The sequence below is a fragment of the Leuresthes tenuis genome, unplaced genomic scaffold (assembly GCF_036924035.1).
Source record: "Leuresthes tenuis unplaced genomic scaffold, fLeuTen1.0.hap1 SCAF_4, whole genome shotgun sequence".
NCBI classification, from domain to species: Eukaryota; Metazoa; Chordata; class Actinopteri; order Atheriniformes; family Atherinopsidae; genus Leuresthes; species Leuresthes tenuis.
This window is the reverse complement of record NW_027325358.1, coordinates 9,155,594-9,226,822: the sequence shown is the minus strand read 5'-3', so window position 1 is coordinate 9,226,822 and position 71,229 is coordinate 9,155,594. Positions and strand designations below refer to the sequence as shown.

Here is a 71,229-nt window from a genome sequence, read left to right as displayed (position 1 = left end):
AGTGCAGTTACACTGTCTACCACTACAACATGTGTATGCTGTGCATTTGGGTGTGTGCTTTCACAAGGATTGTAATTTCCTGAATAGTGATTGACCAAATGAATAGATCCACTGAAAGAGACTGCAAACTTATCATTCAAGTACATGAGCATGAGTGCAAATAAAAAAAAAAACATCAACATTGGCATCTTGGTATGTGCCCACTATCTTGACTAATGAATTCCATATGCCATTAGTTGACCGAGGCTGAATCTTTCTAGTATCCAAGGGATTATAAAATGTAAGTTATATGACATATATGATTTCAATAGTTACAATTTGGAAAGCTTAAATCTTTAAATTTGAATAAACTAACCAAAAAAGATACATTTTCGCCTTTTTACTTCATCATTGTGAAATAGTATGAGTCTAAACACAACATGGTACATTTCAAAATGTTTAAAAACTTTCTATTAACGAGGTATAGTTCAGTCACACTTAAACCTGGCCATATGTCTTTTTACCCACCTGATTTCTAACCTTATCTAACCTTAAGTATACAAAAAGGAATGGCAGAGTCTCTCCTAGAGGGCATGTGGTGTTTTGTACCATATGAACAAGATGTTTGATGTACTCTCAAACATCAATGCACCTGACTAATTACTGTGTTAAGTGGTTGTGATTTTTGGATTGCATGATTTTGAAGTTGTTGGATGCAGCTTTCAATAATTCTATGCACCATCTGCAACCTTAGCAGGAATCCAGATGACAGATTTTTTTCTGTCCTTTATGGGTGAGCCTGTGCCTCAGATATATCCATCCATCCATTTCCTATACCGTCAATCCGTCAGTCGGGTAGCGGGTGGGCTGGAGCCTATCCCAGCGGTCATTGGGCGAGAGGCGCGGTACACCCTGGACAGGTCGCCAGTCCATCACAGGGCCACATAGAGACAAACCAGACAAACAACCACGCACGCTCACACTCACTCCTACGGACAATTTAGAGTCACCAATTAACCTAACATGCATGTTTTTGGACGGAAGCCGGAGAACCCGGAGAGCACCCACGCATACACGGGGAGAACATGCAAACTCCACACAGACAGGCCCCAGGCAGGGATCGAACCTGGAACCCTCTTGCTGTGAGATGACGGTGCTAACCACCACACCACCGTGCAGCCCCGCCTCAGATATAGTGTCAGGTTTTCTTCCGCTGGTTTGGCTCCTCTGTCTCATTCTGAGACATTTTTTTGTCCATCCTGAACAGAGGGAAGGAGTGGCCTCTCTTCTTGTGTGGTGTCATCAACAAGGGGTTTGTCACCATAACTGTTGCACACTGACTGTGTTGTTTAAGCACAACCCTCGGAGTATTTTTGCTGTGCATGCTGCTTCAGTGCAGTGGCTTAGTGCCTCACTTAAAAGGTAAATAAGTCATTAATCCCTCTACCTGTACGACCCCTATTGTGGCAAATCAATGTGTGTACAGTAAAAAAAAAAGCCTCAACAATGCTGGAATCAAATAATATAGTTACCATATTGCCCACATCAAGGAGGTTAGGTGTTTGGGTTCTGTGTTTTTGTTAATATTATCACTCAAAAAGCTATGGGATAATTTCAATGAAAACTACCCTCAAAATGTCCATGTTCAAAGACATTTCAAAGAACATGAGTACAGTGTACCCTCTGTGTTAGGTTTTTCCCTGAATATTGTGCTATTAGGGATTTTTTCATCATAAGGAAGCAGCTTCTTATTTTGTTTGTGCTGTTGCCCTTGGAGACAGAGACAGGAAGTTTTAAAACAGAGGCTGGAAGGAAATGAAGGTTGAAGCTGAGAGGGATGTTCTGGAAATGGCATGCAATCCTCTGCCTTCTTGTACAAAAGTAATAGTTATCTAAAAATAAACTCTAGCATCAGTGAGGAGGTAAAATCGAAATGCAAGTTTCAGAATAACTGAAAGGGGACTATATTAAAGGCTCTAGAAGATACTGAGACATGTGCCACCCAGGACAGAGATATTATGGCAAGTTTTATACCATCGCCTCGTAAAAGCAGTTATAGGGAATTGTGTTAGCAATCATGTCCAGAATGCAGTATTGTGCAAAAGCCTCGAGTCACCCATCACATCTTTATATATTTCCAGGAAAACATGAATTAGGTTCAGTGATTTATTGAAACATTTTTAATCATAAATAGAAATATAGTACTTAAGGGGGAAACATGAAGTATCTATTAAGAGCAGCTTAATCTTTAACAGAGTCTGAAGCCTCTTTGACAAGCTTTTTCGTAATTTCTTTCAGTAGTCTTCAGGAATAGTTCTCCAGGCTTCTTTCAAAGCTCTTGTTGGGATGTCGGCTGCCTCTTGTCCTGTTTCTGTCAAGATGATCCCACACTGCTTTACTAATGTTGAGGTCTAGGCTCTGGAAAGGATTCATCATTCCATAAGCCTTGATGCTACTCAGTGTGGTTACTGTTGCTTAACTTGGCCACTTTCCTTGTCTCAGTATACGTGCACAGGAGGGCAATTGAGTTATTGAATTAATTATTTTCCACATTGTTTGCTGTATACATTCCAAACATTCAGCTGCTTCAAAATTTCTTTGTTAAAGATCACCATATGTGTAAGTATAGCCAAACAATGATTTTTTTCAACGTCATAACTGCTTGGGTCATTTGCACACTGGAAGTAGCCTGATTGTAGACCATGGAAGCTCCAGCATGTTGCTGAATCTCGCTGAATGTCTGAACTTTTAGAGTTCTTTGCAGATTGTTTAACTTTTTTTATTATTATTATTTTTTAATTCAAACTGTTACATATTTGTGAATGGCGGGGAAGGATTCTGAAATGTATTCTTAACGCTCCGTGAAAAATGTGATATGGGTTGCAATGAATTGTTTCATTCTTGAGAGTGTCGGGGGCCCAAAGCAGGATTAGGATGGCCAAGATTTCTGTAGTAACAACTTACATCCACAAAGTGGGGGTAGATATCTTCAGTTGTTCAGCTGACTAGACTTCGGTATCTTGAATGTTTAACTTAATGAACTATAGCTCTATGTGGAACAATCTCCAAGGCTGATTTACAGATGAATATTTAGGATGAAAACCGCAGTGTCTGGGTAATCCTCTCTCACCTGCTCTTTCATTTTCCATTTTTTGATAAACCAGTACTTTCCTTTGTCATTTTCTGTAAGACTTTAATGTTTTACAGGATTCTGAATGCCTAAGATGAGGAGGGGCACATTTATGGAGGATATAAAGCGTGTAGAGCATATTGTCCTTTTTTAAGAACATACTCTGTCATATATTCAAAGTCCACCTAGAAACTAGTAGCAACTCCTGTGGTCATGTCACCTTTAGTAAAATGATTATCTTTCTCTCTAAATCTCCTCTCCTACATCACCATTGTAATCATTATCAGTGCCTCTTCTTTTACCTTTTCGCACCTGACAATTTTCTCTCAAACTGAACTGTTAAAATGTCATTATTCAAAACACACACTTGCACACACCCATAAGCTTTCTTTCTGCTTATGAATTTCACAGATATTTAAATATGTTAGGTGAACACTTGACCAGCAGTTTGTCTACTTATGCATTAGCTGGCAGAAACATTCCGACCCATTAAGAAGAGTCATAAAACCATCTGGCCAGATCAGAAGGACATTTAGCACTTTGAAAGGACACACACACACACACACACAGATCCTTATACAACACAGAAAATCAGATGTGATTTCCAACTAAAAATGTGATTAAGGATCAAGATTAATCTTGAGAAAAATTACCACAAAAACTCATGTATAGCCGTGGAAGACAAAAAATTCAAATGACTTGATAAAGTCTTTTTTATATATCAATATATTGATATGCCAATAAATGTAACTAAATCCAAAATGTCATTTGTGTCTTACTAATGAATTAAATGTGAGAAATTATTTCTGCAATGATTTACAACCGTATTCATGTAACTTTATGTTAAAACTCTTATTTATTTCACTTTGGTTTTGCCATTCAATTTTTTCAATTTCCTATTTACATTAGAAAAAGTCGATTCAGTCACTCTGGTTGTTCATTGTAGAGTCCATGTGCAATGATGTGGATTTTCACAGTATCGATTTGGCTTACAATGAGTTAGGAAAGCGTTATAGCTGAGAGTTGGTTCACTCTGGGAGCTTTAGCCCTTTTACACCACTCATCAGGAATCAAGTCACACTGACGATAAACCGAGGCTGGAATAGACTAAAACAGAAATAAATGTATCCATAAAAAAAAAATTGCGGAAGGATTTAATTAAATATACGTTGTGCAATAACAATGAAATACAATGATAAATAAGATAAGGGATATAAATGAAGGGCAAATACACAGTAGAAAATAATGGAAGAATAAATAAAAGAATGAATATATCAATGAATCAATAACAGATTTAAATCGTGAAAGGAAATTCTAAATTTAATGCTAAAGTAAATAAATATGGGTAGTAACACAAAGTTATATGTATATATTTTTAAATTAAAGCAGAAATATCTTATTTTATGTTCTATAAGACAATTATTGAATAAACAAATTAATTGTTTTGTTTTAGTATCATTTACCAACATATACGGTACATTTATTGAGTTACTTGTCAATTTTTTGCATTGTGTTGGGATTATTGCAATTTCAGTCTTTCACAGGTATCACATGATTTTTTTTTCCTTTATTGACACTATATCAGAAATGTTGGATTTTTAAAATATATTTATTTTGAATGATTTCAACCTGTGCAGCTGAAGGTGAATAAAAGTTAAATGGTACATGAATTACAGGAGTAAACCCAAGGGGTTGTAACTAGTTTATCTAATGAGAGAGATAACATAACAGCATAGTAAGTGGTTTTGGCTGTTGATGTTTGGAAACATTTCCGATTAACATGTTGACTTTGTGAAAGAGGCAAATGACAGAATGAGTACTTATGGGTTTACAGTGTGTCTATGTTTGTTTTTGTTTGTATCAGTTATGACATGTGGATGCCTGAAGAAAATGTATTCCTCTGCTTCTTTAAATATTCAGCATACAAAAGAGAAAAAAAAAACCTTCTCATCCTCTCTTCTCAATTTCCATACAAAAAAACAGTAACATGGGTAAAAATGGCTGGGAAACAGGAAACTTAAAGGTGCCAGAAATGTTAAAAAGGATGTACAGACATATAATTATTCATTTCAAATAATGTGAATAAGAGACCACACTATCTTTACATATCAGGAAAATAGTAACAATTTACACCGTGTAATTTTCATATGATCAGTGCATGTGCTGTGTGTGTAAAAATAAATCCACACTTACTGCTTTCAGGGGAATTAGGACAGAAAATAGCAGTCGGGTGCAGCTAATTTAATGAAATGAATGAACTTATTATGAGCAGGTGGTGGTTAGCACTGTCACCTCACAGCAAGAGGGTTCCTGGTTCAAATCCCAGCTGGCGCCTTTGTGTGTGGAGTTTGCTTGCTCATATGAGTACTAACATCTCAGCTGTCAGGCATGGTGGTGGAGGGCTGATGATTTGGGCTTGTTCTGCAGCCACAGGACCTGGACATCTGGCAGTCATTTAGGCGACCCTGAACTCGTCTGTATATCAAAGTATTCTAGTCAAATGTGAGGTCATCTGTTTGACAGCTAAAGCTTGGTGGAAAGTGAGTCATTTAACTGGACAATCATCCAAAGCACACCAGAAAATCTACAGTAAAATGGTTGATAGAGAAAATAATCAGGCTGTCCAGTCAAAGTCCAGACCTCAACTGGATTAAAATGCTGCGGTGTATCATGAAGAGAGCTGTGCATAAATGAATGCTCCAAACCTCAGTGAACTGAAGCAATGCTGTAAATAAGAGTGGACCAAAATTCCTCCGCAAATATGTGAGAAACCGATAAGGTCGTACAGAAAGATATTACTTCAAGTTATTGCTGCTAGAAGTGGTTTTACAATCTTCTGAATGGGATGTACTGAGCTTGGTTTTTCATACATTTTTGTTTGATTAATATGGACATACAACTTTAGAATATACAGAGGGCATACTTGTATGACTGCATATATACTTTTGCCAGATTAATCAATAGGCAGCTATCAGTTCAAGCAACTGCTGTCAGTTCTGCTTAAGTTTTGCATATATGCACCAAAAAAAAAACATTTTCATAAAAATGTGCATGAAATAAGCATGATTTGTTTGAGGATGTCATGCAGTTAACAGATGCAGTGTGGGCACTGTACGCGTGGCACTATAAACAATACAGTTGATTCAGGTCATTCAGACAATGTTGCCATAATCTAGCCCAAATGAAAATTTGAAAGAATATAATCAAGAAAAAATAATCAAAAAGCAAGAATATGTGAGCTGTGTCCCCTTTTGCTGCCCTCTCAGATAAAACAGGGGCGTGCACCAACTGATGCAGAGCCGGAGTCAATAAAAAGCGGTCAAAAACCCCAATAATATTCACTTTTTTAAATTATGTCAGAGCTGTGAGTATCAGAAAACAGCCTGCAGGACACAGTGTAAACTCATCCCTTCGTGTTGTCGTAGTAACACGTCATTCAGCTGGAAGTGTACCTGCGTTAGAGCCTGTTTAAACATGCTGCTGTTGGTGTTAAAACAACCCTGCAGTGACTGAATGCCACTGAGACATTTTCACATTGCACTCAAAAGCCAGATATTAACGGGTGGTAATTTAAAAAATAAATAAATAAATAAAATAAGTAATGAAAGGGCTTTACTTAACAAGTCAAGACAAGTACCTTGACAAATGAGTTTCTTGACCTGAGTGGATGGATGTAGAGTGGATGTGAAGCTTGGCTTGACATACTGTAAGGAGGTGAGTGGATTAAGAGTGGAACCCCCGAAGAAACTTGATCACAAATACACAAACAAGCTGCATGGTGTGTGTTTATTCCTTATCACCACCATTACAACTTATAAGTATTCAAGACTTTTGGAAGGGCTATTGCCTAAAGTAATTCACATATCGGTTATGTTGTGTTGTAGAGTGTCTTTTATAGCCGATAGGTAACACTTCACAGAGCAGTACCTTTGATGTCCCCTTAAGGAAATGCTTTAGAGTAATGTACCTTTTTATTATCTGTACCTGCACCTGAATAATAATGACCAACATTTTGTGGAGTTCTTTTATATTGTATCACACTGTTTAAACGCCATAAAAACAAACCATTCAACCATATACTTCTTTGTTTCCCATCTCCCTTAGAGTGTTTTGAGTATATAAGTCTCATGTGTGCAGACTAGATGCTCTTATAACCAGTGCTTTTTTGTGATTTTAGCTATAGAGAGTAACTTGGAGCTAAACTAAAAAAAGATTGAAAAAAAAAAACTGTTGAGACATAATTTCACAGTCGGATGCATATTGAGGCATGGCCCACAGGGACATACACATACACTCATATTGTACAGCGACATTCACTTTCATCAGGCACCCTGCCAAAAATCACTAACATTAGTCTATTATCATAATTACAGCCATTAGGAAGGCAAAACCCACAAAATTAACATTCAAATAAACAAGCCTGAAGCAACTAAATGGATATAAGTGCATGATGAAATATGCCTTGAAGGAGCAATTATGGTTATATGGAATATAAAGCTGCTTGTCGTGGATTCCTCCTCTCACCTCTCCCCTTCGGTCCTTTTCTTCTAGTTACTGTTTCTCGAAAACTACAAACAAAGAGTTTTAACGCATCTCTGAGAGTATAACTGTCATTGTGTATCAGCTGCTGTGAAGAGGTCTGCCTGAGTGTGAATTGCCATTTTAGCACACACACACACGCTTGTCAGAAAAAATGCCCATATTTTAAATTTCCAGAGCTCAGACTTCAGAGTGGCATTCCTCTATTATTTATGCACATGGGTATTAATTATTCAGTGGGTTATCAATAGCCAGCAGCATTAAACCCTCCGACTTAGAAACACCAAACCCAGGCAAATAGCTCTGAAAACAAGCCTTTAAACACCATGCGAGAGATTTTGTTTCAAAAATCTTTTTTTACTCAGTATTTCAGTTTGACACGTTTGTTTGGTCCTTTTCTCATCAGTTGGTGTTGGTGGTTTATGAAGAAGAAATGAGGGGCTTTTTGAAAGTTATGTTGGGTGCTTCTCAGCATTAATTGAGTCATTTCTATTTCATGCTCCTATGGAACAAAAGATGCAAGGCAACGAACTACACTGGCACAATACCAAAATCTCAAAGCAGCTGGCAAATGTGACACGACTGATCTTCAGCCTCATCAGCCGTTGTACCGTACACTGCAATTCCAAATTTATTTAGAGAGTTGTAAGACTGAATCTCATCATTTTATGGTTGAAATGTAAATCTACTTTCCTTTTATCCCAACAAGTCTCTCGAAAAACTTTTTCACAGCATGATGCAACCATCACCAGGTTTGACTGACACAAACAAGGGTTTTATTTCCGAGATTTTAATGAATTGATTCATTACATTTGTGTTATATTTAGTAATTTAGCAGATGTTTCTTTATCTAAATCAACCTACAAGTAAGGAGTAGCATTAAAGTCTCAGTGCTGTAAGAAACTTGGAACAGATATTGAGTGCTAAATCTACAGAATACAAATGGAACAAGCTCAGAAGGGCAAAGTTGGTACAACTTAGGCATGTTGGGTGCTAAAGGTATGAGGAGAGGAGATGTTCTAGAAGGAAATGAGTCTTTACCTTAGACTTGAATGTGTCGAGTCCATCCTCCTGATGAAGGACTTTGCTTCTTATAGTCCAGGAGTTTTGAAGGTACTGCACTGCAAAACGCTGGCTGATATGTGCCAGACATACACCATTAACTGTGAGACACTATACAGACAAGTGGATGCCTTTCCAAGTACAAATCAGCTTCTTTAAAGTTGTAGAAGCATTTCAGCAACAACTGATCCAAACAGCTCATACCATAACTAAATACGACACCACTAAATGTGTAAAACTGGCTGTAGACCTCCCTTGTATTTCACAATTTTTCTCATGTCTCCCTAATTCTATTCACTAGGAGGAGATACACACAGCGTGTGAGATCTCAGTGTTAAGGCTTCTTTGTGAATTTTCCATTTTCTGCACAGCAAGATGTTTTCAAAGAAAGATTGAGCAAAAGAAAGTGTGAACATGTCAGAGGATATGTTCATACGTTGTGATGCATGCATGAGAATTACATTAAGCTCAACTTCAAGGATCAACAGTTCAACATAGGGAAAACAAAATTCAGCAAATATCATTTCCTCGTATTGTTCTCTTACCAATACACGCAAACGCACCCGAAAGCATGCACATATTACAGAAATCTTCAATAGACTGGATCTTAATTCAACTAAACCCTGTTGTTTATCTGAAAAGGATAAGATTTTGCCTTCAAAAGATACTGAAAAGAGGTAGAGTGAGTACGTACAAAATATAAAATATAATAAGATGATGAGTTATATGACAGTTGATCCAAAGAGGAAAGAAATATTAAAAAAGAGTAGGCTGAAATGCGTGGGGTATGTTCGCTCATTGAAGGTACGAGACACAATAGAGATGATGAGGAGGAGGCTACAGATTTGAATGCATAGTCCAACTGAACCTTTCATTTGCCTCCAGATGAGAGGGTGTGAACAGAAAGTACTTCAGGCTTTTTCCTAGCTCTCTTTGGATATTGAAAGACTGAAAGGGGTATAATGGAGGCAGAAATGATGTGTGCTGAGAAGCTGAGCACAGAGATTATAGAGAATAATGATACCACAGTTAAAACTAAGTAAAACAGAGGGGAAAAAGAGGAGTTGTCTTATATACTGCAGCAGTCATTCGTATTAAAACCAAAGTCTTCAGCCTTATAATGGCTCTGATAAAGATTCCAATGTGCATTGTTTATCTCCTTAACATAATTAATGTTGAATGGCTTAATGGTACGTTCAACTCCCTACAGGTTACTGATGTCTTTAAGGGAATACTTCAACATTATCTCTGTTCCTGAGGCAACACTGTTGTACTGAGTGAAACCGATAATTAAAGTGTCATTTTTTTCACAACAAAACACCTGAAAATGATTGACTTTTCCAACACAGATAGAAAGGCTCTTGATGATTTAAATTACTCAGTTACGGTAATGAACAGCTGACAATTTATCCCATATTGGCACTTCCAATGATGAAGGACTTTGGAGACTAGCAAAAAGATTGTTTTAGAGGCATTCTCACTGTACACATGGAATTATTATTACTTTTTAAAAGTTTATATCAGCAACAGATTAATTATTTAAAAGACAAAAAAACTCATCACAGGCAACATGTCCCTCATGGAAAGGTACAATACAATAGCTCAAATCTTTAATATATTAAATATTTTACATGTATATTGTTTATGAATCTTCATGCTTTCTCATCTAACTGAGATTAAAGCTAAAACATGGCTGTAAATTAGTGAATAGTGAATTTGCAACAGTGTATTTCTGTATCTCATGTTTGCAAGTTACTGTTAAATTCACAATGAAATACCGTATCGTATGGTGTACTACACCATATATACATATATATATATATATATACATACATACATACATATATACATACATATATATATATATATATATATAGAGAGAGAGAGAGAGAGAGACATAGATATCATCCGTTTACAGATATCTCAGTGTGATGTGGTGATAGGTGGCTGTTATGGACGTCCAAAAGGTTTTCATTTTTGTTACCGTTTGGTGACACGTTAAACTTTAATAAGTGTTTTTCACTTAGATTTGTTATCCAATCCTGAACCCTGTAAAACAACTACAATGTTGAATGTATTTAAACTTAAGTTCGCTTATCAGTGGTTTTGATAGCCAAGCCATCTTAAATATTTAAGCGGAAGAGAGAAGTATATTCAAATTTTTATGACCTGTGTTGCAGTAACATTAAAACAAGGTGTGCCTGAGTTGTTTTTAAATTGCAGGCTCCTGAGTTTCCACATGTCTGCTTGTTGGAAACTACAGTACGTTTGTGCTGCTTCTGGTCGACCGCTTTGGTTCTTAACATTAGCTGGTTGGGTCTGCGTTTGTAAATCATCACAGCTTTAGGACCTCCCCTATAGATCTGGAACGTCCAGTTCCTGTTGCTAATTTGTGATAACATGCTAGTTTGTTCAAAAATCCGCCTGAAGCAACTGACTTGTTCACTTTAACATGGCAGCATATTGTTATTATTCACTTGGACTGCAATACAAGTACACATCCAAATGGATTAGATTTTTACAAATCAAAAATGTTATCACTGTTTGCTTTAACATTACAAATCAACACTACAGCCTTGTTTACATTTGAGACATAGTTATGTGGGATCTCTCATCAAGTATTTCCTTGTCTGTTGGCATCTCTTTTGTCATAAAGGCATCTCATGTCGCATTAGAGAACATAAAACTGGAATTGTAAGTATAACTTCATTATTTGAAATGGAATGGTTTATGTAGCCTAAAGAACGAGTTCAATATCTTGTGACAATAAGAGCGGTCCATCTGCAGGGTGGCGTCACTGTGCTACTTGGTGGATTGAATTACTTAGGGGAAGTTTCCAAACATTACAGATAAATTAACAGCCTCTGACTTAGTGTCATATTTACTCTGAGATATAATCATCACACAAATCTTTGACTTTTTTATTATAAAAAACTGCAGAGAATAAGAAAGAAACAGGATTGAAAGGAGGAAAATACTTTTTTTCCAACAGGTTTTGAAATGTGTTTTTCCTGTCCCTGAAAACTTGGCCTGGAAGTTTGGCTGGTCCTTGGAGGGAATCTGAGCTCAATTAGCAATTAGCTACTTTTTGAATTTGAAATCTTATCAATGTCAGGTATGAAATTTCCTTGATTTCCACATAGAATAACACGCTAGAAAAACCCCAGAACATGATAGGAACACACAAGTTTTCATACAAACACGAGCTTTTCAGTAGACTAAAAACTCACTCCTCCAAACCGAACTGCAGCCACTAAATGTAACGTAACTCTCATGCTTGTTACACAGAGACACGAGTGGGCTAAGTGGTAAACTGCTGAAACTGTTTGTCATTAATGAAACCTTGAACAAACTTCTGTTTTTCTCCCAAAATGTTCTGCTTTTTCTACAAACCACAGCATGAGAAAGGAGGCACAAATGATTTTTATAAAGCAGAAGTCTTCAGGGAATCCTCTGTTCACCCATGCATCGAGATGATGGATTATTATCATAAGAGATGTGTTGTCTGATTCAGCAAAATGAACAAAAGTGTCAAGATAAATTAGCTTTACAGTGTGTTTGTTCGACACCCAAAGCACCTGAATCAATACGATCCATCGACAAATAATCGATCAACAAACAACAGCACTGAATTTGTTTTGTATTTGCATGAAAGTGGGGGACTTTTTAAAAAAAGGCTTGGTTCAAGCAGGAGCCAGCATTTTTCACAAAGCACACATTTTTTTATATCTTGATGTAATATGACGATACTTTTACACAAAGTAATATTTCAGTCCACAATGTGAACATGGCTACATATACACAGATATGTCCAAACTTCTGACTGGTACTCAATATGTGTTACTATTCTGTATGCTTCAAAAGATCCATTTGCAGTTTATTTCCAAAGGAAAAGTAAATGACAAACAACCAGCACATTGTAGAGGAGTCAGAAAGGAAGAGAAATGGGAACACCATGGCGCACACGTCACATATCGCATGCATCAATATGGGGTAAAAAGCCAGAAATCAACTGGATTTTTACCATGGATAACAGGGTTTCCCCCAGAAAACTTGCTAATCCTGGTGGTAGGGCCACGAGAAGCCCACCGTGTTTTTGTAAAAAAAGAATGTTAAAAGTTGACAGGAATTTTGAAATTATGACAATTATGTGTTATTGTAAGACATTTATTAACAATACTTATCAACATTGCTTAATACAGTTTTAAAAAAACACACAAAAAAATAATAAATAATATCAATTGTTTTCACTGAAGTAAAATCTAAGTGAATCTTAAAAAAAAAAACCAAGCCATTTCTGGTCACAAAGTAAAATAAATGAACATAAATAAAAAAGTGCAAACATACATTTATTAACATTATTTATTGCTTACTTTTGCTTTTGCTTGCTGCCATCTCAATCCTTGTGTGATGGTGTAGAGACCCAATATGTGCGTTTAGCACTGGGGAACCCCTGTGATAACAAGAGGTTTAGCAGTAGGAAAAACAGGGTTTTATGACACCAGAACTACGTTATAGATATGGGCAATTTTGACAGACTGAATGTGACTTGAGGCCAAGCAGATCCGCAGATACTTTATTTATTCATTCAGGGGAAAATCTGGCAGCTCAGCGAGCCCAGCCTGCCTGGCAGGGACACACATGCATTAACGTGCACATGTGGCCGTAGTGATTGCCCAACACAGGACACAGCAGCTTGTGACTGCTCACTCTGGGAAGGATATGGACATAATTACGCTGCTAGTTTAATAAGAAAGAGTTGTTAGCGGTTGTATTTATGTTTAACAACCTTTAAATCACTGCATTACAGCAACCACTTCACCAGAGTCACTGTTTGTACTTCAGCACACGACTTAAAACTTCAAACGCTAATGACGTGGTTAATTTAATCTCTGGAGTTATTGTTGATGTTTGCAGTTTTTTGGTTTCATTTTGGGACTTTGAGTTGGAGTTCCTTGTCTTAGTTTGAATTAAGATTTATTCCCTTTTTGTTTCTTGTCCCTTTTTTAGGATTTGCCTTAGTTGTTGTTCTTGCCTTTCGTTATATTAATTAGATGTAGTCTAAGTCTAGTCTCGCCTCAGTTCTGTTCTTGTGTTTATGCTTGGTGTAATGTTTTGCTGTTGCAAGTTTAAGATATTACTTTATGACATCTCTGAATACATTGCACGGCAGTGTCATCAATGAGATTAGTGATGCTGATAAGTTGCAGCAACCTAATCTAATCAACTCTTTTTCAATGTTTCTCAATTTCAGACTTGAATATGAACATTTTGAGGCTTCAGCAATGCATCTGGTTTTTAAGAACTGATTAATTAAAAGTGAATATTATAAACACAGTCAGACATGCAGTACATCGTTATTGATTTGTTAATTATACGTGTGTGTAGATCTGTTTAAACTTTTGAAGCCTCACTGAACAGAACATGTGCATCAGGCACTGCACTAAAGAGTTTTGTAAACCAATTCAGTGCAATTATAAAAGTATTAGCAGCTGGAGTGTCACTGCAGCGCAGGTGTTGGAGACAGAAGCTACATTAATTAAACTGATATAAACTGTTACAAGGCCCAAAGTGGTTTGATTCTGTGATTGATTTGCTTACACACACAGTTGTTTGGGTAATTAATTATTCTTTTCCCATGCTTACAGGGCGCCTCAGGTCTCACTGAGTAAATATATTATACAGGGCAAGTTTTCAATACCTCTCTCAGAAGTGTTTAAATTCAAACCCTGTAGTCAAGTAGATTTGTGACCAAAAAGTCATGCAGCTAATTTACTTTGACAAGGGCATTTGGGACTGAAAAATGATGGCTGCTGTACTGTGAGAGAAAACAGTGGTGCAGGGTCAAGGAAAAATCATTTAGTGGTGAAAGGCACAGCAGAGGTACTTTTCTGGTGGATGACTTGACGCGTTATCTACAGTTCTGCAAGTCTGAGCCAAATGTGAAAGAAAGCAGCATCCACCTCTCTCTCTTGTTGGTGCTACATATAATTCGGCTTAATGAGCCATCATCATCTGTATTCTGCAGCAGCCACTCAGCCTGCAGTACCAGTGCAGTTGAAGCATGCTAAACTTCTGTGTAATAGCTCTTTAGGGATCTCAAGGCAAAAGAGCACAGAAATTATGGGAAAAGTTTACCCAGAGCAGTCAAACCGCTGAAAAGTGGAGAAAATAAACACTGATTTTCAGTCCATAGTTCAATCTACTTCACACAGCACTCAGTCAGACAATGAACAATGATTTATCCCTCTTTTTCTCTTGTGAAAATTTAAAGAAAAGATATCCAAAAGATTCTTCTTAGATAAAAAAAGTACAAAAGGTTAGCAACTTTAGGTGTGACCCACGATGAGCATATTCTCCAAAAAGTCACAGTTCCTATTTAGCTATAAATACATTTTGCACATCCACTCCAAACAACTCTCAAATCTCATGAAAGTGGAAGTTAGAAAAGGAAGACGTGTCCCTTTTGTCTCTCGTGTTCGATCCTGTTATGATTACAATCTCTTCTACTTTATTTTCAGTCGCAGGTGGACACTAAGATTAGTTTAGACTCACAACATGTGATGGCTCAGTGTCACACATGGTTTAGCATTCTGTTACCTTTCCTCAGTTTTCAGTATATGTTTTGAGTTTTGTTCATTTTCTAATGTGTTTTTTTTGGTTCATTCATTTGATGTTTTCATTCACGTATTTTAGTGCTTCTGGTAGTTAGTAAGTTAGTCACAGTTCGTTCTTGAGGAGCTGAAACGCTGATTGTCACATTGGGGGTGGGGAGAATTTCTCCTTGTCAATAGGATTTTGAGTTACACTATACACTGCTAACCGTGGATGAATGTGTCCATTTTTCATGTAATCAGGATGTAATGTAGTGCTTTACCTCAGTCATTGATCTAATAATAGATCAATGTAGAGAATCAAGACAGAATTGATTGTATTTCAATACATGAATAAGTATACATTTAATATCCATCTTATCTGAAGACTTACATGTTCAAATGTTAAAATATTTCTTTTAAATAGTAATTTTCATAAATGTAATGCCGCTGTTGAGGTAAAGTATATTTTGACTCTGCTCGAACATGCAGGATAAACGGTCAGCTCATGGTGCAGGAAGAGCTGTCAGTTTAGCATTGTTTTTTCAGCATCATGTGATGCTGCAAATGGATGTAGACATAAAAAGATATTCAATGTGGAAAGGTTTAGCAGGAATGGGAAAATGGAAAAGCACACAATGGGAAATTAGCCTATACAAGCAGCAGTGCAATCTCCGTTTTTCAATTATTTTTGTCAACAACAAGAGCTGTTGTTTCTGAATGAACTTCATTGGAAAGAGAGTGATTGCTATTTTAATATATTTAATTGTTTGCTGTCATTGCTGATAATGTGGCTGAGGAAATATATCCCGGTAGAACAAAGGGTGAAATAAACTTTGAAAACTGTCAGCTGATTACAGTTGGAATATATAAAATTTTCTTTGAAATTAGTTGGAAGATTGATTCATTCTGTCTGTGCCGCCTTTGAACAGAGGAGAAATGACAATTACAATCCCAGTGTTGGAACATTTGATTGATATCCCAGGCCTGATTACATTGTGCTCATGAGTTTATGCAGCACTGACACCACACCCATCGTCTCTCACGGTGTTTGCACAGATGTTAGCAGTGTTTTTTCCTCTTCCTTCATTTTTGTGGTTCTATAAACCTCACCCAACCTTTGACCGTTTTAGGACTTAAGTGCTCTCCACAATAGACCTGTCAAAACTGATTGATCTCTGCTCCACAGAGCTCCCCGACGTGCATTTGTCCTGATCCCAAAATAGCGTCTTCTAATTTTGTATGGTGCGAGTATCAGACTTCTTGTGCAGCTTTAATCCAAAGTAAGTCGTGGACTCTTCACGAAAAAAAAAAAATCCACCTGTGAGTTGGACACACGCACATCACACACACATAAAAGCAATCATCAGGATTTTGCTCTCAAACCTAATTCCAGGCATTAAAGGTCAGGCATCTATTAAGGGAACGCCTAACTCTCCGTATAAATATTTATATTGTCAGTACTAGCTATGTTAAATAATTGAATTGATAACTAAACCGGCCTTTGCCTCAATGATAGCTGCTCCATCACCTTTTTGTCACAGCTCTGCTTTCACATCATCCACATGATTAAGGACTTGGGTATCTAAATATTTCACAATCATCTCTTAACATACACAGAGCGGAACTGAAATGGTTTTCCTTTGTTCCGATCTATCACATTTTGTTTTTTAGCACTGTTTTTTAAGATAAATTAAGAGCGTTCCTGAGGGGCATCCTCTGTGTATAAAGTATTTTCCATAATCCTCCCTCCAGACTTGCAACATCACAAATACTCATCAGGGGCATTAGCTGTTTCCACCAGTTTAAATAATATGACATGATGAGATGTCTTGCATGAGTAGAATCAGTGCATAGTGGATCATTTTGACTCGACTGTAATGTTTGAGCTTCATTGTTGTATTTCTGAGACTTTTCCTTTTGTTAAAGCTATAGGAAATGACATTCTGATTGTTTTTTCCTTTTGGTTTACAAAAGCTTCTTGAATAGAATGAGAAGGCAAACCGTTGCAACTCCTTGGCTTTGTAATTGGTAATATGTCAACAGAAAGCTCTTAGTTCCTAAAATACATTGAGTTTACTATGAAATGGTGCATTAACTTCAAGTATCAAATTTCCAGACAAAATTGTTAATCTATATTGAAATTACAGTTACAATATAGAAGATTTTGCTGATTCTTTTGCTGATATTAATCCATTCGAAACAATAACGTAGAAAAATTAATTAGAATGCAACTGGTGTTCCTTTAAGGGGTCCAAATTGGCAAAATTCTGCAGGACAACAACGTGAGCTAAAATGGATGGGTTCCAAGCTTAGATAATAAATATATGTAAACAGACAGAGATATATATATATATAGAGAGATTTAAATCCAAGAAGAAGTCTAGTTGCCCATAATTCAAGCTTAGAATAAATAAACAATTTTGCATCAACAAGCACTTGAAGAACTGCACTACGATCTGCCCATCAGTGTCAGAGTGACTACCATTGTGTAACCCGCCTCAGCTCCGACTGTTAGGGGTAAAAGCTGTGTGATACATTCAATTACCTTGTGGACCAATAAATCAGAAGACTAAATTCACTACAGGAGAAAGGGATATATACCATCTTTGTTGAGTGGAAGAGCAAAGGACTCACACAACCAACAGGTAAGTTTTTGCACGTGTTAAATTGTATTGTAAAAAAGTATAAAAAAGAAAATGCCAATAAGCAGATATGCTTAAACAATTTACAAAAGTAAATCCCCGATAAAGCCCCCGATTTATTTACTTTTTTTTTTGGGTGGCTCGCCACAACCACCGAGGTTCCCCTCAAGAGAGGGGAAATGAGAATCCCAGCAGAAGAAGTCTTTCCAAAAGATGTTGAAACCAGGAACCATACAAAGGTAAAGAAAAGACCCGGCCTGTATAGGCCAAAAAGCGAGTTATTACTCAATAAAATATACTCCTACATTTACTGTACATGTACGCAAATAAACGGTTAAATATACATCCCTGTATATTGCAACACTTTTTCTTAACGATAATAACTACTGTTACGAAGTTCATGTAGCTAATGCTAAAGCTAGCGCCACGGCTACTAACAAACATAACTCACGTTCTCGCTCGGTTTCTTTGCAGAATACACGATAATCCAGTTAATACACAATGGGGAAAAGTGGAGTTTTGCTCTCTCGCGCCGATGAAAAAGAGAAAGTTTGAAAATATTGCTCTTTCTCAAAAATTATAATATTACGGCGAAGAAATTAGCCTGCCGCCACCTTGACGTTGGTCCGACAGAAAGAGAGGAAGAGAGAACGACAACTGCGCGTACACTTCGACGGCGCCTGATTGGTTGCGTTGCATCACGTGAACTCCATATGTCACCCGTTCTTCTACATTTTGAGAACGCTACCTTCAACACATTTAAATTAAACAAAATACACTTTGAAACAGACTTTAATAAACATGAATACATAAATCTTCATTTTCATATATGTATCGACATTTAAGATTTTAACCATTTTAACCATGAGACACTATTTTTTATTTTTTTTGATTAAACCTTCTATTTATTTATCTGTCACATAGAATTATTACTCAGGCCGAGTAACTTGGGTTATAATTGTCTCACCATCTGCAACTCCTTAAGTGCTTCTAGGAGTACTATCTTTCATCCTTAACATACACTGGAGCAATTGACGTTCTTGTTCAGATGAAGCTCCTCAATATTGTGCCCATGCTGCTGAAGAAGCAACTATAATAGGGATGTGGACTTAGATGATCATCATGTGTTGAGCAGTCCTCTGGACACTACAACCAAGGGACCTTGTTGAATCATACCTGAAAAGAATTGCAGAAAAAAGGCCATCTCCTTTTCTGAAAACACTTGTGGAGCCAGACCATATAAAAGGAATAAAAGGAATGAGTGGAAAAAGGCAGCAAGATGGCCCCAGTAAGATAAGGGACCATATCTCTAAGTATCTAAGAAGTACTTCCGGAGATGTTGGCTTATTGATGTATTCAAATGAAAAACGGGAATTTAATTCGGTGCACAGTGTGACCGCTCTCCCACAGCTTACCAGTCACAAAAACAAGTTGATATTAATGGTGGATTGTCAGTTTTAGAAGAGTTAGAGAATTATCTGAAAGGTGCGTAATCATTTCCAGAACAGCAGGATAGCCAAACCATAAATGCTGCTTTAGGTTTGTCTGGAACCACTGACAGATGAGGTGTATAAGATTGATCAGCTTACAATGCAAAGCTCTGCTAAGAAACATTGGGTTCTCGTACTCAAGTGGTTTCCAGGATGTACCAACACATAGAACCCACCTCTTTATTGTTGCAGATCAAAAGCTGTATTGTATGGTATTAGCCTCCCACGATAAGACAGTTCACACTTTCATACAGCAAAAACTCTGTACTCATGAACTCAGGGCACATGAAGAAGAGCCAGAGGTGTTGACCTAGCCTCCAAAACTTCCAACATGCCACCCTGATCGATTATCTGCGGAATGCCCTGGAGGCCTGACTCTCAACCCACAGAAACCAAAGCATCCTCAGCCAAAGTCCTGTGGCTAGATGCACAAAGCTCTGTGTAGTTACATGGCTAAAACTGTGACTACAAAAATTCGCATTAGCATTCTTTTCTCCAGCTCTATAAAGTAGTGCATATGTATTGTTCTATTTTATAAATCTCGGTCATCATGAAACTGTAAGCATGTGCACAAGCCAGATTTCCACCCCCATCTTTATCCCTGAATATGTGTAGAGTCTCCCCCAATGTGCCATTTACATATGAAAAGATTGTTTGCACCACAACTAAATACACATGAAAATAAAAACAATAGCTCAATTTTACCAAATCTAACCTTGAGACACTCAGTGAAGCAGAGAGAAGGAAATCTGTCTTATTTTGTGGAGTAAGTGTTGGAGTCACAAGCAGAATAATTGCAACATGGAACAAAAGTCTCAGAAGCTATCAACTCTGTAAGCGCTGAGCAAAATGACCCGAACCAAGGTATTAGAAAAAAATTAAATAAATAAAAAATCATCATATCACACATCAGGGCTACAGGAGGAAGACATTTAACCAAATTTAACTTACCAAACATGACAGAGATGACAGTGTAATTCTGGTCATATTTTGATTGCCTACATCTACATAGTGGGAACAAAACTAACCTGTGGATGAAAATTGAGAGATATAACAGACAGAAAATCAAAAAACAAACGTAATTACTAAATCTGTGTGGCGATCATAAATAAGGGTGGGTGTGTGGGGAGAGTCGACAGCAAGACTGCCTGAGAATATACAGAGCATGAAACAAAAAGAAAGAAACCCAAACAAACTTAACAAAACCTAATCCAGAAACCAGGGTAGCATGTGACATAGGTAGCATGTGACATAGGTAGCATGTGTAAGTTGTATAAGTTTAGGTTTATATTTGATTAATCAAAATATTGTTTTTTTCTCTGTTCTTATTGTTGCGCTGCTGCAACTCCTGAATGTTGCCCCTACAATTAAAGAACAGTTTATGTTATGGATTATTAAGCTTTTGCAAACTTTTCGCATTGTAAGTTTTTAACCTAACATCAGTAACAAACTATAGTTTACCACGAGAAAAAAGAGTAAAATCTGCTTTTATTTTGTGAGTGCGCAGGATCACTTACAAGGCAGACATTGATTAAACTTGCACACAGCTATCCCCAAAGAACTGACTAAAATGAACATGTTTTCCATTATCAAAATAATTGTTTTTCTTTTTAATTTTCTGAGCTATTATATGTTGCAAGCCTGCCGTTACAATTATTTTCTTTAGATTTTTCTCAACCAAAATTTGACATTCATATATCTGCATGATAATCTGTTATAAATCATATTTTTATTTCTTCATTTATGAAATAAGTTTGATTATTCTGAAAATGTACGCTATTTCTCAATAGTAATTTCTGAAAGCTCTTAACTGAGAGGATTTACAGTACAGTACAAGGCATGTAAGCAAACCTGTTCAAATCTTTAACCTGTAAAGTACAGCAGTGTACATTTGCAGTCAGAACAGACCCTGTATGTAATTGAAGTCAGGCGATTCCCCAATGTGAGCTACAGTATTTTCGCTCACAACTTATTACCTTCTGCACAACAACACACAAATGAATCATTATAATTTCACGGTGCAGTACTCTCCAGTGAAAACATGCAATAATCAATCCACTGACTTGCTTTGCATGCAGACTTGATGAAGAATAACTGCAAATTGATATTCATGCATGTGTGCACACTGAAGAATTCATTTGTCTGATGCATATTTTTCAGCTTAACTCAAAACACAGGTCTCGAACGGGAACGTATTTGCATTAACACACAACATGCCAGTTAAGTTCAACAATTTTTACTTACGTATTACAAACACGACAAACGTACCTGTGAGTAAACTGAGGAGTGGCAACCTTTTCTAAAAGATATTATATACAGTCTTTTTTTGCTGATAGAATTCATTTTAATTGGCTCCATAGCAACATGAGACACAGTCATTTGGCTTTCATACAAAATCTTTTGCCTTCTTTTCAAGGCACCTTCTGACTGTGGAAAGACGGGATCTGATTGTTAGTCATGAAACAAAGAGTCTTTCCTCTGAATAGTTATTCATGTTTTAATTTCTGAAGCACCTGCGCTCCAAGCAAAAACACAGAACATACACCCCTCCACCCACCCGTTATTGTCATTAGGATATTCAACATTTTTACCAGTATTTACAATGTACATCACACACTTGAACACAAAGTAACACTTTCATTGCTGGTTTAAGTTTTTTCCTCATTATACTAAATCATAACAGGGCTCTATATTGTACAGTTGTGTTTCTCTATCTTAAGATATGAACTCTGACTCAATCTGCAGGAGAAAAACAGAAAATAAATACATTAATAAAAGAAAGTCATGTACTGTTATGAGGAGCTCTTTTTGACACGTATTATTAGCCACCTGCTATGTTCCTGAATGCAAAACCTTCTTTATAAAATCCCTCCAAGCAAATAGATCTTCTTTTTTTGTCTGTGCATACTGTATGTTACTGTATGTGTGCAGATGTGCATGGACGACAACAATAGCTGGATGACGGTGATTTGGAGCAACTTTCCCAAGATTGAAACACTCAAAACAAATTATCAAACTGATTTTCGTTAAGTTAAATGAGTCCATCCTTGGTTTCTTCTTTACATGAAGCAAAACCAAACATTTTAATGAAAGTCTTGGAAAAAACCCAAGTGCTATGGATATCATGTGTAGTGCTAATTACATATATACAGTAACTTTAAATATTTTCACTTGTATTCTTTACTGTCAAAGTGAATTGAATCAAAATATGTTTAAAATGGATAAAAGGGTGGAATTTGTATTTAAAAAAGACAGGAAAGGCAAAAGAATGGATTTAACACTTAATCCAATGGATGTAAAATCTATAATATATTACTAATTTGTCCTTTGGCGTTGGTTATTTCATACCACAATAACTTAAACATAATGACACAGTCTTTCTGAAGATGAGAGCACCTGACTCCACAGAGGCAGCCTCAGCGAGGCAAATATTGACTCTCAGCAGTGAGTGGCACAATTCGTTGGTCTCCAGTAAATCCCTTAGTTATGCTGTTCTTGTGACCTTCGTGAACAAGACATAGAGTGTGACCCATGCTCCAGTCCTGTGCCGTAAAACCACTATGTGAGTACCACAAATAAACACCCACTGTTGCAAGCAGACCCACAACAAAATCATGTCTCAAACTGGTTACAGTGGCACAGGTTTGGTCTTGAAAAGAGAATCCTCACACAGACACAGGTACTGTATACTTTCACAATGAAAACCAATATAGTTACATTTTAATTCATTTTATCATCCCTAATATCTTAAGTCTTGAGTGTTTTATTTTCCTTTCTCTTTCAGGCTCCCAAAACCAATAAATATCTATTTGCAGCCGAGCAAGTTAAAACAGTGTTTCCTGTGACTTTTTTTTACAGCAACGAACATCGTGATGCATGTTCATAATGCGAGCTCGGGAAAGGTTGTTATCAGACGCTGGTTTCCTCTCCTTCTTGTAGATATGCGCAGTACTGCACCCGTTCCTCCAAACACGCATCCTCTGTATTAGTGCTGGCGTGACTGGTGACGCCTCGGTGTGGTCGAAGTGATAACTGCAGGGTTTGTCTGCACCTGGCGGGTCTGCTTTTCCCGGTTCCATTGCTGCAGGAGACGACTAGTCGGCGGTTCTCCTCAGGTGCAGCAGAGCAGGACGGGCCGCTGCTAGCTTTGTTGAGGACAGGCGAGTTACTGCTTGGGTCGCTGGCATTGTTGTCATAGATATCAGGCAGATTTCCTGTGGCAATACTGCCGCTCTTGATGTGCGGCGTGTGGCTGTGGGTGTGGCGGTACTCTTCGTCAATGTCCTTACCCAGTTTCCACCTCTTCCACTTTTTCAACATCTCTGACTGCACCTGAGAGAGGATTGAGCAGCAGAGAGAACAGATAGTAGCGATTAAAGAGATTAAATAATAAAGAGATTAGATTAGATATAATACAAAGCACTTCATTTGATGGATGATTCTTGCCAAGGACCGCATTAAAAAGTTTCGATTGGCAGACGGCTACTCCTGTGTTCACCCTTTGCCAAAGATTAAAATGGAACTCGGAAGACTGACCATTTAGATAAATATAAAAGAAACAAACAAATGAGTGCAAAATTAACTTTGACATTGAGAAATGTAACATCTCTACAAAGCAAAAGGAAGGAACTACAACAATGGCAAACATCAAATAACTGTGGTGCACAACATAAAAGAAAAACTGCTCACCTCTTTATTAACAAAGCAGTACAGAATAGCAACCAGCAGGCCCTGAAATGAAAAGTGGGCTTTCACTTAATCATTTTCTATAATCAAAATCTTGAAAATAAAAAACACACATTAGTTAATGCTCTTTTGATGATTTCAGCTAAAAACACATATCACTCAGCGTATGCTTAGCAGGACACACAGTGTGACTCCTGAGTTTATTATAAAGTGGACATGAAAAACTTCACAATCACTCAGGGCAACACAGCAGAATCAGCTCCTCAGATGGAGGCTTCCTCAGACATCACCTATCTAACACTTCCAATGATGCCTCAACTTTCCTTCTCAGGCAATTTCACAAGCATCTTGAATCATATCAACAAGCCAGTTAGATAAACAATTGACAGGTTATAAGGTAGCAAATGACCCACAGGGTGGATCCACGGGGTGGATCAGGCACACACATGTGGCTAAGTCACTCTCAAGGTTTGAATGTCCAACAGATTATAACCTGAATCTCCCCATCTGTCAGTCTGAACTGAAGGAGCTTGTCAGATCTGTAAAATTGTGTTTCCTTCTACATAAGGACTTTTACCCAGAATGTTGGTTTTTCAAACTGCACTGTATATAAATCATACCAGCCACACATCAATGTCCTTATTGTCTGTTTTGATCAGTAAACACTTGACAGCTGGTGTTATCTGGAAATTTGTGGGGTTGTCCGGCTCTAAATTTGAATGAGTCGGTGGTTGAGTACATGGTATAGTATGTGTTTGTCTGGTCTTACTGATTTCATCAAGTCTTTAGATTTGTACCAAGCTTCATTTCTTTCCAAACACAATTCTGAACATCACAGTAAGGTGATATGTTACCTATTATATTGGTACGTGTTTTTATGATTGTAAAAGTTGCAAACTTGATAATGTATGCTTCAGAAAATAAAGTCATATTTAGAAAACCTAGAAAAAGTTGGTGCTGATCTCAGACCTGGAAGGAGTTGAACAGAAGGTCACAAAAGAGACGAATGAGGCGAAGCATGGAGCCTTTAGGGACAGACTCATCAATGACAAAGGTGAAGAGGATGGCGTGAATCCCAAGCAAGGGGATGAGAGTCAGGGTGGACTTTGCCAGTCTGGTCAGGAAGAGAAAAATAGAAACAGTGAAGAGTTTTTAAATATTGTAAGAAACCAAAAAAGTTCTGCCATTGTTTAAGTTACAATGTCTGAGCAGGATGCCGTAGCCTGCAGAGTTTTTATTCTAACACTAAAGCTGAATGATCTGTAAGAGCTTTTAAAGAATGTAACAAAAAATAAACAGTACAAACACATAGTGTGAGAATAACACATTCAGAAATAAAGTGCAAGCTGTTAGTTTCTAAGTTTTTACAGGCTTTATGGGTTCTTTTACATTGATAACTGTTTAATATCGCCATTTTTACCAGCGTAAACCTAGTGTTAAAGACTTGCCCAGCAAACACTCATCCAACATTCATCTTTATCATTTTATATTTTTCAGAAACAGGAAGGACTTCTCTCACCTGAATTTGTAGTCAGTGTATCTCATCTGGTGAGCTCTTAGTTTAGACATCAGGATTTTAATTATTCGGATGAAGATGAAGAAGTTAATCTGAAATAAGACAACGGGCAGAGTTATAATGAATGAAAAAAAAGCTAAATTTGAATAACTGGGTCTGATAATTTGCAACATCTACTGTGAGTCTCTATGGTTTATGGGGCTTGACTTGCCACACACACAGTCATGTTTTCATTGCTTCAGACAACATTTAATTTACCTGTATTCATGTTTTGGAGACCATAACCCACATCCTAACTACCACTGATCTAATCGCAGGCATTATACCATCTCTAAATTGAGTCTTTGTGATTGCATTGATTGGCATGGGAACTTAAAGTGTTACTGTGAACACAGATTTGTGTCCTCACAATACAAGTAATAAAAGTACTTAAACACACAGTATGCATGCACATAATGTGATCTTACGCAGAACACTCTGTCGTGACAGAGAACATTAATTATTACAGCACTCAAGTTAATGGAGCGCCAAGTTTGGTAAAGTGTGGATGTTGTTTTAAAGGGTGTGCTTGTGTGAATGTGCCTCTTTGAGTGCACAATAACATTGTTTTCTTAGGTGTGAACGAGTCTGAACCGTATTTGAGCTTCAGGATTGCTGGGATTGTTGTTGTACGACATGAAACTGCACGCTTGTTTCACAACTGTACAGCAACTGTGATTACAGTGAAAAACGATGTTTCTATATTGAGTATAGCGCTACTTGAGCTACACATTCAAGGAGAGCACGTATGTTTTTGCATGAGGTCACTAAAGTTGTCACAATTTATGTGCACTTGTGTTTTTAAGTAGGTCCATCCATAATGATGTTTGTCCCTATGGGAACAAGAGCCAGGAAACACACAAGAGGAATTCCTTAAGTGATTGTGTATGTGAGTGGTAGGGGAGTGTACATCCATGTTAAAAAAAAAACAAGACGTTACATTAACAATAGTTAATGTATTAATCATTTTCATTTCTGTTATTTGAGGCCCAATTTTGGTTGTGACTATAATGAATCAGTGTTTTTATTGCAAGCAATTGCATTCTTCCACGCTCCCACAATATGCCATGGGGCAAATTCAAGAGGTCATAAGGAGGTTAAAAAGAAACGGTTTTGTTTTTGTAATATATTCAGGCTTCAAGAGGCAGGCTGTCAGGATCAGCATCCAGGGGGGAACTGGCTATGGGAGTACTGGAAGTTTTCCTGGTGGGCAGCAGGACAGTTGGGCCAATAGACCGTGTAGTTTTAAAATGGGAAAGAAAAAAATGCAGATTAATATTGATTGGCATAGTGCTTGAAAAAAATCTGGCTCATAGCGTGTGGTTACTGTCCAATCAGATTCTCAGTGCAAGTGAACCCCTTCTGCTTTTGAAATTCATTGGTGAATGTCAGATGTTTTAATCAATCAGATATTGATTTTGTCATGGCATTCTTTGATAAGCTGGAGCCTTTGAGCTGGTCTTGCTACATAAAGTGATATTGTGTAGAAGGTCAACCAGTCAGGTAAGCAAAGCCGCTGCGGCATGCTACGCACAGCATTGTTTTTTAGCTGTGGCTCCTTGGATTTTGTTTATTATTTTCACTTAATCTTGTTTTTTGAAGTAGATAGGCATGAATGCCAAAGCATTTTTTAGAACTTTAGAAACTGGACATGATGAGAAAGGTCGGCCAGTCTTGTCTCCAGCATTTAAGTCTCAGCCAGGGAAAGGATTCATGTGGCAGTAATCAAGTGATAGGTGGCTGTGGTAAGTTTCATTAATATTTTAGGGGTCTTTACTAGCATGCCAGGCTCTACGAGGGGGTCTTGAATGTTATTGCTTGGTGTGGATCATTGCAAGTGGTGTATGTTGAGATAAAGTGAGCTGACTGCACACTTTACTGCTTTCGGTTGTGTATTTTAGTCAGGCAGGCTGGCACAAATCTACAGGTAAGCATGTATTGTATTTTATAGGTAACTCAATTACTCTCAATAAAATGTTACTGTCAATGTGAAAATGAGGTGGTAGCATCTAATGACAATAGTAGATAGCCCTAGTGTTATAGTTAGGTCATTCAAGGCTATAATAATAATCTTAGGGTAGCAGGTTTGTATCTATGCTGTTCATCATATTTTTAGCCATGTTTCTAAAAAGGCAGAGATGTTCACGGTTTAAAGTTACCCTTTGAGGTGTTCTTGGGCAACACACTGAAACCCAAATCAGTGTGAATGGTGCATGACAGTCACATTGTAAAGTGCTTTAGAAAACTAATGAAGGTTAACAGGTTAACGAATAAGGAAGTGAAAGCTGAGCCATCTATTCAGAGCAGCAAACTGTTGGTGTTCTGCAGAGACTTCCTGCATTGTCACATAATATGTTGAGCGCTAAATAAGGAAACATTTCAGAGTACACACTTTTTTTTCTTCCACATTGTTGGTTGATATGCCGATTAATACCAGTGAGACGTCTAACTCGTCTTTCAGACTTGGTACATTCAAATCTGGTGGATTTATCATAAACTCGCTGTGGACCTAGTAGAAGCATTTCATCAAAAATTGTCATACACCTACTCCTGTTCATCACTAGATTGGCTGAGTGAAAATAATCTTCATCAGGTGAGGTACTTTTTACAAATTTTTGTTTTTTTCATGCCTAAAAATCTCCCCAAAACGCCCGAACTCAAGCTTTACAAGAGGAAAAAGGTTGAGGCGCTCACCTCCTTCAGCTGACACACAGCTGACTAACTGCTTGCACCAACCAAAGAGGGAGGGGGAGTGTCATTCTACGTAGCACGCAACCTGAGAAATTCCTGCACTGGCTTTCTTTGATAAAACATCATAAGCTGCGCAGACTGCAGGATTTGTATGAAGTAAAATTTTCGTGGTTTTGAAACTGTGACTTTTTAAAACCGTAGTGTACCTGAAATTGTAAACTGTCCTATGCGAAATGGAAAAACACACAGGAGAACGCTTTGTCTTTCTGACTTGTAAATCGGGAAAATAGCATTCGGTGCGGGTTGGGACTGTGCCTTGTTTTAAATTTGTGAACAGGTTAAATTTGAATTCAGGATTAATTCAGAATCAGAATCAGAATAGCCTTTATCGTCATTGCACTGTGGCGGTACCACGAAATTGATGGTGCTCCTGCTGTGAAGACCTTTAATTTAATAGAAGTTCTGTGAAGACCTTTAATTCTCATAGTTAAAACCATTTCAGGCACCCACATCCCTATTCATAGCAAATTCTGCAAGTACATTTGTAAATGTTGGACTTCCTTTTAATTATTCATATGTAAACTGAAAGAGGAGATTAAAATAAGAAACAGACAGAGACACACGCATACAGTCTTACCAGATATGCAAACAGTATAGGAGAACGAATGATCCACCAATATCCCATGTTGATGTTTCTCTCCCAGCACCTAGACAAACACACACAAATGCAACACGTTCATGTTATTGGGATTTTTCAGAAGACTTTAAATATATTCATTCTCTACAATAAGAGTACCTTCAGAGAAATCAAAAATAAAAAGGACAGTGCGACATTTAAAACGTCTTTTCATGCGATGTGAACTTACTCTTCATTCTCGTACAGATATTTCACTGTGATCCACGGCAGCACAAATATCAGTGGTGCACCTGAGAATAACAAAGAGGTCATGGATTATCAACGTGCTCCTGGTAGATATTTTGCTCCTGATATTGATACACATTACTTATTCCATTACATCAATACTTGAAACAACATAAAACACAAATGTATCATCATTGCCCAATTAAAATCTCAAATTAAATATTTCTGCTCTCATCTTTCCCACTGATTTACCAAAAAGGCCTTCAATTAGAAAATGTGGGGGCATCTGTCTTTGTCAGCACTTATATAAAGATGAACCTGATCTCTTCTTTCAACATAAGTCCCATCAAGCTACGGTACAAAGACTCGCTACCATAAGTTGGACAGTTAATTTAATAATGTATCAATCATTAGCTGTTTTTTCCACTCACTGTCATGGTAATTATGCAATTAAGCTGTTATCTCAGAATAGCAGAGTAAGAGGTTCAAAAATCATGTCTGAATTAGTTTCATAATGAAAAAGATATTTGGACATCCAGACATCAAATGCCAAACTGCTATTGTGAGTTATTTATCTTTCAGTGTGTCCTGAGGATAAACAAACTTTAAAGAATTAAAAAAATAGTAGGTGCGGGATTCATTTCTCTTTTTTATTCAGAGTGATGTATCACACAATTGTCGCAGTAAGTGAACATATTGAGCAAAACATTTTTTTCTGTCGTGCTTTTATTGTTATGAATCTAACATCTCACAGTGTTCACTCTTTAAGGGACAATTATTCAAATTTTACACATCAAAGCGTGTTTTCAAGTCTTTGGGAGTTCTTGTGCAGTAATCGTAAAAGAAAAAAAAAAAAAGAAGAAATCCTAAGCCTTTTGTGTCTCCAGAGGGAGCAAGTTTTGAAAAAGGACCAATTCATGCATCCCATATAAATATCTTCTGTTGTGAATTTTAGCTTAAAGCAACATGAGAAAGTTTTCACATGTTGTTTAATCTGTTGTGCAGAACTGACATAACTGGCAGCAGAAATTAAACTGGGTTCAACAACAGTAGAGCCTGCTTCTCCAATGAAAACAGAAACAAAACATTATACAATCCACTATACTGTCCACCGTGGATTATGGAGTTCCCCTATATAATCATGCTTCTGCCGCCTCCCTAAATCTCTTGAAGCCATCCTCCAGACAGTTACTCCACTCACCACTGACAGACACAGTGTGATGAAGTTGGCTGGACATCACTGTTAACTACAAGGCGTCTGCACACTCATGTCTTCATCTACAGTACAAGGCCTTGGTATATAAATTGCCAAGATAGTTACTATTTTATAGTAAGCTCAGGGCTCACTGTGAAAGCAGGTCAGAGCATATTACTATCTTCAATCAGGGCACTAATGCCCGCATGGTGTTTTTTTCAGGAGTCCTAAATAAGTAGGTTTGATGAATAGACATGTATTAACCAGTACTTAAAAAAGTTTAAACGTTTTAACTAGAAACTTGTGTGTATGTGCGTGAAACAATTAACAGCTTCTGGGGATAGTTTGTTTATACATTTATTACTACAACAGAAGTACATCTTTGTATGTTCCTATAATAACCCCATCATAGTTCATTTGTGAAAATCATTCTCGAAATAGCAGTTTGGGTTCTTACCCCAGCCGATGGCCAGGTAAATGTAGAAGTACTTCTTCTCACGGAAAACAGTGATGACCAAGAGGCTGTGTAGGTAGATGCCCTCCACCAGCAGCCAATAGTTGTTGGCCATTACACTGTACTGCATCATCACCATGGCACCACGACACCAAGTCACAGCCTGATGCACAATGCAAAAGACACAGGTGGAGTAGACACAAAAATCAGCCAAGGTGTTCTCTACTTTCATAGAACAATAAACATAAATGCCCATGAGATCCAGATGCAGGCTAAAATTACAACACTGCTGTGCTGTAAATATATCCCAGTATCTCCAAGCCACTAGTTGCATTTCCAGTGAATTTTCAATTTCTTAATTTATTTAGGGTAAACATGGATTAATGCACAAAAAATGCAATGATTTGAGATGGAAAAAGACATAAAAAAAACTTGGAGGGGAATTGGTGGCTCCATAAATTGATTTTTGTCAAATATCAATCTCATTATTACTGATGTGACTGATCTCGACTCACTCAATCAGTACATAATCTTTTGCTTGTGAAGTTATAAACCCTGAGAGATGGTTGAATATTTTTAAAACCTACATGGAAATTTCTGGTTGTTAGCTGTAAAAGATATGGTGCTGGATCTGGTATAATCAAGATAATGTATTATCCATATGCTCTTATTTTCAATATCTACGATTATAATGTACTGTTAGTAATGTTAAGTGTACATGACCTGACTTACTAATGAAAATAAAAGAGTTGTTTAAAAACAGGAGATACTTTGCACATCTGTTTCTTAAATTTGCGTAGGAGAAGGATAAAATTAATCAAGCATAGAAGAATTTATTCTTGCACACTATCAAACCTTTTTAAAAAGAACAATGCTTTTTTTTCTGAACTGTCATCAGGACAACCTTTTTATGCAAGGTAGGGTAAAACCTGATCAGTTTGTGTAGCCTGTTTGGCTCTTTCATCATTGCTTTTCATGATCTTGCTGTAGCTTCCATACTTTAACAGTAACTTGACAGCACTGTACTTTTAGCAGCAAATATTTTGTAAAACAAAAATATTAGCAGTGGTTCCTCATATGTATATTGCTGTGTTACAAGCAAGCTGCACATGAACACATTTATAATCAGCGAGTTTGATGTGACACGTATGCTCTCACCGGTACGTTGACCCAGGCTTGTGACCCAGCGTCACTGCTGTTCCTCGGGTCCAGTGTGAGGGTCAGAAGAGCATCTTTAACCAGAATGGACACAGCTCTCAGGATGAAGGAAGCAAACAGGTTCATGTGGATGTTGTTCCTCATACAGTGCAGCTTCCTAATGCAGAGATGTCAGTGAGACTTGTTTTTGTAATTGATATCTTCACTATTTAGCCTCGTTAGATCAATCTCTACTTCTGTCTCTCCTTTCTCTGTTTATTTCCTATTTGTTCTCATCTCATTTTGGACTGTTACTATTCCTTTTTTGCGTTCATGCTCCTTTCTTGTCATTCTTCTGTCTCAATGTGTTTGTTTATTGTATTTTTTCATTAATTAATTTATTTGTTCACTCATCCATACTGCATACTTTCCCTCTTTTAATCATTTTATTATTTTCTAAATCTATCCTCACTTATTTCTCCTTTCTTTCTCCATCCCTTCCTTCGTTCAATTGCTTGCATGTAATACCTGAAGCTGATGAGAATTCCAAGGGCCAGCAGCAGAGCTCCCAGTGAGAGAGAGTAGCCCACTGTGTACATGATTCGTAACTGACTGAGGATACGGCCATACTGCTGCTGTAAACCCAACAAAGAGACAGAGGCCATTACTTCCATATACTGCATTCAACACACACAAACACACAATTGAGATTAAATTTGGGGCAAAATATGCAAAAAATACCAAAGAGAGTATTTGAACAGATGGGAAGAGTTTCACAGGTCGTCATATTTGATTGTGTCAAAGTTTAAAGTTCTTGTGTCGCCTATCCATCTGCCATTGTAAGCAGCTTTGAAAATGGCAAGACTTAATTCACAAGGCCAGCAGGCCCACACACATAGTTCCATCCACAAACAGGCATACACAAACATGCTGTACTGTTTATAGACACACCTCACCAGGGTCGTCCTCACATTCACTGGTATTCTTTTGTCCCCATTTACCATCTTCATTGCAGACTCTGTAGACCAGACCCCGCTGAACTATTCACACAGAGATATGCACATTGTGAGATTATTAAGGTGGAATGTATGCTGAACCGCCCACTCTTCAGATGGTGCTAAATACACTGTCCCACAATAATAAAAACAACAAAAGGCTCTTTGTACATTAAATAAATGTTGTGTGGCATTATGTGGCTTCTTACTTTTAACAGAAGCTCAACTAAACTTTGTAGCTTCCACATTTTAAGAGATGTATGAAAGCAGTTAGCTATGCAACATGTGTATTCTGGCCCAAAGTCAGATACACAAACATATAACACTCAGAAGTCTCAACATCAGTTTTTTTTTAACACAGGACAAGAAGAGACTTCCTGTTAGGTTACTAATCCACAGGAGATAAGAGAAACAAGTTGTCTTCACACCTGTTTACAGCTCCCAAACCAACTGGAACATGATAACAAAGAAAGAGCTGTAGTATCTTTTTTTTTTAACATTCTGCACCTTTTTATTAAACAATGCAAAACTACTGCTCTAGGAGACACAAGCCACATTTGTGTCACATGTTAATCACATTTCTGTGTCTATAACAGTCATGATGGAAATCTCTCTGATTTATCACTTTAACAAGATACAACTACAATTGTCAGATTATAGGTATGTTATAGAAGTTAGAACTGCTAAAAGTTTTTCTGTGTGTCACACACAGCAGAAAGCAGAGGTGACTCAATTACAACCGCAATTACATACAATGTGTACATTCTTTTTCACTTTTTTTTTCTTTGCATGATCATCTTTTGGGTCATGCAAAGATATTTATCAGGCGACAACTAAGCACTCAGCAGAAATAAGAGGTTACATTGAGTTACATGAGTTACACTCCTGCAGGAGATCGTTCTTCTCCTTTTCTTTTACTTTGGACATCCTTGTTTCACCCTGTGGTTGGTTCTGTCACTGGTATTTTTTTCCATTTATATTTGTGAAAAGTCTAGTGAAAGCTTGACTTTGAAACTACACAGCAAAAAAACTTTTCCCTCTAAAGCTATACCTCTATAACATGTGCACAAGCTCCAGCCCAATCAGCTGGAAGAGCTAACACCAGAAACCATGGTACACAGCTGCTACACAGCTGTATAACAATATAAAACAACAAACTTCCCACAAAACAAAACAAAATATTACTTGTGCAGCAGTATTGATTCTGTGATTCCCGTAGTTCTAGTGATTGTGGAAACGCTATCCCTATTCTGACTCTGGTTTGACCTCTTTCTTTACCCAATTATTATTTTAGCTGTAGCCTTTGCTAATACTTCCCTTTGTAGCTCCCTGAAGCAGTGCCTGATGTGTGAGGTTGAAATTGCTGCCATTACCGTGCTGTCTGCTAGCTCCTCTTGGACTCTGTCCTGCAGTGATCTGTAGACTTAGGTGACATGCAATTAAAACACAGGCAGAGTGCACGTAGGAGGGACAGTAAACAGGTGGAGAAGCTGCTAGGCCGTCAAATCATTGCATTTGGCCTAAATGTTGCGTGTGCACATGTTCTAGAGGTATAGCTCAGGAGCTCTGAGGGCATGGTGTAAGACAGGGATACTCACATCCGGTCCTCAAGGGCCTCTGTCCTGCAGGTCTTAGATGTTTCCCTGCTTCAACACACCTGATTCAGATGTAATGGATCTCTTCAAAAGATTGTAAAATTCTGCATCAGCCTGTTAATGATGCATTGATCTGAATCAGGTGTGTTGATGCAGGGAAACATCTAAAACCTGTAGGACAGCGGCCTAAAGTCTGTGTGAGACTAGACAGCAAATAACTAAGATATAAAGCATCGTGTTTGAGTATATAATCCTTACATAAAATATAGTAATCTAATCCCCTCTTAATACAAAATATTGTACTTATTCTCTCGTTTTACATTCTTCTTAAGCAGACATACTCATACCCCACATATATTGTACATACATACAGACCTTTGCGGTACCAAGGCAGGAACCAGGGGCAGGAGACATTGACAGTGGTTCCTGGAAGTCCATCAGGCCAGCAGGCATACAAATCAAATGTACGGTTGCACACCAACCCTGTAATAGAGAGCAGATGTGTAAAATGTTTGCTTGGGACCATGTAGATCAGGTTTATGTTATTCACCTGTATGCATCTCATTCAGACATAGAGGAGAAGGATTCACCTGTGGCAGGGGGCGTGGCGTTGATGTAATCCAGGCACTGGTCCTTGTAGCTGCTCCACTGCTCCTTCACAAGCTCCAGAGAGTTAGCAGAGGAAACCTGCCGCAGGAAGGACTTTAAGAATCTTCATGTGAAATATCAGCAAAGCCACAACAGCACTTCCCCATCAGTGACCTCTCAGTCGCAAACAGTGGCACTCAAAACAGAGTGGATTAAAACCAGATTATATTCTCTGTATGTTTGTGTGTCTGTGTGAAGAGGTGTGAGCTGCGAGTTGTGATGTACCTTTGGGCAGCTGCAGAGCATGAGCAAGGCCAAGAGGAGACACACCTGGGACATCCCACTGATGCTGGGAGGATGGGGGTCGGTGGGGACCAGAACACAGTGGAAGCCCAATACATGAGGCAGTCTCAGCCCTGTTTCACCCTGTGGCCTACACACGCAACATGGAGAGGATTGTTATGTGAGTGCGCGTCTGTGTGTGTGTTGCTTGTTTGTTTGAGCTAGAACTGAAAAACAGATTATGTGAAACATGATGGTAAGAGAATCAGTGCAATGAAAATAAATGATCATTTACAGAAAAAATATTTCACTGCTTACAAAATATTTCACTGCTTACAGATGGAAACCATATTAACAACAACAATGTTAACTTCTGAAACAACAATGTTAACTTCTGAAAAAACAAAGATCCAAAAGAACTCTTATTCTCTTATTTGTGAGATAAAAGCTTAAATTATTCCACTTCTTACACTGCATCGGTTTTCAAAGATTGAGAGACAGCAAAGGGCCCATGCCTCAGCCCCTTTTCATGGGGCACCCATTCAACCAGTTGAAATACCTAGAATCCTAACAGCCAGACTTTTTTTGTGTGAACTGGCTTGACAAAACCTAAAATTCCACTAAGATAATTTGTCAAATACAAATGGCTATGCGCTAAAAACTAGCTTTTTTTGTCACCGTTTTACTGAGTATCTTGAAGTCAAGTAAGAAAATAAATAAATGCAGAGATATGAATGTTTCAGCCAAGATGGCTGTGAAGCCCATGTTCCAATACTTCACAGGACTCCATAGAACATACGTACCATATAAGGAAGACAATAGAGAAGAACTCTAAACATTTAACTTTAAAAACTTTAATAAAATGAGAGATGAACGAACTGCGATCTTTGTTCAGAATTTTAAATAATGTGAAAAGGGATGTGTTCAATTTTAATCTGCATGAACTGAACTTTGAATGAGCTCTTATGACGTGTGAACTTGGTCAATGCTGGTGGTTATGATCTTCCTCTGTGAACCAGGATTTCCTCTTCAAGCTTTATGCACTCGCACATAACAAGGGGTATTTCATGCCTCATTTAACACTACTTCTGGACAAAATACATTGACAGCCTTACATTTCATTCATAAGAAGAGCAGGTTTTATGAATGGAAAAGTGGGAGGAATAAAAAACTATCAAATGCTGAAAATGTTTATTTATACTATGATTCAATTAGGCGATTAAAATGCCAACATTTGATCAACATCTAAATTCACTGACTGGCTTTTAAGACTATGATTGATTTTCTGCCTGTTTTTGACAATCTGACTTTTATTCAAGGTCAATCAAGTGCTTTCAATTTGGTTCAAATGTCAGGAAACAGTATAGATGCAATAGTTCTACCTAACAATGATGTTAGATGCTGTTTCAGTTTGATTTTGTTGTCTGGGATATGAAAAGGAGCAGAATCAAAGAAACAATGGTGCTTTTCATGGACAGTTTGATCAGAAACTCAACACAAACAGCTCCAGATCAGGTTATGTCGGTAAAAACGCTTAGTAGAGGCTCAACATACCTCGCTAAACCCTAATGCAGTACACCCCTCTAGTATATTTACAAGTATGTATTTGTTTGATTCTGCCTTTACAGTAAGAATTACACATTTAACCATATCAGATTCTCAGTTAGCGCCTGTGTATTTCATGATTGGTTCCTGTGGCATCAGTTGACCATCTCCACCCACGCAGTTGGAGAACAAAACGAAATCTGAAACGTTTCTGCAAAAAACACCTTGACCATGGAAACATTTTTGGCTAAAACGTTTCAAATTCCATTCTATTCCAGTCCCTTTGCTTCTGACACAGTGCATCTTCAGGCCGTGTGTGTGCTTCTGCTCAGGTTTGCTTCCGTGGTGCTGAATCACTACACCCAGCAGAAATATAAGATGAACCTCAGTAGAGTGCTGCTGTGTTTTAATCTTGCAACAGACCTGTTATCTTGTGGTGTTACAGTAATAATCTTTCCATTTATGACCACATGCAGTTCTTATTGACTGAGCAGCAAAGCTGACCACATAGATAGAAGACAGGCATTATAAGATCCTGTGGGGCTATTTGGTACAGAAATCTGAGGGATTACACAAAAAGATTAAATTGCTATGAAGAAAATATTCTGAGCAATTTATCTTGTATCAATAATCTGTCTATGAATCTAAGTACGAATCATTCTAAAAGCTGTTAACTCAGACTACCTAATAATGCATAGATATCGTGTTTTTTCTCTCATGTGTACATCAGTCCAATTCATATTATGATTGAAACTCTCAAAAGAGCAACAGATATGTGTTAATCCACTGCTGGATTAATTTGTTACATAATCTTAAAATTCTAAATTCAGTGTGGGATCTAGTGGGTTTAGAAAGATTTACAAAGATAAGCTTAAAAATAAAACTGTTTGAGACACAAGCTTAACTATTGTTGGTTTTGCTTTTTGACAATGGCCAAAATATTATTTGTCTTATCCTTTAAGCCATGGTGTGTGAGGAAAATAACTATCCTACATCTACTCCAGAGAAATACAGTTAAATGTAACAGTTTTGGTGACCCAGGGTGAATTACAGAGTTTATTCATTGCTGAAGTGAAAATAAGTGAATACACCTCCAACTAAAAGCACACCGTGTATCAAAAATGAGCTTTTCCTCTCATTCACTCTTATCTTTTACACAACAATTAAACAAACTGAGGTATTCACAAAAGTGCGAGGTGCAACTTATATTCAGTGTCACATCATGTTTCATGAGTAATCTCTGTCATTGTAACAGGCCTGAAAACATAAATAACATGACCGATCAGAAACACTGGGCACACTCATCCTGGTTTGATTGGCTGTCTGCTTATATGGCAAAAAAAAAGACCAGATGTTTCTTTGCTTGCACTGATTAAGCAAAACAGTTAATGATAGAAGCCCGTGAGCATAAAGTGGTTTATTGCAGCAGGAAATAGACAAAGAGTCATCACAAGGCTGCATCCTCTAAATAGATCAATATAAATCTATCTAAATGACAGAGTATAAGTAAAATGAGTTTAGAAGTGAAAGTAAGTGTTAGTTAGGTGCGTTAGGGTGTTAAAAAATAGTCTCCAAGAGATTGAAAGAGACACCCCAGAACTGGTAGCACTTGGTAGCTCATTTCACAAATGTGGAACCACAAATGAGGAAAGCCTGGACTGAGACTGCCTTGTACAGACGGAATGCAAAACCTGATGACATTCCTGAAAGGATCAGGCTGGTTGAGAAGGAACATAAGCCTTTATGAGTTTACATGGCTGGATACAGACCCCCACAGTCACTCTGTAGGTAAACAGTAATGACTTGAATTTGTGTTAAGCAGCCAGGTTGCCAGTGGAGTTTAAAGAGTAGTGGAGTGACACATATCTTTTTTAGGTTGATCAATCATCAGACATGTTCTGGATCTTTTGCAGGGGTTTAATTGTGCAAACAGTGAGACCTGATAGAAGAGCAATGAGGTAATAGAGGCAGAGAATACAGAGCAGAGGATGGCTGCAGAGGACAGTACATTACTGTCTCAAACTGATAGCCTTATCGACCGCATAGGCAGGCTTTTCATTACATACACACACACACACACACACACACACACACAAATGTGCAAACACTTATTCAAACGCATGTCAAAATCCTAAGGAAAGAGGATTTCATTCTTTTAGCCTGTGCACATTTTGGTTTATATCACAGTATCATAAGCAGAAGACCAGAAATTAAATCCTGAAAACAGCTCTTGGTGTTGGTGGGTATGATATACAGTCATAGCTAGACATCTTTTTCTTTTTTTTTGGTATCTACAAGATTACCTTGATGACGGTGCATTTTAGAGTTTTCCCAGAAGGATTTGTGGTAGAGTTGTTGTTTTTTTAAAGTGCACGCAAAGACCTCAGTTTCCCAACACTGATGCTTCAATAGTGTCTTCAGATTAAGTGCTTTTTAAAGTCTTGTCTAAATGATGATTTACCCACAAAATCTACATAACTCATGTATTCTTCTGATATCCCCACACCATTCTACAGTGAAGTATATTCTATTTATTTGATGCATTCACTGTGAGAAACATTGCTGTGAACTCTTCTGCTCAGTCTTCTTCTAAATAGCTGAGTTTAATCTCTGTTACATCACAGTTCCATGGAAAAGGCTCAGCATTTGTGTCAAATAATCATAAGATGAATACAGTACTGTGTCATTAAGGAGCGAGACAATGCAAGAGTTGAAAAGGGAGAAAATATCTACACAACCACTGATTTGTGTGAGCACAATCAGCCTGGATGATTCACATGTTTTTCTTTGGATATTCCCGAGTAATGAGCTATTCATATGAAAACATGATGTAAATTAAGTTCAAATGACAGATGAACATACTTTGTGTGTACGTGCAACTGTGGTCCCTTTTACAGTCGCAATGCCCATGAGATTTTTGCTTTAACAACCTGTAAACAATCATTTGCATGGTGCATTTGTCACTCTTTCTGTCTCACACACACTTTTATCTTTCTCTTCAGGGAAAACAGAGGTCTTACGTCACACATCATTGTGTAGGATTCCCTTTTAGTTAATGGGAAGTTATTTGCGGGACATTCAATTTGGAACAATAAAGGGTAGCCATAAGCTAACCCTCGAGATTCCAGCACAACCAAGGATCAAGTTCAGAACTCCCGAACTGCATTAAAAAACATAGCCCTCTGAGCTATACATCTGCCTTGAAAAGACAAAGACATATGGGCCTTTTATCTTTGTGCTAGCAGATGTAGGAAGAAAAACTATTATTACAGTGAGTGGTTCTATGTATGTACATGTGAAAACACACACACATAAGGCATGTCTAATGAAACCAAGAAAGGTTCTGCATGAAGTCCATGAATGAAAAGTTTCTGCTCTGACAGCTCCCGCTGTTAGATTCAACAGCTTCCATTTAACAAGCTGCTGTTTCTAAATGGCACAGGCAGGGAAAAATAAAATGTTATTCAGGGGATTAAAAGAGAATGTTCAATTTATTTGTCATTCACAACATCAAACCAAGAAAAATCAACAACTTGCTACAGATGCCAAAAAAGTCTCCCTAATGTCCTGCTGTAAATGTTGTCATGAGAGCCAGTTGCAGACATAGTGGCGTCTTAAATGTCATGTGAACATCAGGGAGCCGTTCCTTGTTTGCTGGGCAAGTTAGCTATGGCAGCTTCACACTCTCCAACGCTACCAGTCATTCCTTCTATATAATACAGCCCTTTATCACACTGCTTGAATAAACTGTAATATGCATAAAAAATGTCAGTCAGCGTCTCAGACGCGTCAGTCTATTTTTCATTCTCTCCCCGAGTTTAAAGTGCACCTTTGTTCTCATATTTCTCTATCTGTATCAGTGTGTCAGAGCTGAGACCATGCCTCCCTCCTCTCACATGTTTTCATCAAAGTGTACAATCAATAAGTTAGGAAAACAAAACAAAACAAAGAGAAAGAAGATCAACTGAAACTTCGGAAATAAGTTTTTAACCACATCTGATAAAATGTCAGATAATGAAGACTATCAGAAAACAGACAGCTCCCCATTATCATTAACGTCACACAGTGCATTTGTGTGTGGGGTATAGGGCTGCGGAATAATTGCATTACCCTCAATGAGCACTTGCAATATTATGCTGCTTAAATCAATAAGCCTTCCCTATGTGACGAGGAAAACGTAATTAGGCAGAGTATGGAGAGTATGTAGGAGGCATATACAAGAGTGCAGTGGCTGTAATGGAGATAAGCGGAGCAATAATTATGTTGTTGCTGTTTTGGTGAGCTTCTCCTATGTAGTGAATGACACTCATCTGAGCTTAAACACCAGCAGTTTTTGTCTGTATTTCTTTCTTTTTTTGTGCTCATTTTCTACTTGATGATGGTTGATTTTAAACTACATCTTATTTCCATGGTAGACCATGGTAAGACCATGGTAGGACCATGGTAACTTGGGCTGAACTCATGTGCTGAGCCAGTTTGTGTTTAGAGTTCCAGATTAAATCCTCTGGAAAAAATCATTTCTGCGCTTCTTCTCCTGATGATTTTCCTGAGAGCAAAATCAAACTCGGGCAACATTTAAATGTCATCGGGCAGAAGTACAGAAAGCCGATGCTCGACATTGGCATTTAAATGATATTGGACTGTCTGACATATGATAATGATAATTCAACTCCCATCTTAAAAATCAACATATGTATCATATTTATCAACGAATTCTCCATCTTTTTTATGGTCTGACCCTTCAGCCTCTCATAAGCACAGCGGCTTATCAACTGTGGATTTGAAGTGCCATCAGCCAAAGCTTTCAGGAAGTCCTTCCTTGTTATTATTCCTTTTGCGTCCTCAAGGGTGAAATCCTGACCATCTTGTTTCCTGTCTGATTTGGCTCATGTGGGAAGTTAGAGGAGTGGGAAAAACACACACATGGTCTGAGAGGGACATGCTTAAATGTCTCTTCTATGCATCTCAGACTGGACAGATACTGATTTAAATAGTTCCTCATAGTTTACACATACTGCTATGTGCTTTAAATATGTGGCTTAAAGCTATTTATTATTCAGAAATATTAGATTGGGTTATTCTAACACCATGCAAAAGAACTCTGTGAACTGCACTGTTTTGTTGTTGTTTTTTTTTTAATCTTTTCTTTTTTTGGGTCATCTTGCTCTGAGTTGTTCCATTAGGAGGACAAAGACCTTCCAGTCTTTGCTGTTTACAGAAAACAGGGCAGAGTCACCTCTCCTCTTCAATGGTTTCGCATATTGAAATAGTTGAAATAGCTTGGCGTCCACCACTATTATGTTCCAATCATCTTCCCTTCCAGTGAGCGAACATCTGGGTTGAGAAAAAAAAAAAAACTGAGTATCACTGAGGCACTAGCAGATGGTCTGAGCAGCTCTGAGCTGATCACTACATTCAGAGTATATTTCTGTCAGAAATGTAATTAAATGGATGCAGCAAAGAAAAAGGAGGCAAGTGTCCAGTGGTAGCTTTGGATGAATTCAGCAGCATCCAGATGAGATCGTAAAAAAACTGTGTGTGAACGAAGGAGAATGACAGAAATGGAGAGAGGGGGAAACGCACATGGAAAGATGGCTTGGCCAAGCACATACCATTCTCAGTGTCCCGTGGAGAGTGCCCAGAGCTAGACCCTAAATCCTCAGGCGTGCTTTCTGGACTCCTCCATAAATCTGCTTTAGTTGCACCACACATATCCTGCTCTCTATACATTCTACTTTAACCTCCCTCAAATCGCTCCCCAACACCACATATTTCGGTGTCAACACACTGATGCATAAGAGCACACACATGTGAGTTCATATGTAAGTTTCCTAAATCACCAGAACAGCTTAATGAAGACTGTTTTGACATCTATGGCTATGGCTTCTATGTGTAGGTATATACACTTTGAAACAGGGTGAACATAGGTATAATGTATCTATAACAGTTTTTTCTTAGTGTAATATTATCATATAATCATAACGCTTGTATTTATCTACCTGCAACGGTATACACACATAACCTTTACAATCTCATCTGGACCCTGCTGCATTTCAGTATTGCTTGTATTTGCCTGATACATTTGCACATGTTTACATATTGCGTCTTTACTGTAGCAGGAATGTACTTTGTTGCATCCTTTACATGCAGTGACTGCTTGAAGGAGGCAACTGAAAGACATCACCAGTTGCTGGGTATCTTCTCTGGTGCCCTAAAATAAGGGCGACTATGTATAAATAGGTGTTGTGATTTCTACATTGTGGAACTGAAATCTATGAAAATTTCTCTGGAATGTGCACTTCAATCATGTTTGCATTGTTTGATTTAGAATTTTACACTGAGGAACATGTCTCACCCAGTCTGAATTAAAAAAAAATCTGATCTGCGCTCCCACCTGATAAAACAACAAACAATCTCACAAAATGCAATGAAAAATGTAATTGCAGAATTTATGCTAGTTACCCTTTACACTACTAGTTAATCAAAGTAAACGCATGACTGTGATGTGTCTGTCACCCAGCAATGGCAGTTCATACAACAAAATCAGCAAACTGCTGCACAAAAGGACTTTTTTGCAGCTATTATCTACCTTATCTCCCACAATCTGATGTCAGTGAGGAGCATGTAACTATGTGTCATATCCAAACTAACCCTTCGACCTGTCTGTCATGCATTTGCAGATGACGCATCGGCCGACATACACTGTCAATCGTGTGACAGCCACAAATATGGGCACAAACTGATGACACAGCACGACGCTTCACAGTAAGAAGCCAAAAAGAACAAAAAAATACAAATCAACTAAAAAATTAAAAGCTCATTATGTAGTTGATGATGCACACATGGAATATAAAAGCAAGTATGAAACCACCAGACAAGCACCTAAGGGTGAAAGTATGAAATATTGGCAATATGAATAAATCTGCACCTCTGGAGATACTTTTACTATGTAGCCGCTCAATTGCCTGAAGTGTGCATATGTTCCTGCATAAATACACGCCTGTATGTGTGTGTTTTGCAAAGAGTGGATAAAGACAATCATGGCACCCCCACTGTGAGTGCAATGCATGTAAACACAGACAACATGGTGGGTGGTGGGCAGACACACAACTATTTTATTTCTCTGACTAATAGGCCGAAAAAGAGAAACAATAAATAGGCATCTGGACAAGAAATGATACAAATAAGAAGTAAGGAAAATATCCATTTCACATGTTAAGTTTTTTTTTGTGAGTGCCTGACATGCAGATGAGTAATGTTGTGTTTTGTCTTTGTGATCTCTACGACCTCTGAAATATGTGTAAAGATGACATTTTAGAAAATGTTGAAAAAAATCTGTTGACAATCAAATCAGTCACAAGCCACAAAATGCAGCCAGTATCATCGAGTCTGTCCTCTCAGAATAAACAGGCAGATAACACACTATCAACAGTCTAAAATAGCTGAGGCTTTATAAGGAAGCAATTTTGAAAAAATAAGGTCATTATCTACATTGACTGAGAACCGGATGCATTACTCAAACTTAAAAAAAGCAGTGTTTTCTAAAATAGAAAACATAATTGCTACGGTGTTAGTGGAAAAGCAGCTGCGCTATGTTCCTTGGGGTTTCACATCCCTCCCTGTTTCAGTAACCACTACTGTTGTTTCTGAGCAGATTTAATATTGAAAATCTGATAGTCTCACATTTTTAGGAATTTCATTACATTATTGTCATTCAGCAGATGATTCTGTGAAAACTACTTACAACTGAAGAGAACACTGATGGGAAATATGGGATTCAGCAACTTTCCCAAAGACATTTGAACAAATTCGATCTACATATCAGATTTAACACACATCAGAAAATGTGTATATGTTGGAAAATATTCAAATTCAAGTCAAGCCACCGAACACAAAGTGAGACTGGCTGTGTTGAACCTGTGGCACACTTGTTTTTCAATTCAAAGAAAGCATATGTCCTTTTCTGGGATTTGCTGGAACAGCTGATGCTGTTGAACTTGGGAACACATCCTGAGATTAACGCTGGCAAAACAAATAAAAGCAACATATTTCAGAGCTTATTCAATCTGATAGACCCGGGGTCCTGCCGTGCAGCCTCCTCTCTGAACTTCACTCCGCTGGACAACCGTCAACCTTCTCATCATATCTGATGTAAATGGGAAAGTTCAGAGAGCTCTGAAGCTTGATTAAATCATCTCTAAATCTTTCAATCTGTTTTGACCGATCCTGGGACAGGGGATTGTCAGGATAATATGATGTTAGCTGTTCCGTTTATGGGTGTGTTATTCAGCAGTTCATTAAAAACGGACCTTTTACATAATCAAGGAAGCTGTCCAGACCATGTCTTTGTCAGTATAAAATTCTGTAAAAAAAACAACTTTCTTTTTATTTCTCTTTCATTTATGTCGTACAAGTAGGAAAAAATAACAATAGGCGAGGAATTTGGTGATGTAAATGTTGGGTGCACGATCCACAGTCTGTGGTCTGCTTTGTGAAGTAATGAAGCTTGCTCAACCATCTCAATAAGGCAGAGGACTTTCTGTTCTTTTTTATTATTATTATTTCACAAATGAGTTTTCTCATTTCACATGATAATTCCATATATCTGCATAGTTCTGTCATTGTTGAAGGGAATTTTACATTTACATTCCATCTTTGCTTTTTGCACTTCTGATTGTTTACTCTTGTCGCCTTGTATGCGAACAGACCTTAAGCCATAACCAGATTAAATGTTAAAATCCTGAATGTAATCAAATGTGAGCGCTCATTTCTTACCCTGTGTCTGACACTGACAAAGAGTTTTTATTTGAGACAATCTGATTTGTGATGTACATCCAATAACACTGGATGTAATTCCATGGAATCAAATGTGGCTGCATTTGTGACTTTTTCACAGCTGTAGCCTAAATATCGAATTATACTAAATTGGACTGAACTGGATTCTAATTGATTGAATTGAATTTGACAGTATCTAATTGGAATTGTATTACACTTGTTTACTTTTTCTTTAAAGTCCCAACAGAGAACCTGTTGTAATTTGGAACAATATAAATGAACTGAATCAAATTTAAATGAATATCAGCACAATGATTGATGGTATCACTGCCTGTGAAATGAAATAAGATAAGGGCTAATTACATGCTGTTATAAATGTTGGGCTTCCCTTCAAAACTAAAAAGAAACAAAAAGTGCATATAATTCTGTTTTCTCTTGCCTGAAATAGTTTTGTGTGTGATGCAGTTACTTCTGCATTCTTTAAAGAGATTAATTAATTGTAACATCTTTCTCTGATGCGCTAAATAACTGAGGAACTCAGGAGTGAGCCATTTGTAAAGTGGAGAAAAAACTTGTTGCCATTGTTTTCTGTCAGATGAAATATATTTCTTTTTTAGTAAAAAAAAACAAAATGAGATAAGCCTGTTAAAGCGAAAAAGTACCCAAGAGACACAAAGCTTAATCTTTCTGTGAGCATTTGTGTGACACAGTAAGGCACAAGGAGAGAGACTGTGTGTATGTCCATAGTTATGCATCCTGCAGAGTCTGGCTCTTAATTCAGCTGTGTTTGTTTGGTTGTAGTCTTTCCCCCTTAAAGCCAATTTACAGATAATTAGATTTATTGAGTTGTCTTCGAAGAAGCTAGAGGGGCTGAAAGAACATTAAAAACTCCTCTTCTGTTACATTCAAGACACTAATTTGTATGAGTGTCCTAAAAAGACTTGTACGTATGCAAGAATGACAACACATGTGGGAACTAAACAGTTTCCTTGTTTAATATAGTTGATTTGAATTTTCAGCTCCAAAGAAACAGGCAAGAAGGCTTTTCTGCAGTTTCTTTTGAGCTGTTATTACTCTCATTTGCAGTTATTTGATAAGATTTGTTAATGGATAAATAAATAACACTTGGCATGCGTCACACAAATGTCGCCATTAGCAGCTGAAGAGTGGCCGTGGCTCAGTGGTAAGAGTGGGTCGTCCAATAGCCTGAAGGTTCAATTCCCACTCTCACTGCTCAAGGATTGGTGAACTGACAGCTGGTGGGGCGACAGTCCACCTCCTTGCCACAGCTGAGGTGCCCTTGAGCAAGGCACCATAACCCCCCCAACATCTGCTCCCCAGGCACTGTGAATGGCTAACCACTGCTCCAGTGAATATTGCATCTGTCTCTATGAGTGTGTGACCCTGTGCATGTGCACGTGTGTGTTCAACAGGTGCCAATCCGGAAGAGTTAAATGCAGAGGAGTAATTTTGTATATTTCTACATGACAATAAAGTTTCAACTGAAGTTTTGCAACTCTCTCTCCATACCACCGTGCCCTGTGATCTGACCTATTTGTTTCTGACTGGATTTGTTGCGCACGTTCATGGTATGCTGTTTTTCTTTTTAATACGCAAATCTGTTCTATGGGCCAAAGGTGCTTGTATGCACTTCTGCAAGAGAGTACCATACATGCTCTTTGGCAAAAAAGAAACACTTTTCAAATAGCACTTTCATGTGTTTAGGATGGTTATTTTGTGTATCCAGCTTTTATTATTATTGTCAGAAATCCAAGCAATGCACAAGATACAAGATGAAGGTAACAAATGGAGTGGTAGCAGAAAATGTGACTGGACACCCAACATCATTGATTTATGACTCTTGCAAAACTAAAATGCCACAGTTAACAATTTATCTGGAGGGATCCCAACATCAACCAAATAGTGACATTCTTTGTTGTCTCTGCGTTAATTGTTTCCAACCTGTAAAATTCTCTCTAAGTTCTCTGAGTTTGCTGGTTTTGCACCCCCCCCCCATGAAATCCTACGCCAAAAACTGTAGCACACAGCCAAGTATCGGTGCAATTACACAGGCAGCGGAGCTAGTTGCACATGTTAGAGTAACGTGAAAAATTGTTTCTGGCTTTAAACACCAAGAGTAACTTAATGACTTTCAATCCAAAGTAATCCGGAAAATGGATAACAAAACTCAATTTGGTGGTGTCTTCACCGCCAACTGGGGTGAGACTTGTCATCCTGGCAAATAAACAGGCTTGTCTGCTCCACAATCTTGAGATCTGCATGATTTCCAAACATCTTAAAGTCAATACGGGAAAAGCTTGTTGCTTTAATAGATACCAGCAGATCATTTTTAACTCAAAACATGCCTCCACATGTCTCTGTGTAAAGAGGTCATGTTCTTTTCACATATTTCTGTGAAACCCAGGCTGTTTCTGAATGACAGGATTTGAGCAGTTTATAGAGGAAAGGCTCATGGAAATTAGAATTCTGCAATTCTGTCAATATGATCTAAACTTATCTGAATCTAAACCCATTTAAGGTCTTATGGAATTCTGCTGGGAAGATAAAAGATACTTAGAATTGTCTGCATCAACCAGATGACTCGGTCTGGCTCTGCTCTATTTAACGACTGCAAAAACACATGTTTTCTCAATTATTCTCAACGATAAGGGCTCCGCTGAGGATCAAGCTGAGCTGTACCTTGCTGGTACGCAACTGAATAAATTACCACATTTTTTCTTATTACATTTTAACTTAATGGCTGATAATGCTAATGTTAGAAAGACCCTTGAGTTGGCACAACTACACAGAATGCAGTCATAACTAATGTTATGAGGCGTAGAAGGCGTAATAAATGTGATGATTTCATGCCTTCAGCATCTATTGAATTTCTAATTAACTTACATTCAGGGTGATGACTTAATAATTCACTAGTATGATCCCCCTGATCTTTTCTGTCAGGCTCACAGGTCAGACTTTATTTCAACTCTGTTCCATGAATCTGCAATACAAACATTGTTGGAAAGAGAGAAGTTATTGTACATGTTTCAGAAGAGACATACGTGATCTGTTTTAATTGAATTTGGAGCAATTTTCAGTGAGAGAAAACTAATTAGATTGTAACTTAAGAAGTGACTGGTGACAGTCAATCATAGTTTTCGATACCAGTTAAAGAGAAGACACTTAGTTCTGAGAGCTCGGTGCACTGCAACTGACATACTGACACAACGTTAACTAACTAAGGACACATCTTCACCAAAATAAATTACATTAGACAACAAATGTGCTGCAGCACACAAATACTGAAACACTTTTAAATAGAAAGAATCCCTTCCTTACAATTCTAGCAGACACCAAAAGTCAAAGTTCATCGTTGAACTGAATCCACAAAGTTAGTGATTTCATTTTCATTTTGAGCTTAATTAGGAGAAACATCTGTGCCATTTGCACTGCTGCCAACTCTACTTTTCTTTTTTTGTGAACTGTCTGCAGTCTGAAGTTGCACACAAATGACTAAGTTAGAAATTCAGACAAGCATTTTTCCTAACACAGGCATGACTACCCAATGTACAGCATGTAGAGAATGCTTACGTGAAATGTTTGATGATGCCAAGAAAAGAAGGCTCAGCTGGTCTAACCGATAGTCTAGCTTGATAGTCTAGATTTACTTGTAATCAACATTAATAATGCATAAGCCCAGAGACCAAGGTCACAACTGTTACCCAATTATGCACTCACAGCATTTCCTGCAAGACCCTCTAGATATAGACTGTAGATGGACACGTATCCATGCATATAACATGTGAATTATCAACTGCACACATACAAGTACAAAGCCACAATAATCAAATGAATAGTAACTATGCAGAGATGTTTATTATTTAAATCTTATGAGTGACATCCATCCATCCATCCATTTTCTATACCCGCTTAATCCATCGGTCGGGTCGCGGTGGGGCTGGAGCCTATCCCAGCGGTCATTGGGCAAGAGGTGGGGCACACCCTGGACAGGTCGCCAGTCCATCACAGGGCCACACAGAGACAAATAAGACAAACAACCACACAAACGCCCACACTCACTTTTAAGGACAATTTTAGAGACACCAATTAACCTAACATGCATGCTTTTTTTGGACAGTGGGAGGTAGCCGGAGTACCCGGAGAGAACCCACGCACACACGGGAAGAACATGCAAACTCCACACAGAAAGGCCCCAGCCGGGAGTTGAATCTGGAACACTCTTGCTGTGTGGTGACAGCACTAACCACTACAGTACCATGCAGCCCTCAAAATAAATCACACTGTATCAAATCACAGTGTCATGTAAGGTAATCTGCTTCTTACCCAGAGTTAGCTTGAATAAGCTCAAACTCCTGACAACCTTCCTAAAGTGGGTAAAGAAAATGAACAAATGGATGGTAGTATTTAGATAGAGTTAGGTTAGATGATAAAACATGCCTGTTTGAGAAGCCTATTTTATCTGAAAAAACACTATTTCAACTTGAAATTAAGGAGACATTGTTGAAATATTGACTGGTAGTTTATATCCATTTATTTTTGTGATTGTTAACTACACGCATGCAATGCTAGAGTGGAAAGTCTGACAGCTTAATAAACAGTGACTACCAGTCAGATTAGATCTCATCACCATTGGAAGAATTATGTGTTTATTTCCAATTTATTTGAAATGGATTTTTGGAAGAAGTGACAGCTCTAGTTCTTACTTCACCAGTGCTCCACATCAGGTGTAATGTCTTTAATTATTCACGCTGATAAACAGACCAACAACACTGATCACGTTCTTTAATCAAGACAAGAGCCGAAGTGGAGATATGTGTGAAGGAGACGAAAAGGAGTGGGAAAGATAATAATTTAAACAATGGAAGTGAGGGTAGCCCAGACTGATGGTGTGGACTGCGCCACACACAGATGAACACACAGGCATGTGTACATGAGTAAAGAAGAGATGAGGAAGTCTGCTGCAACGGAGGAACTTTATATACACAGTAAAGTTCTGCATTTCTCATTTGTTTTGCCTAAAAAAAGCTTCAGTAATGATTAATTCTGCTTTACTTTAACTTGTCACCATTTGCAACAGTCCCTGTAAACACATTTACACATAAAAAGCCTGTGAACTTGTACGTAAAGGGTTGTTTCGTGGCCATCTGAAAATAAATTCTACACCTCAATCAATGTTATAAACCAATGATTCTCTAGATTAAAGGAGTTTTATGAGCCATCAGTACCCAGCTATATGTAACCTACCATGAAACTGTAAAAGAAGAAACAAGAATGAACTATGTCAAATCTTGTTTTTATGACACTAGTTTCTCTAAAGGACCACCACAAGGAAACAAAAAATAATGATTACCCAGTTTGACAGCAAACCAGCGATTTTTTTTAAACAAAAAAAGGAAACTAAGAGGTTGTGTTTATGTGTCAGATCCACTTTTCCAAGTCAACGGCAGACATGCATGTGTGACTAACACACTATCGACTTATTGTCTTTTTATTAATAAAAGTTTTTTTCCTACAATAGAATTTCCGGCTGTGAGGGCACTTTGTTTCCACGTCACAGTTATGCTGGGTTACACAAGAGGGACTGAAAAGGGACATCTGGTGTGATAGCTGTAAAAGATTAGCTGAATTACTGACAACCTAAACAGTCTTCTCACATTTTTCTGTTTTAGGCTTCTTCTTTTTCTTAGAACAAGACAGCTACTTCTGCTCATGCCATTCTACCCAGCTGTGACAAAGTGGTTGCTATTGTTTTCACCTTATGAGTCTGTCTATGTTTGTGTCACTGTGTCAAATGTGATGCTGGGGGCACCTACTGTGGCAGGAACTACCACAAATGTGCTTATGAGTGCTTCAGCGGGTGTTGATATGTCTGTCTGGATGTTTTTCTGTTGGCAAACTTTGTCAAAACCAAAGCATCACATCTGTGGAAAAAACAGTAAATAAAAACACAGGTCTTACAGGTGTGATAATTGTTTAAAGCCAGACTGTGAAGTATTAATCTGATGAATAAACATGTCATTTTAACCAGAGGCAAGGACAGCTGGTATTGTTTTCACCTTGTGAGTCATCTTTCTTGCTGATATACATCAAAAAGGAAGACTGAGTTTGAAAATTTGTAGTCTTCAAGGTAATTTGTGTCATGAATAGCATGATATTTTTTTATTTTCTTATTTCCAGTCATTTGTCCCTGACACCTCCTTTACAATGACATCAGTACGTCATTAAAGGCGACTAGCTGTGGACGTGTAGCCTGACATGTGTCTTGACTAAGACTCTCCATGAATTTAGGACTATAATTGCCTAATCTAATACAGTCAGAAAAAAACACTGCGGCACAGATCTGCCTTAAGGCTGTTTTCAGAGATACCACATGAGATAAAACAGTGGCTGATTAAGCTGGGCACAGGCTCATCATTTAACCAATGTCGTTGTGTTGAGATTATGTTGCTGCTGACACAGGCCTCAGGGAAAAAGCTATACAGACTTATCAAGTAAAAGAATTAAGCATGGTTCAACCTTTACTGCAACAACATGTAACATAGCCAATCAAACATGTAAGTGCTTATTCCTCTGACTTCAACAGGAAAATTCCAGAAAGTCATCTAGTCCTACCGGATGCAGTGAGTAGGTTCCCATTCTTTAAAAAAATCCTGCGGTTGTTCGTGAGATGTTTTTCTGATCTTCATCAAGCAAACAAAACAACTGTGGAGATCAATGAAACTACTAAAATTGGGTTAAGAACTGTTAAATGAATTAATAAAACCTGGAAGGATAGTGTTGAACAATCATTTTGAGGAAGGAAACTGCACTGAAAGTAATTATGACTGATCAGAGATCACTTAAATGTTTAGTGAAAGCAAAGAGATGAAAATCAACTGTAGAACTCATGGCAATCTTTAGTAAGTAAGAGCATTTCTACATGCAGAATGTGAAGAGAACTGAAGTACTGGGTTTGAAAGAGTTGTATAGCTTAAGAAAACTACTAATCCATGAAGCTGATAAAAAAGGCACACATTTACTAAAGATTGGACTGGTAAAAGTCATGTGGTCTGATTAGTCAAGATTTACCTTGTTCCAGGGTCATAGCCACAACAGGAGATGAAGAGGATAAAGTGCTACGGCCATCATGCCCAAGTGACAACTGCAAAAGCCTGAGGAGGCAGTATTATGATCTGGGGTTCCTCTGTTTCGTCAGGTCTAGTTTACATTATGTGTCCAAAAAATTAGGGTAGCTGACTGCTTGAATATACTGAATGACCAGGCTTTTCCATCAATATCTACCTACCCCGATGGCATGAGCATATTCTAAGATAACTATTTTAAGATTCATTGAGCTCAAATTATAAAAGCATCATTTCACATATGAATCGTCCATCACAGACTCAAGACCTCAACCCAACTGATAATCTTTGGGATGTGCCAGGGAAGACTACACAGCAGTCCAACTCTCCCATCATCAGTCCACTGTCTTGATTAAATATTAATGCAACTCCGGACAGAAGTTAATGTTTTGACTTTGCATAAGTTTTAATGAAATTATGCCAAAGTGAATGTTTGCTGTTGTACCAACTAAAGGTAGTCTAGCAAGATATAGCAAGTTTTTTTTTTTTGCAGTGTAAGTGTTGCAAATGTTCACCTGGTCATCATCACTGATATATAAGCTGTGAAATCCTTCTTCATTATGTTTCACAATGATGTTTTACTCGATTAGTGGCTAATCTCATTAATCCATTACTTCAACCCATGCCGTCATTACCAGGGATGATTTTTTTAAATAAACAACTTTAAAACTAAATGCCTGATAAGTAAGTGAGAAGACCCACAACCTCAATAAATTCTTCAGGGATGTCACACATAAGAATAGTCCATTCCAGCTCCAAATACCCATGTAAGGCAGTTTTTTTTGTAGAATTTGCATTCACCCAAATTAATGATGGTACTTTGGAAAGAAGTCACACCAAAGACAAGAACCTCAGATATGCTTTGCTAAGATAATGAATTTTCAAACTTATCTTGGAACCGGAGGATTGTTTATTCTCAGAGCTTGATAATGACCATGTGGTCCATGCAGCAGGGAGGTTGAAGTATAAGCTTTTGTCTGTTTCTCACAGAGTGAGCGTATAAAGGCTATTTTGAGGACTTGATAATACTAAATATCAAATGCTACATGTCTTGTAGATACTATTAGTGTGACAGTATTAGATGAGCTGGCACCTATTTTAGTGTTGCTGTGGAGGTGATCATACATTTTTTCAGTCCTTTGAGATTAAACATGCAAATGGGTCTTGATGTTCTTATTCATCCTCTTAGCCTGTTGTGCTTAAGGTCTGCAGCGTAATGATGTGAGCTGGGCAGACACACTATATACTGATGATCATTACAATGGTCAGTTGTGCTCCTGAGGCTGATTGTTCACCAGGACAGAGGAAGATTGAGCTTTAAGCTGCGACTGTGTGGCTAAAATCCAACATACCAAACTCACAATAGACTTCAAGAGCGATTTAAGTGTGCAAGTAGATTACTTTTTGTTATTCAGGATCAGTATTTTTGCTAGTCTGTGTTACTGTCCTTGAGTGCTCACAATGGACCTGGATGTGTGACCTTCGTCATGCATAATGAGAGCTAAACCTGAGAACATGACAGGAGCTCAAGTGGAAACGAGGCCTTAATCTTCTCAATTCTGTCATATTTTAGTGGCAAGGACATAATGACATTTCAGGTTTTCAACAGATACAGACACTTCTAAGAGGTATATTAAATGTGTGAGAGCTTCTTGAGCTGTAATACAAGATTTATAAAAGATTTATTTAGGTGCTTTCTGTTCACATACCACACATATTCTACTCATGTAAGCATGTTATCCATGCCATATTTCTCTTTAATCCCCAAAAGCAGGTGATATCAAATGTTATCTACTTCCTCGAGCAATTATTGGTTCTTCCTTTTTCCACTCTCCAGTTTTTGTTTAGCTACAGTTTAAAAAAACAGGATGCTATCAGTACCATACTGGATGTTATTAATGTCTAACATCAAACATAAGTGAAAGAAAAGTGCTACTATCATGCAAATACAGCTAAAGATACAGCTAAACAACATTTATGGATCTCCAAAAAATGTTGATGTCGCGTTGGTCCAGATTATGTTAACGTCTACCGATGGCCATAATTCAGTTAATGACACTCAGACGTGCCAACTCATAGATGTCCATGTAGCTCTGCAATTTTCATATGCATCACAAATATTGTGTGCATTTTATGCAAATTTGTAAAAACAATTTTACTGTATTTTGCTTCGAATGTGTGAGAAGCTACAAAAGTCAGTGCACTTTAGACTCTTCCAGGGTACTTATCTAGTAGCAAACTTTCTGCTGCCTGCTGTTCTTTAAGTTTTAAAAGGTTACTTATGTGTTCAGTTTAGTCAGTATTTATCTCAATGTGATGTAGGAAATCCTTTGAAAATTCAAAGGCTTTGCAACAATTCCCTTTGATGTGACAATTATATTCATAGAAATTATCCAAAACTGTTAAACCTAAACACAGCTTACCTCTTTTTTCTTTAGGCTCGATAGTATTTTGCTCATAATACCTTACTGCAACCCACATGTGTAGGATCTAGAAATATTTGTTATAATTTAAGCTTGAAAAAGTGGAACTGTAGTTTGGACTGCTGCATGCAACTCAGGATCGAGAGTAGCCATACTGCAACTGAAAGGTCCTTGGTTCATTCCCCATATTTACCATTTACCATACTCATACGGTTTGGGCACGATGCTGAACCCCACATTTTTTCCAAATGTGTTCCTAGATGTAATACAATGCAGAGTGTAACAGGATTTGGGGTGTATGTGTGATGCAGGTTCATAAAAAAGATCATGAGAGCTTTCATTATCATGGTTTGTCACTGACATCTATGCAATATCTGGCCTCAGTGAAGACATGATTTGGAGGTCTAGGAATTCCATCTTTTTCATTACTTTTTGCTCTGTGACTCGTCAGATGCTTTTGATGTGTAATGTCTTGTAAGCAAGTTTTTTATTTCATAGATTCATCTTAACTTTAGAGCACCCAACACAATGCAGTTCATCAGGTAACTTTCCTGACATGCTATCTGTTAGAACTATAAATATCCGACAGCATCGTATCTGAAATAAATCTGGAGTGACACATAAATCAGACTATTAATTCTACACGAGCATATGTGTTCAGTCAGGTAGGCATTCCTGGCTCCACAGTCTGATGCTCAGAAGTCATTCATAAATGTCCCCTGTAGTGTGAGAGACCTGACTGTGCTCAGCCTGTCACCACTGTGCTCACTGTCAACTGTCTGTGGGATGAATCACACACACACGCTGCACTCAATAACCCCCATGCTCTTAAATCACAGTATCAGCCCATAGAATTTGTGCAATTATTCAGCCTAACTGACAGTGTTACTGCATCTGATCAGGTACTCTCATCTGGTCAATATCACAGACTATAAACAACAACTGAACAATTATTCTATCAAAAGATTTGAGGCTTGGTCAAAACATTTCATGTCCAACACCACTAATTGGCAAATTTTTCACAGCAAACTATAATTTAGCTGATGACAATAAGGACATGTTTGCACAGATTCTAAAGTAAAGGTTTCGCAAACAAAGGAGCTTTGTGTATTCATTGTACTGCTCTCACTGCTTTGGTAATAAACTGCCATTTAGGTGACTGAAATACCAAACTACTGTTTTAATTCAAAGGAATAGATTTAATAGAGTTTAATTTGGGCAAATGTTTTTTTTTTTAATGTCATTGGGCGCTGCTTCACTCAATTTTTTTCTTTAAAATAACATTTAAAAAATGTTAATTTCTGTAAATGACTTCTTTATGATCAAATTGCTGTTTTTTATTTTTTTATCAGTGATGCTCTCAAGATGGAAAACGTATGAAAGTGTTGCGGTAAAGTTAAGTTAAGCAGTGCTCCTAAATTTTCTGATGGTGCTCCAAATTTTTTCATTAATGGGTACCAGTCTGACTAGCTGGAGAGAGTCAGCCTGGAGCCCTGTAATATATGCAGATTATGACTGAGAACAAAATATGTGGATGGGATCTTTGTTCTTTTGTAAGTGAAGAAATTCATGCAAAGGTTTCCAACATGTGTCCAGAGATTTCACCCAAACATCTCCTGCACTGATGAAAATTGAACATATCATAAATTATCTTCAACTAAGACTATTTGCCTGACAGGTGGTGAAATATGGTGAAATATGCGCACAGTGTTGGATACTTACCGACACTCTACATTTACGTGTCCACTGTGGCTTAATTAGCCAACCCACCATTTTTCAAAAGTTGCATGTAAAGTTCTGGTTTCTATCTGTATCTATTCTCATCAGTCTTTTTTGTTGTTGTTTTTCAATAAACCAGCTCTGCTAGTCTCACCACTGCTGGCTACAATACACCAAAATTAATTACATTTTTTAAAAAATTTGTCAAAATTCCCTCTGACACTTTGAGGAGATGAATATACTGAGAGTTGTTTTATGCTGAGAGTTGTTTTTGTTTTGTATTTTTTTCAGATTTCACTGTTTACTTTCCAGCGTTCAGCCACTTCCTTGTGTGATGGATGGAAGTCTGCAACAGAGCAGGCTTACAGGATAAATCTCAGCTGTCCCGTACAGAGCCGGGATAATAGTTGTTACGGCATCTGGCAGTAAGTGAAGTTTTCGTCCAATATTTGCTGCTTTTCATTTTATCATGGAACCCTTCAAAAGTAGCTTGCCTGGCTTATGATTAGAAAAAAAAAAAGAAAAAACTTATTCATTGTATACTAGCTATTATCAAGTCAAAGTTACACCTTATCTTTGAACCAGATGGATCCATCAGGAACCTGCAAGACTTCCAGTTACGCCCACTTCATTTTACGGCCATTTTAAGTCATTTCATCTTCTTTGATGTGTACTGACCTTCCAGTGGCATTTAAGCTTTCATTGGTTTTTCATCTATTTTAATTAGGCTACTTCTATGGTGTGGAAAAAGTTGAAAGAAAAATGAACTTTTGAGAGTAAGCTATGATTATCAAACAGTATGAAGGCAGAAATTCTGTGTAGACCACAATTCAACTATGACAATAGAGATTTACATTTGCACCAATAAATAACCAACTTCAGACTAACTCTTAAACACATTTCATAAATGCAAATGATTAACACATCAACATAAATGCAACCATATTTCAGCAGGTCATAAACACATTTAAAACGTGTCGAAATTCCAGCTGCTGCTTGCTGAGCAGTCTTTATCGTCTCTACACAGTCCTCAGTGGAGCAGAAAACAACCCATAGTAAGGACTGGGTGGTTTTAATGTTAAATTTGACATCTTATGGCATTTTTTTCTCTGAAAGAGACAAGATTAGCTCCAGGCTCTTCAATAGAGTCCTCCCACAGAACCTGTTTTCCTCCAACTGATTGGTTTCAATGTTGTAGAGGCTCAGAAAGCAAACTGTACACCCAATAGGTAAAACAATGTCTTGATTTGAATAAGTAACTACATTTACCATGAATATGGTAAATATATCATTTAGTATCTGCTTGTTGTTTTGCAGGCTACACAGTGTCCCCTCTCTCTACCACACACATTTACACACTGAGGCACCGTGGGTTTAAGTGTCCTCCTACATTTCATCACGCGGTCCAGGGCAAGCCAACAATCAAACCATCGACTTCTTCCAGGTGAGCAGGTTTTTACCCTCCCCCAAATAAACAGAAAAAATGTCACACAATCATGTTCTGTAGGCACATCTGACCTTCTTTGAACTGTGATCAAAGAAAAAAAATTGGTCCTCTTTTATGAGTGGGTAGAGTTACATCATGAGTGTGGATTCATTCATGTCAAGAAGCAGCAGCAAAATTTCTTGCCAAAATTTCTTACATGACTCATTTTAGTGTCAGAACAGACAAACCTCAATTATCTTTTCTCTATCATTTCAGCTCTTTCTCTATCTCTTTATATTCCCCCTCTTCTCCACTGACATGTATAATAGATCAGCTTTGGGGTACTGGATTGCTCGCCAGCTTCAATCCACTTTTCTCTCATCGTGTCTTTGGTCTATTGGTTCACTCTGTATAAACAAGGATACTACAGAGCTGTGGGAAAACCTCCTTGTTTCCTCAAAGGATGTCTATATCCATACTTGACAAATGCTGCCAGCTATACAATGATACTGCATTTCATTCAGTCTCATTCAGCAAAATAATGATAAGCTGAATGTGATTTAGATTTCTATTTCTTAATGATTTTTTGCCTTAAGATGACTGTCATGAGCTGGGATGCATATAGCATTACCATTTACATTAATTCTCTGAATAAAGTCATGTCAAAATCATGTTTGGAGCAAAAATCATGAGGCAGCATTTAGAGCAAGTGGACCACAGCAAAAGGTCTACAAGTAGGTGCAGGTACTACACACACACACACAACATCACCAGTATTTACCTTCAGGTCATAGATAAGGCACAAGCAGTCTGTATCAGTTTGTGCCTGCATCTATCAGGCTCATTAAAGCCATTCTTGGACCTGATTTTTCCTATGTACATATAATATTGTTTTTAGGGATGTGTTATAACAGTGCTTTAAATAGTTTTGTTGTGTGTGTGGTTTCCTTGAAGCTGTTGAAAGTGCTAATGATCTCTAAGCTGTATTTGTTATGTGTTTAGCTGGACTTTATGTGGGTACCGGCACCTGCTGTGCAGATAAACTTCTTTTGATTTTTTTAGTCAATAAGTAAAGATTTTTTTTTATTTTTAAATTTTATAAACCTAGACGATAAAGAATATTTTGCCTCTTTTGCAAATTGGCAGCTGTATCAAGACCTATATATATAGTCCGTCAGTTAGCTGGAAGTCAGACTTCCAATCTCAACCTGGAGCTTTTTGTCACATTCAATTTATTTGCTTCCTCATGTCATATTTTTTAGTTTTGAGTTATATACATACATATTTACTGCAACAGATGTGTAATGTGTTCCACCTCATTTGATGTACTTTCCAGTTTCCTGCGAATGGCAGATATTGCCCCCACACTGTGATATTAGTGTGTTAAAACTACAGCATTAACAGAGTAATCAAGCCATTAATGTTGTGTATCTTGTGTCTAAATAGAGTTAAAGTGGCTGTTGGAATTCCGAACAATGTTAACTCACATCTGCATTGCAGAAAATAAATTACGAACATCAATTAGTCAGAACATAAAGTTTACTAGAGTTTACTATTGTTGTGTCACTCTTTCTAAAGAAATAAATAACAACTTTTACATTTACAGCCAAAACTAACAAAGCAAGCAGTAATAAATTAGATTTCTGTTTTTAAATCAGTATTGATGACAAGGTTCTCTGTCCAGCAGTTTGCTGTACTGTTATTAAAGTTAAGGACAAGGGCTCAGGAGGAATGGATGAACACATAACACCCACACACAAACACAAAGACGCACATATGCATACACGCACCTGTACACACACATCACGTCCAGGTGGGAGAGATTCAATTTTACGCTTCAAGAAAGAGTGAGAAAATGTGCGGAGAATCGGACTGAGGTAATTTGAGAGCATGCCTTGCAGAGGAGTGGGAGGGAATAGGGGACGGTGGAGAGATGGTTAATGTAGAGTATTATTATAGGGTATTATTACCAGTCATGCCAGAAACACAGTAAGCATCAACGAGCAGGAGCGAGTGATGCAGTTTGATAAAATGATTGCCTGATTCACAGCTTTCAATTTCACTTTCAGTCAGAGAAACTCGCAGAGAAACATGGAAAAAAGATTCATGCAGATAATCATCAATGAACTCTGCCTCAATGGATTTGCATAAGCATCACAGTCAGGAGAAAACACAACTAAAAGAGACAAACAGCTGTGGTGACTTTCAAATTGTTAACAATTGCTGTGGGTTGACGGGCTATTTGTCATGTGTTTAACGATACTGTGGACAACAGACAGTTTAGACAGCAAGCAGGAAATAGCAACACTGTCTTAATTTAGTTATGTATACCAATTTTAACGGCACAGAATTTAAAATGAGCTTCAATTCCAAAGAAATAATGTTTCAATGGCAAGGTGGAAAGTAGTGTATACTTCATGTAGCCAGGCAGAAAGAAAGTAAGTGATGTTTCGGTCATTAGATGTAGTGGGTGTAGGTCTTGGTCAGTAAACACAGCGTACATCACTCTGAAAAATCTTCTTTTTTTGTTTTTCCTGTCACGAAATGCACCATTCATGCAGTGACAGTCACAGACACTTGGCTGTCACAATCAATGATTGGTGATTCTATAAAGAATTCATCCTAAATACATCACAGATGATTGCAGCTGCATCGCCAGTTATCAATGTATGACTTAAACTGTTTAAACTTTAACTATGTGATACTTTTACACACATACCAAACAAATGACCAGAATAAAGACGACTTACTGAACTACCTTGATTTCTATGGAAGCATGTTCCTACAAAAAATATAGCAAAATATACTTTAAAAAAATACACATGTTGAACAGACAAAATCCTAAATCAGTCAAGAATGAGACAACATTCTTCTTCCAAAGGTCCAGCAACGGATCTCCTTAGTTCCCAGATGTTTTCAGGCTGTTGTTAAATGAAGAAGACACAATGTTAAACTTGGCCCTGTCACAACTTTTTTGTGATGTCTTGCTGCTGCTATCAACATAAATATGAGTTAATATAATTAATTAATTTATTTTCCATATCCTTTTTCATCCTATTCAGGATTGCAGAAAGCTGGAGTTTATACTAGCTGCCAGCTGCGAGAGGGGTACACTAGAGGGATCGGCTGTCTATCACAGGGTCAACACATTGACAAAGAAGAGAAAGCATGGACGCACACAGTCACTTCTGATATCAATTTAGGGTCATCACCAATTAGCCTAACATTGGATTGCAGGAGGAAACTGGAGTAACTGGAGAAAATCCACATATGCACGGGAAGAACATACAAACACCACACAGTAAGGCCACACCAGAGATTCAAACCTTCTTGCTGTGAGGTGACAGCACTAACCACCACTCCAGTGTGAGACAACAGTTTTCATGAAATAGTAGAACGTCTACTACTGTACTGTATTGAGAAAAAAATGCATTTAGTCATATCTTCTAAAGTACGTCCAAACCTTGTTGTTCGGTATTGAAACTTTCTCTATGTTGAGTTTACAGCAGTGTTACAATATATAACACTTTTTCTTTAAGTCATAGTAATACTAGAAAGTATCCCTGTTTAACCAGGCAGGGGCAATCTGCCACTAATGTACTCTGAATGTATATTTGTGTGTGTGTGCACATGTGTGTGTGGGAGTGTGAACACGTGTGTGTGGGATGTGGGGGTCGATTGTCAGTCATGTTGCAACGACCTAAATCTGTTTAAACAGTTGCATAATGGGGATGCTTCTGCTATGATAAGAAAAAAAAAGTCCCTGTAATGTAATAACTTAAACTTTAAGATGACATGTTTTAAGGGTCAGATAGGAGGATAGATAGGTTAGGTAGGATTTGGCAATTATTAACAAGTTTGGACTAAGTCTCCAAGGAATTACTGTAAAGTTATATCAGCTAAATTCAAGGAAATGAATGTGAACACAAGTTGTGTCAGAAACCAGTCTCCTTCAGTGTTGATTAAATAAAAACCTGTGTTTACAGAACAGGCCTTCTTTCAACATGCATGCATAAAAATATATACACACACACTGTACCACTTTACGCCCTTTAACATGCGAGGCAATGTCTTTTGTTTTTAATGAGGCACATACGCACTAACAAAGAAAAAAAATTATGTAAAATGAGAACTCACAGCTGCATACATGCACAATTTTTTAATCTCTTTTGAACAGACTCAGTAGGGCAAAAATTTAAAAGGAACTTTAATGCGTTATGATTGGATTTTTAACATTCACAGTGTGTGTATCTTTCTTGGACATGCACCTGTGATTATGTGCAGGAGAGAAGGGCTACAGGCTCACTCAGCCTGTACATCAACCCATGCTAATGAATAAATAACAGAGAGATCAAATGTACCCGCTTACAAAAGAAAATGTACATTAGTCTGGCTTTTACATAAACCTCCATCTCTTTCTGGGCATATGGAAAACTGTCTGAAATTTTGAAGTTCTTACAAGCAACACAAGTCACCATTGATATGACCATTGTTTTGTGTAATGTGCGCTTCAATGCAAATATGAATGTATTCAACAAATTTGGCCCAGAAAAATATGAGCTTTGGCTAAAAAGTTACCTTTTATGTTTGATATAATATATATATAATCCACTAAAGTAATTTTCACTGATGGATAACTTCACCACAGTGCTCAGTGTGTTTTCTGGCTGCAAGAAGGATTATGACTCTGTTCAGGCAGCCTGTGTGGTGAATGCATGAGTAAACATGTTGGAGATAGTCATCATCGTCCTAGGTTTCCGTTCATTAATAACAGCACTATCACAAGCTTTTTATTTATGTCTGTGATAGAATAGATAAAAAGACAGTCAGAGTGCTAACTGGCTGTTTAGCTCAGTGCCATGCTGTCAGTGTGTGTTTACAGCATCCTCCATGGGTAGCTCTTGATGCAAACATGAATTAAATAAAAGACAAAGTATAGTCCCAGTGGATTTCCAAGAATGTATGCCTGATAAAACATTGTAGGTCATCCAGCCCCAAAGTGTAACAACCTGTAGAGCTCATTATAGGCTCTTATGGTATTAACTAATGAACAGTCAATCTTTAAACAGCAGTGTATATCACTTTAGTTTAAGTCTTAATTTAACTTTTCAGCTCTGCAACAACAGCCCCGTTGGAACCATTTCCTAGAATGAGTGTTAACACAATAAAGTGTTGTTTGTATAAAGATATGATTGAGTTGCCAACCAGCGCATAAACATTCAAACTGTTTAATCAGAGAGATCTTGGCTCCAGGTGTTCAGAAATTCCATGCATATGTTGGTGATTCATTAGCTTACTTGCAATATTCTGCTTCCCTACCTTAATTGAAGCACACTGACATGATGAAGCACACTGACATTGGTTGGTATGTTACAGGTAGGATGAGAACTGCAATATTAATGCTTGTGTGTGAAAAGTACGAACAAAATGGAGACCTCTCTTAAGGCTCTTATACACCTACAAATTAAACAACTGTTGGGAACGTCTGCAGTGTTGATGAACATCTGTCTCCCTTGGCATAAAACAACAGGCTTATTTTCCACTTTTAAGTTACCCCTTCCCCTCAGTCCCCATCTTATCCCATCTGGTCTATGAAAGTTAGAAACCATAGAAAAAGGTTCAATCCATCACTTGTCTCCTAAGAAATCTGCATATGCGTGCAGAAGCATTCACTTCCATGCATGTTAGATGAGGTATCAAGATAGTGAGTGACTCATTCACCTATCTTCCCCTCTTGCCTATGCAGCCAACATAAGAGTAGTAACATGAAACCGCAGTGAAACAAATTGTAGGAACATATCGGGTGGATTTGGCACACATTTTTGCATTGCATGGATTATTACGTTGTCTAACTTGATTACAGAGCGATGATTTTAATGCTCAGCAGTGGGGGAGAATCGAGTGTTTGAATCGAATACTTATACATACCTGATCTAGATAGAGAGTAATTTACTGTGTTTGACAGCAAGTTGACACTGAAGTTGCACGATTGCCAAAATTCTCAATCAGTTGTATATGTTAGCTCTGCATCCGTCTAGGAATTTGTTCCATTACTTAATACCTGATTTCATCTTTGACCAAATTAGAGTAACATACAGTGGCAGGATCATTAAGCATTTGACATTCAACACTGATGCTCAAACTCTGTTCCTGCCATGGGACAAATAAAATAAATGTGGTATGTGTTCTTGGTGATTTTTTCCAGAGCTGATACTCATTGACTGACACTGAATAATACTACTGTGGAAAATCACAACAAGGCAGTCACAGCTGTTTAGTGCCCTTCAGTTTTTTATGTTATGTAATATAGTCAACATGAATTGAATAAACAACATTATATAAACATTGCAAATAATCTTGTAATTACAAGCACAAGAATGTACAACGCTTGTACATGGCATCAAGTGCAAAGCAGAATATCAAATAGAACTTAACTTATCCCATCAAAAAAATATGTCTTCAGATTTTTCTTGTAGAAGTTGTAATATGTTAATGGTCACACAGACATAAATGAAAAATGCCTCAAGGTAAATAAGAGTTTCTCTGTCTTATTTCAAAACTGCTTTCTTTGAACATTTATTGACTGAAAAAGTTTAGTCACTGAAACCTTGAGCTTTCACATCAAATGGGAAGAAGTTAATGGGAAAAAGTCATTATCTAATGTCCCCTGCTTTCATGTTTGTAGACTAGCATCAGTGAATCAATATCTATCCTTTGTAAATGTCCCCTGCATGGGTACTGGCTCATCCTGACCAGACAAATCAAATCCTTTGGACACCTTACCATTACAAAGAAAGGAAAGAAAACAGAGAAGAGAGAAAAAGGCATGAAGAAAGAGAAAAGGCTTGATTTTAAAAAAACAAAACACATAAATATGGGACAATTTGGGACCCTCAGTTCAAGCAGAATACATTGTCTTCGAGTGATAAGTTTCGATAATGGGCAATCACATCAGCTCCTATTACTATTGAAAATAACAACTACTTTCAAATGACCTGCTAAGAGTCCAGGGCAGCTTCTCTGAGGACAAACTAGCCAATGAGGTGTAAAGTTGAATATACTTTATATATGAATATATATACAGTAAAAATATACTGCAGCTACTCTATACACTTGTAAAAAAACAAGTCCTCCAATCAGTACGATCATATCAAGCCAAGACAAGTCCTTTGCTCATACCCTTAAATATGACTCATAACTGTGTCCAGCCCTACGACTCATGAATGTTTCTACATCATCGTAAAGTCATTCAAGAAGCCTGGTCCAGAAGCCAGAAAGTCCTCATAAGGAGAAAGGACGGGGATGGATGGCATGGCTATGTGCAGGGCTTTGAATCATACATCTTTGAGGACAAGGGATCCAGACCAACATATGACACCAGTTTTTATTTATTTTTTTTAGACCAGTTCTGAATTGTTTTTCGTCAATAACACCAAAACACTTTACTAAAACACCTTTATCAAATTCTGACCAGGTTTAGAAAGTAATATTGAGGATTTGGGTTAGAAAACACCAATTTTATACCTCACATGCAGTCGCTCCCACAACCACAAGATTATAGGTTGCATCTACCTGCAAGATATGCACCATGTGCACGTTTTAGGGAGGAGGACAGTCTCATAAAAATGCAATGGACTCTAACTCTAAGAATATGCAAAACATTAACATTAGACCATAGAGCAAAGATAGTAGTTTTAAACTAAAGACACATAAAATCATGAAATACCTACATGAGCAAAAAAATTTAAAATAAATGCACTAAAACACTTATACAGAGGTAGGAGGGCATGTCATGTGACAAGTTTCAGCTTCTTCTGGTGAAATGATTTTCTAAAGTTCGTTCATTCATTTATTCACAGATGGTAAGGTGTAGGTATAAAATAAATACTTGTTTAGGGTTACATATGAAGAAATACTTAGCTAGGGTTAGGCATGAAACTACGTGGTTAGGTTTTGGAATTAAAAAACCCATGGCTCGGGTTTGCATTTAAATTTCATGAACACTGCCTTCATTCAGAGGTCAAATCTTTTGAGACTACAGTGTGACACTCCAGTCTTTTCTCAGTGGAAAACCTTAACCGGCATCCTGAGTGCGACTTGGCTGAAACTTATACAGAATCAGAGGGTGTAAATTTTTCTGAATATTTTGTTTGCCTCTCATGATTACAAAGCTGTGAGGGAAGTAGTTTTCACTGGCAGCTTATTTAATTATTTCCTTCATTTATATATATATATAATCCAAGATGATGTGTCCAGATTGCTATATTACGTTACATATTTAGATTATTATATACTATGTTTAAATGAATGAACTCTTAATTCTTAAATAAAAAATCATTTGCAAAATAGACTGGAATCCTTTTTATGTTGATGGACTGCTCATTTAACAGACTGCACACTGGCCTGTGGAGACAGATGAGTTTGTTGTGTTATTTCCCATCTCTATCCTGAGATGACCACCACACCGACTGTTACAGGGACATACAATATTCATTTGAATATTGACGAGGGGCTGTTGCATCCTCAGTCCCTCCAAAGCCCAGAGACTGAAAAAAGTCTGCTGATTTTTATTGGTGCATCCTGAAAGATGGAAGGATTGCGTGTTGCAAGACATCATGTTTGGTTCAAGAAGGAAACTCCTGTTTGTTGAAATAAAAGAAGGCTTGCTTCAGCCACAGTTGAAAGCAAACCATAAAATAACTGCTCAGCAATCACATTGCAATAAGCAAAACATAGACACACGTACGAATACCATGTCAATTATCTGTTCGTTCTAGGCGCTACAATGTTGCAGAAAACCTGCAAAATACCAGATTCCATGCTCAAGCAAGGAAGCTGTAACACACAATAACGTGCATATTACGTGCTCTGCATTTTGTCCGTTTTATAATCCAGTGTCTTGTCATGATAACCACTGAGCTGTAACTATTTGGAATTACACACAGCACTACCATTATCGTTTATAGCTTGTGCGTGCCCAAGACGAGTATGGCTCAAATTAGTGTTCAGTTTCCATTGCCACCGCACACATAAACACACAGTGTTTAAGAATAAAAGTAAAATAGATTAATGAAAATCTAAAAGAAAGGACACATTAAGCATCAAAATATTTGATGAAATCATATTCTCAAACAACCCAAAAAGTTCAGCTTTCGCTGTCCTCCGGAATAACTGTCATTCCAGCAGGATCAAGAATATATGCACATCGTTTCTTGGATTGATGCATCTGCCAACGGACACCCAGCGGACAAGAGAAACAGAAGGCTAAAGGCTTAATGTGAAGTAAGTCAATGACAACGAAATTACTTTTCAGCCTACCTATGCGTCGAGACGTCCTCTTGCGCATCTGGCAGCGCCTCACTGTCCACAGCACCTCCTCGCCCGGCCCATTACGGCAGGTATGGTCCAGAGATCCAGAGAGCAGAACCAGGACGCATAACCACGTCCAAAAGGAAAGAAAAGAAAGAAAAGAAAGAAAAGAAAGAAAAGAAAGAAAAGAAAGAAAAGAAAGAAAGAAAGAAAGAAAGAAAGAAGGAAAGAAAGAAAGAAAGAAAGAAAGAAAGAAAGAAAGAAAGAAAGAAAGAAAGAAAGCTTGGGACTTCTAGAGATTTGTTTTGGTCCAGCCAAGCAAAAGTCCAAGTTTACTTCTTTTTAGATTGGTTTCTCTGCACATGTCCATAAATATTTGACTTTTTTCTCTTTCTTTGAATTAAAATCTCGCTCTCCTTGCAAAAGGGACTGGACTGAAAGCGACTGAGTGCTGCGCTGTGAGTGCTATGCGCTCCCACCTTCTGCACAAAATGCTGTAGACAATACAGGCCAACTTCCGGTGTAGAGTTTCAATATACTACTCCTAAAAAAACATCTGCAAACGTATGTGGATAAATCGAAAGCATCGTATGCATAAATGTATCGTTCATGTGTGTAATTTTGGTTGATGTGGTTTGGTTGTCGTTTGGTTGTCGTTATCAAATTTTGTTTATGAGATTAGTCCAAAATAAACATGAATTCACTTTTAGCTCACAAGGCTGCTGTGCGATGAGGCAGAGGCTTGTGCGTTGCTTTAATTCATCCTGACAATGTCAGCATAACGTGATACAAGTTGAGTCTGAATCAAAGGATCTGAAGATAGAAAACCAGCAGCAGTGAAATCGGTCTATGATTAAGGAAAACGTTGTCACGCGTCACTCACAGCCGCAAAAACAGACCCAGTTGAATTAGGCTCCATTTTTCATCATTCGATGTTCATGTCAGTAATAATTCAGGACTTTATCGTGAAAAAGTTCCGTATGCTTCCGTTAAGGTTATTCCTAAAAGCGTTGGCTTTATGTAAGTCTGAGCTTGCCGGGGCTCTTAATAGAATGTCATTGAACGTTTTTTTTTTTTTTTTTTTTTGACTCATGCACGGTAGTGTTGTCCTCCTCTTAGTCCAACGGAATTTCATAGGAAGTGGTGGCTACATAGGCTTGCATTTGAAATGTTTCTTATGTATAATATAAAATAGATTTATTTTCGAAAGCACAATGCAAAAATAAACAGGATTACAGATGTGAAGACTTGGCTGAATGGGAAAAAAAGGAAAGAAGCAGGAGGGTCGTGGGAGGAAGCTTTCTCCAAGGTTGGTGTGTGTTACTGTCATCAACAGAAACCACAGGCAGTCAGAAAAACATACAGAGTCAATCATATGACCAACAGAGATGCGTCTGGAGTTAACACAGCCTTATAGAATGGTTGTGTCTTGTCATTTTTCCTCAACACTGCTGATAGCAGCAAGGCAACATGGTTTGTGCTGCCAGTGAGGTGAACAGCTGTTAGACATATGGAAGTTCACAACTGCCAATGCTAAGCCCCAATCATGCTCAGGGATGCGTACAGCTGTGTAGTGCACCCTTTTCTATACATAGCTTACTTGGTATGTACACCAATTTGTTGCACATATGTGCACTAGAAGATTGACAATATCCTGACAGGAAGTACAAAAACTCAGGAAACACGAAGGTGAGTCAATAAAAATGCCTTGAGTTGTGTAAATTTATGATATTGTGCAAGAGTGCAAGAGCACGACTGTGGCTCTATCATTGTGTTTGCTGTACTTCAAATGGTGCATGCATATGTGTATACGTATGACATCTCATGTTGGAGGCTTATCATTATCTTATCATTGTCCACTCCTCTCCCATTTGGCATGCAATGACCGTAAAGTTTTCAGTTTCTTAAACTTTCAACTTAAACCTTATGATTATTTGAGCTGCTGCCTAACTTGGCCAATATTTGAAATCTAAAGGGTTTAATTTTCCTGGTTAAAGAAATGTTGAATAAGTAGACAAATAAAAAATATGCCATGTTTTTACATTAATCTGCAAAATAGATACAAGTTCATCACTGAAAAAAAATAACAAGATTATGTTAAATGAGTAATACACTTCCCTTTTTCATTACCGTCACTTAATTTCTGGCACAAGCATGTTGGACAGTTTTCCCAGAATTTTATCCCCAAATTAAAACAGCTTTCAGATGACACTGGACATGGAAACTTTGTTCTGCTCATCTGAGACTTGTTCAAGTACTAAGTCCATTTGAATGAATTATTGACCAGTTATGAATAGGGCTACGCCTTGAATTTTTGGCTGATTACTAAAAAGCGTTTTGATAGCAGAAAACATGCCAAACATGACATTTTTTTAGATAAATTATTCTGAACAAATATGAGCTTTACATCATGGAAAGACTATCTAAAGCAATTTGTAGTTCTCCAAGACACTCTTAGGAATTTTGGTCAGATGTAAGGAAGGCACAACAAGGATGACGAAAAGAAATAACACCATCAGAGATGCATTCAGCTTTTATTCAGTGGAATAAAGAAAACCCACCATGTAAACAGATTCTGCAGAATAAGCGATATGTGACACCAGTCAGTAAAAGACCTGTCTATGGAAGTTTGCTAAGTAGTGGTTACAGTATTTTACAGTGGATGATTGGGCACCGTCGCCTCACAGCAAGAGGGTTCCATGTTCGATCCCCTCCTGGGGCCTTTCTGTGTGGAGTTTGCATGTTCTCCCCGTGTATGCGTGGGTTCTCTCCGGGTTCTCCGGCTTCCTCCCACCGTCCAAAAACATGCATGTTAGGTTAATTGGTGACTCGTATTGTCCTTAGGAGTGAGTGTGAGTGTGCATGGTTGTTTGTCTCGTTTGTCTCTATGTGGCCCTGTGATGGACTGGCGACCTGTCCAGGGTGTACCCCGCCTTTCGCCCGATGACTGCTGGGATAGGCTCCAGCTCACCCGCTACCCGATTGACGTCAGAAAATGGATGGATGGATGGATGATTGGGGATTGAAAGATCGTGTTAGGTGAACAGGAGAGGGAATGACATCACAATGTTTAAAATCCAGGAGAATGACTCAATAATACACTAATACACCAGGATTTACGTCATGGACACAGGAAAATTATTTGCTTTTTTTCAGACTCATGATTACGGCAAAGAGGCAGCAGTTGATCAGAACTAAAGGCGGGAGGTAGATAAAGGGCAGAAGAACAGACATGAAAGGCAGCTGCATGTCCCAACTCACTTACAGAATCCAAAGAGATCAGCCACAGTCAAATGCCTCCAGATGGTTAGTGGTACAAAAAATCTGTTCACCGGAGGGAAGAAGATCTAAGCCAACAATGTGTAGGTTCTACATGAGTCCTCGGATACACAGCTAGAATAATAAGATGGTG

The 71,229-nt window shown here is 37.8% G+C and overlaps 1 protein-coding gene across 1 annotated transcript; it reads right to left on the bottom strand.

Annotated features, from left to right (window-relative positions):
* Positions 1-21,551: 21,551 nt before the first annotated feature.
* gcgrb (glucagon receptor b) lies at positions 21,552-67,947 on the bottom strand. The gene is made up of 14 exons (XM_072384450.1): positions 67,827-67,947; positions 35,482-35,629; positions 35,199-35,295; positions 34,984-35,091; positions 32,970-33,058; positions 32,547-32,653; positions 32,040-32,196; positions 30,885-31,044; positions 29,237-29,297; positions 29,008-29,077; positions 25,644-25,732; positions 25,094-25,238; positions 24,128-24,169; positions 21,552-23,770 (listed from the first exon to the last, which is right to left on the bottom strand). Exons 2-14 carry the CDS (start codon positions 35,533-35,535, stop codon positions 23,348-23,350), a joined length of 1,602 nt encoding a protein of 533 aa, XP_072240551.1. The 5' UTR covers positions 35,536-35,629; positions 67,827-67,947; the 3' UTR covers positions 21,552-23,347.
* Positions 67,948-71,229: the final 3,282 nt, after the last annotated feature.

Coding starts and splice junctions, on each gene's coding strand:
- gcgrb (XM_072384450.1), bottom strand. CDS start 35,535: ATGTCCCAGGTGTGTCTCCTCTTGGCCTTGCTCATGCTCTGCAGCTGC. Junction 29,078..29,236: donor TATCTGTACGAGAATGAAGA/GTAAGTTCACAT, acceptor GTGTTTGTCTAG/GTGCTGGGAGAGAAACATCA. Junction 23,771..24,127: donor ACTGCTTTGTTAATAAAGAG/GTGAGCAGTTTT, acceptor ATCCTCTCTCAG/GTGCAGTCAGAGATGTTGAA.